Consider the following 72,089-nt stretch of genomic DNA (forward strand, 5'->3'; position numbering starts at 1 on the left):
TGCCTCCCCAGGGCCTGCCCCTCCGCCACTCTACAGAGGGGGGACAGGGTGAGATTAGCGAGAGGGAGGGGATTGGGCAGGGCTGCCCTGGGTCCAGATGTCCCTACTCATGCACAGGCCTGGGGGGAGGAACAAACCCGCACCCGGGGGACCCGGGGCCCTGGGACCGGCAGGGACAGCCACACACACAGACCCATCTGGCTCAGCCCGGGAGCGGCCTCCTCCCTGCACAGATGTGCATGAGTCTGAGGGGGATACAGAGGGGCCAGGAGGGACCCAGGGATGGACGAGCCCATCCTGCAGGAGGGATGTGTGGGTGTGACCCAGGAAGAGACTCTGCGGGAAACGTGGTCTCTGGGTCCTCAGATGTGGAGAGTCTGTGGCAGGGAGATGAGTGGATGAGAAGATGGACCAGGAGGCAGCAGTGAGGCCACAAGGACAGGAATGTGACAGAAGAAGTGTCAGGACACGCCGCACGGGGACGCCGAGCACAGATCATTCAGTTCGAGGACAGTGTTGGGTCCTGGGGAGCAGGAAAACAGGGACCAGCACACCCCATCTCCCTGCACACCTGTCACTGTGGGGTCTCCCCAGACCAGGGCTGTGCTGGAGGAGGGAAAGGCTCTCTAGGTTGGGGAGGGGCTGAGCATGGTCACGTGTCCTCTGGCACTGTGTCCTGGACAACCTCTGGGAGGTGTGCTGAGCGGAGACTCTGGGGCCTGGGCAGGAGGGGGAGCAGCAAGACTGGGGCAGTTGGGAGGGACAGTTAGTCGGGTTTGTTGAGAGGTTTGAGATTGTAATTCTTAAAGTTCAAAGAATTTAGGGTCAATTAAAATCTTCAAGCCTTCCCCAATTTTCAGGACATGATTGGACAGTGTGATCATGTCCCCTCACAGGAGATGGAAATGAAAGTTTGAACACAGCAGCACACGCAGATGAGGGTACTAGACTCCGTGGCACATAGAAGGAGTGATTACCGGCTAAATACATTGAATCATTATTCTATGCTGATAATGCACTTATGCTCAATATTGGAAGATATGACAAAGTTTCTTCCTCTTTATTTTTTCATACAGATGAATGCTGCTGAGGGGTGACCAATCTCACGGCCGTGACAGATTTTGTCCTCCTGGGGTTCCCCACCCAGGGGACCATGGGCTTCTTGCACCCGCTGCTCTTCTCCCTGGTCTACCTGTGCGCCCTGCTGGGGAACTGGCTCATCATCCTCATCACCACCCTGGACCGGCACCTCCACACCCCCATGTACGTCTTCCTAAGGAGACTGTCCTCGGACTTCTGCCTCTTCTCAGCCATGGTCCCCAAGTCCATTGCCAACTCTCTGAGGCACAGCAGCTCCATCTCCTTACAGGGCTGTGTCCTCCTGGTCTTTGTGCTGGTTATTTCAACAACTGTGGAGCTTCACCTGCTCATGGTGATGAGCCTTGACTGCTATGCTGCCATCTGCCACCCCTGCACTATGAGGTCATCATGATGAGGGACAGGTGTGTGCAGCTGACAGCTGTGTCCTGGCTGTGTGGGTGGGTCTCTATGCTGTAATGCACACAGCTGGCACCTTCTACTTGTCCTACTGTGGGTCCAGCGTGGTCCACCAGTTCTTCTGTGACGTCCCCCAGTTATTGCCTATTTCCTACTCAGGAAATTTAATGAACAAACTTGTCCCCATTCTCACTAGTGTGGCCTGGAGTATCAGCTGTTTCATTTTCATCATCATTTTCTATGTCCACATCTTCTCTGCTGTGAGGAAGATCCCATCCACAGAAGGGAAGGCCAAAGTCTACTCCACCTGCTAGTTGTGGTGCTGTTTCTCTCCACTGGAAGTTTTGCTTATCTGAAGCCGACCTCAGGGACCCCGTCCACGTCTGACGTGGTCATTTCTGTGTTCTACATGATGGTGCCCCCCACCTTTAATCCCATCATATACAGTCTGAGGAACCAAGCCATTAAGTCGGCTGTGGGGAGACTGATGAAGAGCCAGTACACCAGCATGTGAGATATCATTGTTTTCCTAAATTAATTACACCATCTACATTCATGAACCCAGCAGTTATTTAGATTTTCCCTCTAACTATTACCATCACCATTTTAAAGTAAAATAAGACTTTTCATTTCAGATTACCTTTGACAAATTTTAACATTTTTCTATTCTTCAAAAATATATTTCCTGGGCCTCCCAGGTGGTGCAACGGTTGAGCACTGGGTTGCAAAGCTGCACATAGTCTCTTCAGTGCTGGTTTGATCCCCAGTTGCTGGCGAGGGTCCCCCATGGCACACAGATATCTCCTGCTGTGCCAGCTGCTCCCCTGGCAGAGTATTTCATCAGTCGGCCTGCTCTGCTCCCTTCCCTGGCTCTGGTGAATTATCTCACCCTCACACGCTTCTGCCTGTACCCATTGCTTGTATAAATAAATAAATAAATCTTTAAAAAAATATTTTTCCTAAAATAATGCAGTTATTTTTCAAAACTCATATCTGTGTGACATTCAGTATATGAATCCTAGTTTTTTTTTTTAAATATTATGGCTGGTATGTGAAAGAATGTTCTAGATAGAGCTCAGTTATCTCCAAAATTTATGTGAAATCAAGCAGTTGTAAAGGGGGTTTGTCCTTGGGAGTACCTGGTCACAGGACCCCAGTTCTGGGCACTCGGTACCCACAGCTCCTGTGTGTGTCTCCACTGAGGACCCCGCCTTGTGGAGGGTATGGGAGGGGAGACAGAAAGTGGGGCCTCCCAGCCCTCAGGATTCGTAATGGGGCAACATCCTCCAAAAGAAATTCATTCTTCGGTTCAAAAGTCAAGTAGGAATTGCACTTGAAATGAATCTCCCACAGATGGGTGAAAGTTTCTTAAACAATGTGAATCTGGGTTGTTTCCGTAGCCTACCTATTGTAAACAGTGCTGCAATAAACTAGCGGTACAGGCGTCCTCTCGAATTAACATGTTTTTGTCACTTGGATAGATCCCTAGGAGTGGGATTGCTGCATCATATGGAAGCTCCATTTTTATCAGTGTGAGGGATCTCCACACAGCTCTCCATAGTGGTTGGACCAGTTCATACTAACACCAGCAGTGCAGGGGAGTTCATTTTTATCCACATCGGATGCCCCCTCATCGATAACTGGATCAAGAAGATGTGGTCTATACACACAATGGAATATTACTCCGCAACCAAAAATATAAACTTGTGCCATTCACAGCAACACGGATGGAGCTGAAAGGGATCATGCTCAGTGAAATAAGCCAGACAGAAAAAGAAAAATACCAGATGGTCTCACTCATAGCAGGAACGTAGAGGATCCAAATAAGAGAACAGGAAAAAAAAAGTATTTATAATAAAGCAAAAATCAACACCAACAGGCGACTATAAACCTGGCACACTACAATGGGGATAAGGGAGCAGGAACAGAACAGGTGGGAATGGCACAGAGGACAGCAGTGATTCTCGCAGATGAGTGGGTGCTGGGATCTCACAGGGACTACACCTGAGATGAGAAAGCATACATTGTGCAAAAAATGAAGAATGGTGTAAAAATATTAAAAATAAAAAAGAATCGGAGTCTATGATTTAAGCCTCTGTTTCATGGTCATTTTTGCGGCGTTCTGATTTGATTACAGTCCTTCAAAAGCATGTTTTTTTTTTTTTTAATGTGAACTATTTTTGAAGAACTATGTTTCGTTTGTTAAGTTTTATAATTTTTAAGACACTTGATGCTCTTGTGTTTATTTTTAGGAGTTCACATTTTAGGGGTACACAAGGTTGTTTGTTGATGTCCTGCACCAGGTCTTCTCCTCCACTTTCTGGTACATCTGGGATTATGTCTCTTTCTACATCATATAAAGTGAAGCACGGCACTATCTGTAATTTTTATTCTCGGCAGTTTCTGTGCTGTCAACACTGGGGCCTCACGGCTGCTCACCCACCCTGAGAACATGAACTGGGGGAGGCTCCTACCTCATGCGTCCTCTCTGCAGTTGGACAGGTGTCTCCAAACATGCCTGACGGATCATAACAGACTCAGTCAGACAATAATTCTCTTATAACATGTATGGTAATGGCCAGACCGAATCCATTGAGATTTCAGAATAAAATATGTGGGGGGAAGTCTCCCAAGCTGCTCCTATTTACATGAAAGACCCTGAAGGCAGGTGTCTCCCCCCTGGGCCTCCATCACTCTTGGACCACGGCCTTTACATACTTTCTGTCTTGGCTTTGAGCAAAACCTCCAGACTCTTTTGAGAAGAGGAATTTACCTCCCGAGTGGGGTGATGTGGGGTCATGTTAATAATTGCCATTAATCACGTCTTTGTTGTCTTGTTTTGGGGTTCCATTTCTGCCCCTCTGTGTGAGGTGCCCCCCTCACACTCCATGGAACACCCACGTGAACACCCTCCTACTTCCACAAGTCCAAGGACAGGGAACCCCAAGCGAAATAAACAAGTGGCCCCACAACACTAGAGCACTCCTGGGCCTCAGAAACCACTGTGAGCACAGGCCCTGCATGGGGAGAAGCCATGTGCACCCCACATTCCTGACAAGGGCATTTCATCCATCCACACACGTGTCCCCACCACAACAGGGAGCAGCACCCCAGTCTAGACATATGCCAAGGCCTACATGGACAGTCTCTAAGGAGGACGCCCAGTGCCTGCAGAGTCGCGGGCAGGTGTATTCAGCCTCCAGACCCTGCTCCGAGCTCGCTGGTGTGTCCTGACCCGCACGCGGATGTGTTTGTTTCCGTCCCGGGATGGGCTCATCCTGTGGGGCCAGCAAAGTCCAGGGCGAGATCGTGTCATTATTCAGTGTTAAAGTCTAATAAGCTGGGCGGACTCTGTCCTGCTGCTTCCTGGGACCTCTGAGAGCTGCCAGTGACCACGCTTCAGCTCCTCACACTCAGCCCACACTTTCCGTCGTGTCCCCTTCCCTCAGCAGGTGCTAGACACAGGGATCCACACAGTGGACAGACTTGAGTCTGTGTCCGAAGAGGTTAAATGTGGGGAATGTGCTCCTGGGCTGAGAAGCTTTGCTCAGTCGTGGTGAGCAGGAAGGACTGACCATTCCCTTCATTGGCTGAGACGTTTCAACCAGAAGAGTGGAAGTGAGTACACAGGATCCCCACAACCAAAGTCTTTGAATTTCTTGGCATCTGTGAGATGATTAACGCGTTTTATAGATGCAAAAATTAAAAGAGGAATGGCTTGTGTAGGGCTAAACAAGTCCAAGAAACAGAAATCAGCTCCACAAGGCCACCCAGAACTATTGGGTGCACCGGGCATCTTTTCATCTCTTCATCATATCGGGTACAACCTAGAGCAAAACAATAATGGCCCAATGAAAGGAGAAGAGACAGCAACCAATTGTTCATAGCATTTGCAAAGGTAAAGACAGACTGGGCCTCCATGTCAGTTCTGCCCACATGGGTTAGAGAAATGCACATAAGTGGGGTTTTCTTCCTTTTATTCTGCTCCTGACCCACTTGATCTCTGAAAGTAACCTAGCACTCTCTTCAGCAAATGTGTGCTGGCTTGTGGCCTCCTCCCTGCACAGACGTGCATGAGTCTGAGGGGGACAGAGGGGCCGGGAGGGACCCGGGGTGGACGAGCCCATCCTGCAGGAGGGATGTGTGGGTGTGACCCAGGAGGAGACTCTGCGGGAAACGTGGTCTCTGGGTCCTCAAATGTGGGGAGTCAGGGGCAGGGAGATGAGGAGATGGACCAGGAGGAAGCAGTGAGGCCACAGGGGCAGGAATCTGACAGAGGAGGCGTCAGGACACACCACATGGGGACACACAACCCAGATCATTCAGTTCCAGGACAGTGTCTGGTCCTGGGGAGCAGGAAATCAGGGACCCTCACACCCTATCTCCCTGCACACCCGTCCCTGTGGGGCCTCCCCAGACCAGGGCTGTGCTGAAGGAGCAGGGACAGGCTCTCCAGGGTGGGGAGGCGCTGGGTTTGGTCACGTGTCCACTTGGGCTGTACCTTGCATAACCTCTCGGAAGTGTGCTGGACGGAGACACTGGGGCCTGGGCAGGAGGCGGGAGCAACAGTACTGGGGAGGTGGGGAGGGGCTGTTGGTCTGGCTATGAGATCAACCAGAGCAGAATCCTATGATCACCAAAATGTCCCTCTTTCCTGATCCCAGATCCAGTGTGATAAAAGCATGTTTCTGGAGCTGAACACAAAAGGCTCAACAGAGTGAGAGACATGGACCTGTTGCACTCCACAGCCTCAGAGTGACCACTGGGACATACCTGTGACTGTCCTTGTAGGTATCATGTTTTACTCAGCTAAATGTTTTTACATAGATGATGGCTCCAGGGCTGACCAATCTCACGGCCGTGACAGAATTCATCCTCCTGGGCTTTCCCACCCAGGGGACAATGGGCTTCTTGCACCTGCTGCTCTGATCCCTGGTCTACCTGTGCGCCCTGCTGGGGAACGGGCTCATCATCCTCATCACCACCCTGGACCGGCACCTCCATACCCCTATGTACTTCTTACTGAGGAGTGTGTCCTTCTCGGACCTCTGCTTCCTCTCAGCCACGGTCCCCAAGTCCCTTGCCAACTCTCTGAGGCACAGCGGCTCCATCTCCTACTCGGGCTGTGTCCTCCAGGTCTTTGTGCTGATTCTTTCAGGGGCTGCAGAGTTTCACATCCTTGTGGTGATGACCAATGACCGCTATGCTGCCATCTGCCACCCCCTGCACTATGAGGTCATCGTGTGCAGGGACAGGTGTGTGCAGCTGACAGCTGTGTCCTGGCTGGGTGGGGGTATCCATGCTGTGATGCACACAGTTGGAACCTTCTCCTTGTCCAACTGTGGGTCCAACGTGGTCCACCAGTTCTTCTGTGACATCCCCCAGTTATTGGCTACTTCCTGCTCAGGAAATTTAATCAACGAACTTGTCCCTATTCTCACTAGTGTAGTGACGGATTCCTTTTGTTTTGTTTTTATCGTTATTTCCTATGTCCATATCTTCTCTGCTGTCAGGAAGATCCCATCCACAGAAGGGAAGTCCAAAGTCTACTCCACCTGCCTTTCCCACATGCTGGTTGTGGTGCTGTTTGTCTCCACTGGATCCTTTGCTTATCTGAAGCCGACCTCAGAGACTCCGGTCATTTCTATGTTCTACACTGTGGTGCCCCCCACCCTTAATCCCGTCATATACAGTCTGAGGAACCAAGCCATGAAGTCGGCTGTAGGGAGACTGATGAAGGGGAGACTCACCAAAATGTAATGGAGAAGATTAGTTCATGACTCTATTATGACATATTTATTTTAAATTTTCACATTATTGTCCCCTTCCTATTCTTTATATAATTTTATTGTATAATTTAAAAATAAATGCTCATTTTTAAGATATATTTTCGATGACTTCATATATTCTTCTGCTCATTCACTCGATTAGCATTGATTGTTGCTCTTTTTAACACTTAGCTGCAATTTGTTATTCTCTGTACAAGGAAGGTCACCTAACTTCAGCATTTGTCGGCTGTTCTCCACTTCTGTGCTCTTGGCTAAGGAGTGATGGTTGGTTTTCATCTCAGTCACCAGCAGAATTTCTCTCATTGGGGCAGCATCTCCAGTATCTAAGTCACTTCCCCTTTCATGTTACTGACTCTTGCAGTCACATGTGGGAATAGGGGCTATTGGTGGGACAGATGCCCCTGTTCTTTGTGAGTGAGGCCGTCCTCGCATAAGGAAGACCTGAGGGCCCAAGTTGGAAACTGAGTGGTCATGACCTTCTGTGAACAAAGACCCACACATGACAGAGTAGAGTCCCTCCTGGAGGCTCTGGTGTGGGTGCCACCGGCATTTACCATAAACACACTCAGCGCACAGTGGACACCAGATATAAGACAGTGCCTGTGAAAGCTGTTAATTTCATGTGCAGTATAATAACTAAAAGTTTACTAAATTAGTGAGTAGGGTTTTTCAAGAAACAATAAAGGAACTTTGGAAGCTATAATGGTAAAAAAAAAAAAATACTAGCTAGTGGACTACGCAATATTCTAATATTTCCAGAGATAGTTGAGGAAGGGCACTCACAACATCACACCACACTTTTCTTGTGTGTTTATCCCCATATATTTAATTTCCTAGAATTTCTGGGAATTTGAGGACAATGTCCTTTTGGCCACATTATGATGGGGTTCTCAGAGTGTTTGCATTTCCATGTGGAGTAGTTCAAACGAGAAACCTCATCGGATTTACATATCATAAATATGAAAATTTCACAACAAAATATTTCATGATAATATGCAGTTCCAACTGGATATCAGACATTTAACTCATTCTCAGACATTCACGCTCTGAGGGTGCTAATCAGGCTGACCTTGCCTTCAGCCCAGGTGAGGCCCATGTGGGCACAATGTCAGTTTGGAGGCAGCCAGGAATGGTTAAAAAATGGTAACATCATCTTTGAACGTCTGGGTTGACCACTTGCAGCTGTTCTTTTAAATCATTGGCATTTTTATTTTTTCTGATGATAGATAACATACTTATTATGTATTCAAGCTACTGTCATAGTTTACAGGTCAATAAAAGTCATGGGATATCAAGAGAAGGTTATGGGATATAATGAGAATTCAATACACGTATTGAATGAAGAAGCTGAATCGGACTATTATAAACATATACTGAGACTATTCATTGCCTACAATTTGTCAGTTTTGTGTAACATAATTAAAATATTTAAAATAATAAAACATTTAACTCTCAGTTGTATGGATTTGAACATTTCAGCACAATTAAAGCTGTTGTGGACAATGTAATATACACTAAGAAAACAAAAGATTCCACCGAAAAACAAATTAAAATAAAAAGCCACTTCAATGTAGTTGAAAGTGTAAAAAATCAACACACTGGGCCTCCCCAGTGGTGCAGCAGTTGACCATTGGGCTGCAAATCTGCCTGCAGCCTCCACAGTGCCAGTTCAATCCCTGGCCACCGACGAGGGACCCTCATGGTGCACAGACCTCTCCTGCCAGTCGCTGCTCGCCTCAGCAGTTTATTTCATTAGTCTGCCTGTTCTGTTCCCCGCGCTGGCTCTGGTGAGTTCTCTCACCCTTGTGCACATCTCACTGTACCCAGTGCTTGCATAAATAAATAAATAAATAAATAAATAAATAAATAAATGAATGAATGAATAAACAAACAAACACAATGTTGTCAACTTGTGTTAACTTAATAAATAAACCAACCTTTAAAAAAAAAAACAACACACAAGAATCAATTGCCTTCTATATGCACAAAATTAACTAGAAAAGAACTTAAGAAAACAATCCCACATATAATCATGAGATGAAGTACCATGGAGTAAATATAACAAAGGAGGTAAAGATGCCAAGAAAAGAGTAAGATATTGTTAATAGAAATGGAAAAAAAAAAAAACAGAGAAATGGAAAGATATTCCCTGCCCTTGGTTTGGGAGAATCAACATACCAAATGTGCATCTGACCCAATGCAATTTACAGATTCAGTGTAATCCCAATAAAAACTTCAATGGCATTTTCCAAAGATATATAAAAAAAAATGCTCAAAGTTCGCCCACACCAGGCCCCTTCTGGCCTGCAGTCCAAGCCTAGAGGAGGAGCGGGAACCCAATGCTGGGTTAGACTGGTTGCACAGGGAGTGTGTGCCCGCATCACCACTTTATAACAGGGACATTTCTTCAGTAAAAACTGCTTGAAATTGGCAGAAGACTCCCGGAGGAAACAGAGGTGAGCTGGAAAGTTCACCCATGCCAGGCCCCTTCTGGCCTGCAGTCCCAGCCATGAGGGGGAGCGGGAACCCACCGCAGGGGCAGACCAGGCATGCAGAGGAGTGTGAAACCTCATTGCCTTTTTAGAACAGGGACCTTTCTTCAGTAAAGCCTGATTGAAACCGGCAGATGGTTCCTGGAAGAGCCAGAGGTGAGCTGGGAAGTTCGCCCAAGATGCCGGCCAATCCCAGCAACACAGTGTCCCAATGCATACGGCAAATTAGAAAACAGGCAGTAGGGAAAAGAAAAACCACACACAACCCAGCAACTCCTCAGAAAAAAAGCACACCACAAAATGAAAATTACCCCCCAGATTGCAACGACAGTAATTTGGAAGATCTTCTGAGCCTTCCAGAAAAAAAATTTAAAATTGCCATGATTAAAAAAATGACAGAAGTCGTAATGGAAAACAATGATAAGGCAAAAATAATCAACAAACATAAGAATGAAATTGAGTCCCTAACTAGGGAAGTAAAAGAAATGCAGGAGATCAAAGAATGAATGGAGGCACTAAAGAACTCTGCGAAAAGCAATGAAAGCAGAATAGATGTAATGGAAGAACAAATAAGTACTCTTGAAGACACAGAAATATAAAGAACCAAAACAGAAAAGGAAAGAGAAGTACAAAGGAAAAAGACCAAAGAAAGACTTTGGGAACTATCTGACTCCATGAGGAAAGGAAATATAAGAGTTATAGGAATCCCAGAAGGAGAGGAGAGGGATGTAGGAATAAAGAAAATAATCGAGGAGATAATTGAAGAGAACTTCCCAAACGTGAAGAAAGAGCTGGAAATTGATATACAAGAAGCAAGAAGAACACCAGACTTCCAGGATGAAAAGAAAAATACAGAAAGGCACATAATAGTAAAGCTCCCAAGAATCCAGGAGAAAGAAAAAAATAATGAAGCTGACAAGAGGGAAGAAACAGATAACATACAAAGGAAAACCAATCAGGCTGACAGCAGATGTCTCCAAAGAAATACTACGGCAAGGAGAGAGTGGAGGGACATAGGCAACAGACTCCAAGAAAACAGATTGCAAACAAGAATACTCTATCACACAAAGCTCTCCTTCCTCTATGAAGAAAGAATGAGGACAGTCGCAGACAAAGAGAAACTCTGGAATTTCATTATGACTACAACCCACTCCAAAAAATACTACAAGGAATCCTAAAGCCAGAACTTCAGAGGGATGAATGACAATGAAAGAGGGCCAAAAAAAAGTTATTAAAAGAATAAATAAATAAAATCAAAGGAAAGACAAACACAATGGCAAATACAGATGCTAACACATCAATATTAACTCTAAATGTAAATGTTATAAACTCTTCAATAAAAAGACACAGAGTCACAGGCTGGGTTAAGAAACAAAATCCAACCTTTTGCTCTCTCCAGCAAACACATTTACCTACAAAAGATAAAAATAGACTCAAAGTTAAAGGATGGAGAACAATCCTACAAGCAAATGGACCAAAAAAGAAAGCAGGAATAGCTATACTTATATCTGATAAAATAGATTTCAAACTCAAAAAGTTAAAAAGAGACCCCAATGGTTACTATATTATGATCAATGGGACATACTTCAAGAAGAAATAACACTCATTAACATATATTCACCAATCGAAGGAGCACCAAAGTATATCAGACAACTATTGTCATATCTGAAAACAGACATCAGAAAAAACACATACATAGTGGGAGACTTCAACACACCACTATTAACAATAGATAGATCAACGAGACAAAAAATAAGTAAAGACACTAAAGCTCTAAATAAGGATCTAGAGTGCTTGGGCTTAACAGACATCTATAGAACACTAACCCCCCCCCAAAAAAAAAAAACCAAAAAAACGGAGTACACATTTTTCTCAAGCGCACACGGATCATTCTCCAGGATAGATCACATACTGGGACACAAGACACACTTCAACAGATACACCAAGATTAAAATCATACCAACCATCTTTTCTGACCATGAAGGCATCAAACAAAAATAAACCATAAAAAGAAGGCAAGGAACTCTCCTACATCATGCGGATTAAAAATCACACTACTGGAAGAACATTGGACTAATGAGGAGATCAAAGAAGAAATTAAAAAATTATTTGAATTGAATGACAAGGAGGACGCCAATTCCCTAAATGTATGGTATGCAGCAAAAGCAGTAATAAGAGGAAAATACATAGCAATGGAATCTCACATCAAGAAACAAGGAAGAACTCAAAGAAACAACCAAATCTCAAAGCTCAAAGATCTAGAAAAAGAACAACAACAAAAACCCAAAACCAGAAAAAGAAAAGAAATAATAAAAACCAAAGCAGAAATAAATGAAAATGAAACTAAAAAAAAAAAAAAAAATCCAAAAGATCAATGAAACTAAGAGCTGGTTTTTCGAAAAAAATCAATAAAATACACAAAACCCTACCAGGCTCAAACAGGAAAAAAAGGGAGAAAGCACAAATAAACAGGATCATCAATGAAAGAGGAGAAATCACAACGGACACAGCAGAAATCAAAAGAATAAACAGTAACTACTACGAACAGTTATATGGAAACAAGTTCAACAATCTAGAGGAGATGGACAAATTCCTACAACTCTACAATCACCCAAAGCTAGATAAAGAAGAAATAGAGGGCCTCCCCGGTGGCGCAGCTGTTGAGCGCTGGGTTGCGAAGCTGCCCGCAGCCTCTGCAGCGCCGGTTCAATCCCCGGCTGCTCCCCGGCCACGGGAGGAGGGTCCCACATGGCGCGCAGACCTCTCCTGCCGCCCGCTGCTCCCCTCAGCAGTGTACTTCAGTCCTTCTGCCTGCTCTGCTCCCCACTCTGGCTCTGGTGAATTCTCTCACCCTCCCACGCTTCTGACTGTACCCAGTGCTTGTATAAATAAATAAAAATAAATCTTTAAAAAAAAAAAAAGAAGAAATAGAACACCTAAACAGACTGATTACAAACAGAAAAATTGAAATGTTTATCAAAAACCTCCCCCAAAACAAAAGCCCAGGACCTGATGGATTCACAAATGAATTCTACCAAACATTCAGAGACGAATTAGTGCCTATCCTTCACAAACTCTTCCAAAAAATTGAGAAGGAAGGGACAATACCAAACATGTTCTATGAAGCCTACATTACACTAATACCAAAACCGAACAAGGACAAAACAAAAAAGGAAAACTCAGGCCAATCTCCCCAATGAACACTGATGCAAAAATCCTCACTAAAATTTTAGCTATCAGAATCCGAAAATGTATCCATAAGATAATTCACCACGACCAGGTAGGATTCATTCCAGGGACACAAGGATGGTTCAACATCCGAAAATCAATCAACATTATCCAACACATCAACAAAAAGAAATATAAAAACCATATGATAATATCAATAGATGCTGAGAAAGCTTTCGCTAAAGTGCAACACCCATTCATGATAAAAGCCCTTGAAATTCTTGGGATACAAGGAACATATCTCAACATCATAAAGGTCATATATGACAAGCCAACAGCCAGTATCATTCTCAATGGTGAAAAGCTGAAAGCAATTCCATTAAGATCTGGAACAAGACAAGGATGTCCACTTTCACCACTGCTTATCAATATAATACTGGAAGTCCTAGCCAGAGCAATCAGACAAGAGAAAGACATACAAGGAATCCAAATAGGAAAAGAAGAAGTCAAACTATCACTATTTGCAGATGATATGATAATATGCATAGAGAACCCCAAAAACTCCACAGAAAAACTAATTCAACTCATCAATCAGTTCAGTAAAGTGGCAGGATACAAAATCAACACACAAAAGTCAGTAGCCTTCCTATACACAAACAATAAATCTAAAGAAGAAGAAATAAAAAAAAATCCCTTTTATTATTGAAACAAAAAAAAATCAAATATTTGGGAATAAATTTAACAAAAGATGTAAAGGACCTATACAAAGAAAACTATAAAACACTGTTAAAAGAAATAGATGAAGACACAAAGAAATGGAAAGACATCCCCTGCTCATGGATTGGAAGAAAAAACATTATTAAAATGGCCATCATACCAAAAGCAATATACAGATTCAATGCTATTCCAATCAAAATCTCAATGCCATTCTTCAAAGAAATAGAACAATTATTGATGAAATTCATATGGAATCACCAAAAATCCCGAATAGCCAAAGCTCTCCTGAAAAAAAAAAAAAAAAAAAGGGAATGGAGGCATCACACTCCCAGACTTCAAAATATACTACAAAACCATAATCATCAAAACTGCATAGTATTGGAACAAAACAGACATACAGACCAATGGAATTGAATATAAAATCCAGAAATAAACCCACAGATTTATGGTCAACTAATCTTTGACAAAGGAGAAAAGATTATGCATTGGAGCAAAGAAAGTTTGTTCAATAAATGGTGTTGGGAAAACTGGGTCGCTACATGCAAAAGAATGAAGCTTGACCACTACCTCACACCATACACAAAAATCAACTCAAAATGGATTAAAGAACTAGACATAAGACCTGAAACCATAAAAATACATAGAAGGAAATATAGGAGAATCACTACGTGATATTCACATCAAAGACATCTTTACAGACACATCACCCAAAGCAGTGATAGTGAAGGAAAAAATAAACAGCTGGGACTACATCAAATTAAAGAGCTTCTGTACAGCAAAAGAGACAAGAACAAAAACAAAGAGAAACCCCACCAACTGGGAGAACATTTTTGCACCCAACACTAATGATAAAGGACTGATCACAAAAATCTGCAAAGAGCTGATGAGACTCAACAACAACAAAGAAAATAATCCCATCAAAAATGGGCAGAAGAGCTAAAAAGAAACTTCTCTGAAGAGGAAATGCAAATGGCCAACAGGCATATGAAAAAATGTTCAACATCACTTGTAATCAGGGAAATGCAAATCAAAACTACCATGAGATACCATCTTACACCAGTGAGAATGACACATATTAAAAAAACTAGCAACAACAAATGTTGGCGAGGGTGTGGAGAAAAATGAACTCTCCTGCACTGCTGGTGGGAGTGCAAACTGGTCCAACCACTATGGAGAGCTGTGTGGCGATTTATGGACCTACTAAACATAGAGCTTCCATATGATCCAGCAATTCCACTACTAGTTATTTACCCACAGGACACAGAAACATCAATTCCAAAGAACACCTGCACCCCTATGTTTATAGCAGCACTATTTACAATAGCTAAGCTTTGGAAACAACACTAATGCCCAAAAATAGATGACTGGATCAAGAAGATGTGGTACATATACACCATGGAATATTACTCAGCATTCAAAAAAGATAAAAACATGCAATTTGCAGCTACATGGATGGCGCTATAAGGGATCGTCCTCAGAGAAATAAGCCAGAAAGAAAAAGAAAAATACCGGATGGTCTCACTCATAGCAGGAATCTAGAAAACCTAAATAAGGGACCAGGAAAATGAATAACTATAAGAAAGTGAAAATCAAAATCAACAAAAAACTATGAATCAGAGACACTCTATGGGGGGTGGAGGAGCGGGAGGGGTGGGATTGGGGTCAGAATGGGGGGTTGTAATTGTATGGGGAATATAAAAATAAAATTTATTATTAAAACATATAAAATAAAATAAAATATATTAAATCCAAAAAAAGAGCAGTATAAATATAAAACATTCTTTTTTTTAAGATTTATTTTTATTTATTTATACAAGCACTGGGTACAGTTAGAAATGCGGGAGGGTGAGAGAACTCACCAAGCCAGAGCGGGGAGCTGATCAGGCAGAAGGACCGAAGTACACTGCTGAGGGGAGCAGCGGGCGGCAGATGTCTGCATACCATGTGGGACCCTCCTCAGGTGTCCAGGGAGCTGCCTGGGATTGAACCGGCGCTGCAGAGTCTGCGGGCAGCCTCACAACCCAGCACTCAACTGCTGCGCCACCTGGGAGGCCCAATACAAAACATTCTTATTAAAAAAGAATCAATAGGAAAACATGCAACCTAGGGCGTCCCTGGTGGCCTAGGATAAGCCTCAGTGCTCTCAACATTGCAGCCTGAGTTGGTTCCCTGGCCAGGGAGCTAGCCATATGTAGCACAGACCTCTTCTGTCTCGCAAGCTGTTCCCCTCAGCAGTGTATTTCAGTCAATCCCCTGTTCTGCTCCCCACTCTGTCTCTGGTGAATCTTCTCATCCCCCATACCTCTTGCCTGTACCCCAATATTTCATGGATAAATAAATTAAATATTTTTAAAAAATACAACCTAATTACCAAATATACAAATGATCTGAAGAGACACTTCACCATAGTATCCACATGATAAACAGGTGCATAGAAATATTTTAAATATAATATGACATCAGAAAATTTAAAATTAAAAGAGAATTGTAATATCACATTAATATTAAAATAACTAAAATCCCAAGCACAACAACCCCAAGTTCTTGTGAGGCTGTGTAGCGACATTAACTCCTCATTATTGACGGGATTGCAAAATGGCACAGCCACTTGGGAAGATGATTTGCAATTGTATCTAAACAAACTGATTTGTTCTTATAAAACTAAACATACTCTTACCATATGATCCATAAATTTTCCTCACTGGTATTTATTCAATAAATTTTTAAAAGTAGTCCTACAGAAAAAACCTGCATAGAAATGTTTGTACAGGCTCTATTCATAATTTCTAAAACTTGGAAGCAACCAAGATAGTCTTTAACAGATGAACTGATAAGCTGTAGTATATTCAGACAATGAGCTATATAGCTCAGTGGTCAAAAAAAAATAAGTTATCACATACATATATACATATACTTGTGCCTTGAAAACATATATGTGTGTGTAAGTTATTTTGGTGTAAGCTATTCCTTTATCAAATGATATAAAATAAACAACAGAAAGAGTAAAACCTAATGTAAAATATGGACCTTAAAGATAATGTATCAATAATAGCTCATCAATTGTAACAGTTGAACCACAGCAATGCAAGATATTAATAAGAAGGAACACTTTTTTTGGGAGGTTGAGGAGATGTATGGGAACTATGAGATTTCCACTCAATTTTTCTCCAAATATTAACTCATAAAATAAAGTCTATTAATTTAAAAACTACAAAATAAATAATTGAAATTTACTGAGATGTGGCGTGACAGTGAGTGAACAAAGCATATTTTTACCACATTTAGTAAGTTTTCTTCAGTAGCTTAATTAAAGACAAAAAAACAGAAACGAGAAAATAATAAGTAATTCACCAGTATTTATCAAGCCCTATCTTTTCTGTAATAGAATTTGTGTGACATTTAGATAAATACTCAATCAGAAAAGAATGAAAGTTCACTGAATGGTTGTGCCTATTAATAAAGTAAACAAGATTAAATTGCATGGTTAAATACGCTGAAAAAACAGGAAGCTTTTAGTGCAGTTCTTAGCACATAGTATATGCTCAACAAAGCTAACACGTGCTAGGTAGTTTGTGGTCTGTGACAGAAGTGAAACACTTAATGCACATGATAAGAATTCAGAGAATAGGGCCTCCCTGGCGGTGCAAGGGGTTTAACACCACACTATGAAGCTGTCCACTGTCTGTGCAGCACGAGTTCGATCCCCAGACAGCCAGGGAGCAACTCACATGGTGCAGCAGACCTCTCCTGTCTCGCCCGAACTCACATGGTGCAGCAGACCTCTCCTGTCTCACCCGCTGCTCCCCTCAGCAGTGTATTTCAGTCGATCTGCCTCTTCTGTCCCCCCCACCCGTGTCTCTGGCCTGTACCCCAGCTCTTGTATACATAAACAAATACATCTTTAAAAGAAAAGAATTCAGACAACAGAGAACTCACTGCAAACTGGAATACTTGTGATGGAACTGAAATTTGCACTAATGTTAACACAAACAAAAATAGTATCTGATAGGCAAATAAAAGAAATACAAACAAACCCACGAGGAACAATAGAAAGGTGTTGAACAAGTGAAACATGTCATGAACAGACATGCTGAAGTCTAAGCCCCTTGGTCACTGATTGCAAATATGTCATGGTGTTTCATTGCCAAGAAAGGCAGTCGTTCCAGGCAGCCATCACAAGAGGATTCTGTGTCATGACGCAAGCAAGCCCACCCAGGGGAGCTGAAAATAGAGTGGCCTGAAGAAAGACAGTGGTGGTGGGTTCACTCCAGATAGCAAACGTGGAGGTGCACAATGGTCACACACAGTGTGACTTTGGTCTAGCAAAACAAAACAAAACAAAACAAAAAATCTTCTTCTGTCTCTCCATTCCCTGACACTTCAGCAACAGAAATAATAGCTATCAAAGGGTGCTTCTTAGTAAATTTTATGATGTAGCCTGAAGGATGTTTCCTAAGTGAAGAACAAAATGAGCAACAGCATATAAACATTCAGACATTACAGCAATTTTGTTCATTTGAAGTTTAAAATCACTACATAGTACTGCTGTTTTAGCATAACCTAATGGTGATAGTCATTATTTTTCTTAAGAGTTTTTAAAGATATAATACAAATACCATAAAAGTTACCTGTTAAAACATACAAATAAATGATAACTTCACTGTTGTGCAAACATCACCAAAATAAAATTTGGAAAGTTTTCATCATCCCCAAATTAACTCTAGACCATTAGCAGATACACAGATACTTCCCTTTTGCACCAACCCTTGGGCTTGGCAAAATCCAATCTACTCTGTCTCTCTGTAGATATCCCTCATCGGGTTTTTGGAATTAATGGAATCTTATAAGAAGTTATGTTCTGTGTCTTAATTCTTTGACTTAGCATAAGACTTTCAAAATCCATCCAGGTCTCAGAATTTCATTCCTTTTTTTTTTAAGATTTATTTATTTATTTATACAAGTACTGGGTACAGTGAGAAGCGCGGGAGGGTGAGAGAATTCACCAGAGCCATAACGGGGAGCAGAACAGGCAGGACTGAAGTACACTGCTGAGGGGAGCAGCGGGCGGCAGGAGAGGTCTGCGCGCCATGTGGGACCCTCACCGGTGGCCGGGGAGCAGCCGGGGATCGAACCGGCGCTGCAGAGGCTGCGGGCAGCTTCACAACCCAGCGCTCAACCGCTGTGCCACTGGGGAGGCCCCCTTTCATGCTTTTTCTTGATGCAGCAGATGGCAGACCCTTTCTAGAGCTGATATTCTGGGGGCTTTGCGGTCCCCCCCCCAACAATAGGACTTTAAATTCCCAATTTCAACGTCACACCCTCCAGAAGACGATGGAGGTGAGTGACAGACACAGAACAACCCCCACACGCACACGTCTCTCCACACTCTGAGGACAGCCGCCCGCACGACCCCTGGGGACACCCTGTGTCCAGTGGGGCTGGAGGAGCAGCGCCCCGGGAGAGTCGAGGGAGGATTGAGAACCTGGAGGAGGCGCCGCCAGCTCGGACCCCGGCACGCAGGGAGGACGTGCCTTGGCCGGGCTGACTCTCCGGAGGCGCTGAGACCGTCACGGGCGGGGAGGACACATGGGTCACTCGGGAGCGCGGGCGGGGGGGACAGTCCCGCAGGGGACCCGGGACGGTCCCTCCCCCCGCAGAGCGTGCCACGAAGGCGCGAGCCCCCATGGGTATTGGTGCCAGGGCCGCCTCTGCCCGGGCTGGTGCAGGTCCCCCAGCCCACCGCCGCCAGTGGCTTCTCGTCACCCCATTTCCTCCGCGGGCCTTGCCGGTAGCTGTGGAGAGAATCCCCAGTGAGCGCCTTGAGGACATCTGCGCCCCATGGAGGACTCCACCCACCATGGGCCATTCCCTGCACCACAGGTTCTGGGCCATGTCGCCTCTGAAGCCCGAATCCACTCCTCCCCAGGAACACCCTCCCAACTCCCCCCCCCCAGTTAGGGACTCAGGCCCCTGGAGGCGGCGGCTCCGGCTTCCCCGAGGGCTTCCCTGGAGGGCCGGGAGCAGTCAGAGCCAGCACAGGGTTCGCTGCAGAGGGAAAACGTTCCCGGGCTACTCAGCAGTGACCGCAGCGAGCGCTGGTGCCTTTTCACAGACTTCACGTGTCCTTCACACTGTTTCCTCACCTCACCCTGAAAGGCCAAGGAGCAGGGTGCGCAGAGGCACAGCGAGACGGTGCCCCAAGCGGCGTCCACGTCCTCCACCCCAGCTCTCCACAGGAGGACAGCCCCGATCACTCTCTCCTCAGGACGGAGAGAGAGTCCACACTTCACCTCACCTTGGCCGACATGTGGGTCATCGCAGCCCAGCCCAGAAAAGTCTCAGGACACGAGCTGGAAACAACGCGGCCACTCCCTGCCCGAGACTGCTTGATGCTCATCCCTGCTTGTGAGAAGGTGAGCAGCTCATCCTGGCCTGCTCTTGGGATGTATTTTCTCTCAGAATGTTCCACATAATCTGGCACACATCCAAGTTTTTACAGATTTGTTTCATGAATTTATACATATTATTAGTATTCTTCAAAATATCACAAGTCAGATTAATTTATAACTAAGGATTTGATAAGGTAACTCTAGCTCAATTATTTGGCTTTCCAAAATACTCGTTTAACGAATACTTAAGATTTATTTATTTATGCACACAAGAGCTGGGGTACAGGCCGTGGATGTCGGGGTTGAGAGGATTCACCAGAGACAGAGCAGGGAACAGAACAGGCCGTCTGACAAAATACACTGCTGAGGGGCACAGCAGGCCAGTCAGGAGAGGTCTGAGGCAGATGTCAGTCAGCTTCCTAGCCGGCTGGGGATCCAACTTGTGCACAGTGGCTGGCAGTAGTTTGAGAGCACTGTGTTTAACCCCTGGGCCACCAGGGAGGCCCCTTACCTTTAGTTTGAGGTCAGAAGTGTGACTCCTTCATTTCCCCCCGCTTTTAATCAGGACAGCTTTGGTTATTTGGGGTCTTTTGTGTTTCCATATGAACCTCAGAAATCTTTGTTCTGTTCCTTTGAAGAATGCCATCGGGATATTTATTGGGGTTGCAGTGAATCTAGAAGGGGCTCTGGGTTGGATGGCCATTTGGACAATGTTGATTCTTCCAACCCATGAGCTGGGTCTCTCTTTCCATTTCTCTATGCTTTCTATTATTTTTTCCACAATGTTTGATAGTTTTCCTTGTAAAAGTCTTTTACCTCCTCTGTTAAGTTTATTCCCAGTTAATTTTTTGAGTGTGCAATTGTAGGTGGCATGGCTTTGTTAATTTCCTCTTGTAGTTCATTATTTGTACTTAGGAAGGCATATGCTTTTCAATGCAGAGTTTGGTGGCATTACATACACTCACTCCGTCGTGTAACTCTCATTTCTGAAACCAGGGTGTCCCCGAAGGCTCACATACATCCCCAAAATAGACCTGCATTCTTTCTGCTCATTGCTTAACTGTTAACAAAGTCAAACGATTCTCTGTCTTCTAGCCTGGCTACATTACCAAGACGAACATGTTCTTCCCAAGCAGTTCTGCTTCTCCAGAGAAAGAGAACCTCGCAGCTCAAGACCAGCCATCCACCTCGGTCTTATGGGTACACTCCCTTTCATCCAGGGGATGAACTTAGGGGTGGGGACGACCAAGGGAGATGGCACAAACCTGCACATAGCACACACCTCTTGTCCCCATACCCGAAGGATAAGCGCCCCACACAAGAATGGACCCATAGCCTCCCTGCTCCGTAAGTCTCAGACCGTGCAGCTGTCCACAGCCACTGCAGCAAGAACTCCATCCCCAGCCAGGGAGCTGACCCACAGGGCGCAGCACCTCTCCTGTCTCCCCGCGGCTCCCCTCAGCAGTGGATTTCAGTGGATCTGCCTGTTCTGCTCCCCACTCATCTCTGGGGAGTCCTCCCCTGCCCCGGTCCATTCCCTACCCCTGGAGCTCAGGGTTCCTGTAGTGTCCTCACCGCTGGAACGTGGACAGTGTCTCTGGGCTGTGCTGATCCTGCACGTCCTGACCCCGGGATGTGGCTGAGCTGGGCAAGGTCCCCACGGAGCATGGTGGAGGCCATTCCTGAGCCTCCGCCGACAGCATCACCACCCACCTGGGCCACCCACCCATCCACAGAAGCCTCACCCGCCACACCCCTGGACGCCCCAACACACCTGCAGGGGGATGTGACACAAGTCACCTGAACCCCTCACCTTCAGAGCAGAGAGTGACCCTTGCTGCAACAGCCCACATGGGTAACGTCACAGCAACAAACACTTCCAGGAAACGTGGCACTAGCAGAGGAGCGTTGTCTTATAAAACCCTGAAGGCCTCTTTGGACCAGGTCTGAGGTGAAGGCTGAGGGGCCCGATGTCATCTTTAATGGGCGCTCGAGGACACCTAGGAGCCTGCAGCATCATGGAAAGCGGCCTGCAGCCTAGGGATGAAAACCTCAGCGACCTCCCATGGCGTGTTGAGGAATATGGCCCGTGGCCCCGACATGCCAGGTGGAGTTTAAAGGGACCAATGTACCTCCCCCTGAATCAGGGAGGATGCTCTCAGGGGACAGACAACCCGTCAGTCACTGACTTGGAAACACAGGATGGGGGCTCTGGCTGTAGAGATGTTCCTGACGGAGGAAGCTGCGTAGAGGGTGCGGGCAGGGAGGAGCAGGCGCCCAAGTCCCAAATCCATGATCAGAGAAACAATCCCCGACGGGCGGGCCTCGAGCCCAGCCCTGCGGAGAGGATGCCACGGAGCCGACACAGGGCACGACTGCAAATCCACAGAACGAGGCTAGGTGTGGACATGCAGGTGAGTAACAGGGGCAAACTCAGCGGGCTTTGGCACCTCAGGAGAGCCCTTAGGCCAAGCCCCTCAGCAAGAGACACGCGGCTGAGACCCTCACGACCAGCCCCCACTCCCTGCCAGCCACAGCCATGGGAGCCCCTGCTGCTCGACCCCAGCGGCCACCCCTCGGGACCGTTCTGCTCAGGGAGCTTTCTTGTCCTTACTCCTATGAGTAAATGTCTGGCTCTTCTGGAACTCTGGGCTCCACTTGGAACTACTTTCACACAAAAGAGAAGAAAAGAAAAAGAGCACACCGAGGCCTCAGACTCCGGGCCTGCTGCTCAAACTCTCTGCTCGGCATCACCACAGCGCCAAAGAAATACACCAGGAGGTGCCCGGGGCCGCTGGGGGAAAGGGGTAGAGAGAGTGACATCAAGGACTTCCTCGGCCACGACCTTCCACGCCAACTACTCACCCCAAGGTATGAACTGACTCAGACAAAGACCACATTCAGAGCACGGCCAGCAATGTCGGAAGGGATTATGTTCAGAACAAAGAGAGAAGGAAAAAGACATGGATTACATCATCACCTCCAGGAGGAATACAGGGAGATGAAGAAAGGGTCAGGGGAAAAAGACAAATCTAGCAGGCAGATGACAGAGCTGAGACGCCAGCAGGGGACAGGGCAGAAGAGGGGCCAGGAGGGAAGGAGGAGCACCAGGGCCTGGGGTGACGGGTCACAGGGGTGGTGCGGACAGGACATTTGCAAGAATTATAAAGAAGAGGAGCGATTCAATATTGCACAAAGATGAACAACAATTTAATAAAAAAAAATAAAAGGCAAGAATCCTTTCCTTTAAAAATAATATAGGAGCCTCTGGTGGCGCAGGGGTGAAAGTCTCAGCACTATGAAGCTGCTCTCAGTACTGCAGAACAAATTCGATCCCTGGCCAGGGAGGTGACCCACATGGCACAGTAGACCTCTCCTGTCTCCCCACTGAACCCTCAGCAGTGGATTTCGGTAGATCCACCTGTTGTGCTCCCCACTCTCTCTGTGGAGAATCCTCTCACCCCCTCATAACTCTGGCTTGCACCCCAGTTCTTGTATGCAGAAGTAATCTTCCAAAAAAATTCCCTCATTTTGTAGAACTGGGGAGTAGGCCAGAGGTTCGGGGTGAGAGGATTCACTAGATACTGAGTGTGGCGACAAACAGGCAGAACCACTGAAATACCTGGCTAACGGGAGCAGCGGGTGACACAGGAGAGACCTGCTGCGGCCTCTAGCATATGTGGGACGGCTCCCTAGCAAAGGCTGAAACCCTGGCCAGAGCAGGCAATAGCGCTGAAACTTAACCCCAAGGCCACCAGGGAGGCCCTGAGAAACTTTAATCATGAAAGGTAGGTAAAGGACAGCTGAAGACCTCAACCTATAGCCGAGAGCACACATTTCAACATTTCCTTCTAGAGGAGGACATTTTGGTGGTGAGCATTTCCAGCATCGGGGGGCACCACAGAGACTTAGAGTACTGGATAGAACGTGACGACTAAGTTAGAAAACCCAGAGAGATCACTTACCCACACAACATGCAGTGTGCCATGTATACAGACATCTGCTGTGGACAGGCATAGCATCACTCAGGAACTTAAGAGGATACTAGAAGCAACAGCACAGGAACAGCGACATCATCACTGCATGAAGTTGGGAGAAGAGTGAACCAGGTAACTCCACGCAATTAGGAGTGAAACTATATGTGAGTTCCCATTGCTCTCAACTGAATGATGTGGTTTGAGCTCCTAAGTTTGAATTTTTTTTTAAAGATTTTTATTTATTCAAGCATACAACAATCAGGGTACAGGCCAGATGTGTGGGAGGGTGAGAGGATGCACCAGAGACAGAGCTGGGAACAGAACAGGCAGACTGACCGAAATACACTGCTGAAATACACGCAGCGGCCCAGACAGGAGAGGTCTGCCGCACCATGGGGTTGTTCCTGGCCGGCCAGGGAATCAAACTCCCACAGCAAAGGCCGCGAACAGCTTCATAGTGCTGCGCTCAAACATCTGCACCCACCGGGGGAGGCCTGCCTGCCCACTCTTGACATTCTTAGCATTTCCCTCCAGTGTGGAGTTTGTCATGCCTAGTGAGGGCTGACTTCCTGAAAAGTTTTCCCACATTCTTCACAATCATAGGGATTTTGTCCAGTGACATCTCTGATTCCAGTGAGAGCATGCTTACTGGAAAAAAAATTTTCCCACACTCTTGACACTCATAATGCTTCTCTCTAGTGTGACTTCTCTGATGTTTACTGAGGGATGTTTTCTGGCAGAAAGTCTTTCCACACTCTTGACACTCAGGGTTTCTCTCCAGTGTGACTTCTCTGATGTCTAATGAGGTTTGACTTACAGGAAAAAGCTTTCCCACACCCTTCACAATCATAGGGTTTCTCTCCAGTGTGACTTCTCTGATGTCTAATGAGGTTTGACTTACGGGAAAAAGCTTTCCCACACCATTCACAATCATAGGGTTTCTCTCCAGTGTGACTTCTCTGATGTCTAATGAGCTTTGACTTTTGGGAAAAAGCTTTCCCACACACTTCACAATCATAGGGTTTCTTACCAGTGTGACCTCTCTGGTGGTGACTGAGGGATGATCTCCAGGAGAAAGTCTTCCTACACTCTTGACATTCATAAGGCTTCTCTCCAGTGTGACTTATCTGATGGTTACTGAGGGATGATTTCCAGTGGAAAGTCTTACCACACTCTTGACATTCATAAGGCTTCTCTCCAGTGTGAATTCTCTGATGCTCCCTGAGGTAAGACTTACGGGAAAAAGCTTTCCCACACTCTTCATATTCATAAGGCATCTCTCCAGTGTGAATTCTCTGATGCTCACTGAGGTAAGACTTACGGGAAAAAGCTTTCCCACACCCTTCACATTCATAGGGTTTCTCTCCAGTGTGAATTCTCTGATGTCTAATAAGGTGTGCCTTACTAGAAAAAGCTTTCCCACACCCTTCACATTCATAGCATTTCTCTCCAGTGTGAGTCCTCTCATGTAGAACAAGAACTGACTTACAGGAGAACACTTTCCTGCATGCCTCACATTCATAGGGTTTCTCCCTTATATGAGTTTTCTGATGGACACTAAAAGCAGATTTCCACCTGAACGTTTTCTTACATACCTGACATGGGTAGCGCTTCACTCCCGTTTGAGATTGTGGATGTAAAGTGAGGGCAGTCTTCCATGAGTAAGTTTTCACATAATCGTTAGAGCCAAACAACTTCAATGCAGTGAGATTTCTCTGGTATCCCCTCTGTAAGGAAATCTCAGTGGTGCCCCCACACTCATCAGGTTGATCATCTGCTTGTGTTTTCTGATGTTCAGTCAGAACAGAGGTTTTAGAGGCCACTTCACCATATCTCTTATATCCCAAATTATTCTTTCCTAACTGGGTACTCTCACGCGGATAGGTGTGAAATATGTTGCTGAGACTGGCCCCACTTTCACAACATTCCTGCTGCTCGTGTTCAAGATACCTAGGAAGATTCAAATGCACTGGAGTCATCTCCGCAGCTCTCCCCTTTTCATTACAACTGCAGGGAGTCTGTCCTCCTTGGGTTCTGTCTCGGGCAACGAAAGGCACCTCATCACGGGTGTCCCTGCACTCATTGCATTTATGGGCAGCCCCTTCTGGAAGGGCTCCTTTAGGTGTAAATATTGTTTCTTCACTCACAACTTTTCCTTGTTCACGAAATTCAAAAGGCTGTTGAAAGTTCTGAATCACCTGGTGACTAAGGTGCTCAGGATACTTGATGGGTTCCCTCATTCTACTAAAGACCTCCTTGTACTCTCCAGCATACCCTTCATGAGGCTCACCAGGGATCATCATGGTCCTATGTATAGTAAAGTTCTCAGGCATCATCGCTGAATTGTTTTCATTTTTGATACTATGGTTCAAACAATGAATTGAGTGCAAATTGCTTTTTTCCATTAAGTCAGTTCTCTCGTTGAATGCTATTTTGCTGCTGGTGGTAAGAACTTGCCACACATGTCTGCCCTGATTTGCAGGGCTGTCCTGAGTCAGGTGATCCACAGTATGGACATCTAAAGTGAGATAAAAATGGCCATGTCTCTAAGCATTTTGAGTGAATACTACTAAGTGGCACAAAAGCTCCTGTATTACAACACAATTTACAGGTATTGATTTTCTGATTCATGCTTTTTGCCCATAGCAAATTATGGGGAGACTAGATTTTTTGGTATTTTTTATTTTAGCATAGAAGATCTGGGGTGTAGGCCAGAAGTGCAGGAGTGGGGGTGCTGTAGGGGAGCGTGGAGACAGTGTTTTGAACAGAACAGGTGGACTGACTCAAATACACTGCTGAGGGGAGCAGCGGGTGAGACAGGGGAGGTCTACTGTGACAAAGTGGGTGAGCTACTTCACTGTGGATCAAACTGAGGCCATAATAGTGAGAGCTAATAGACTTAATCCCTAGGCCTCCAGGGAGGCCCCAATTAACAGATTTTCTAATGCCAAACCAGGATAACAAAGCAGTAAAACTAATTTAATAATTGCTTTGTAAATCATAAATATTTGGTGAAAATAGTCCTTTAACTAGATTTGTCAATTTCAACCAGAAGCATTTCATCCAAAATAGATCCTACACACCTTCTTTCTTAGACTGACCCTGTGCAGCTCTTGCAGGTACTTTCTGAATAACCAAGCCCTGCAGAGGCCATGGCTTTCCTGGAAACCTGTGGACTGAGTGACCCAGTCATTGCCCAGGCACTTTAAGCAAGAGGCCTGCTGAGACACAAGGACTCTGCTTCTCCATTTCCTTAGTTTTTCTTTCGATCCCGGCCCTGGCCACGGTCACCTGCAGAGGTTCTCAGAGGCATGCACATCCCTCCACGGCAGAGACCTGTCAGTTCTTATTTAAATACATAAGGCTCAGAATCCTAATACATGCAGCAAACTCCGCCTCATCATTGTGTCCCACGTTCCTGCTGATAGGAAAAAAGTTCTGCATCCAGCCTGTGGCTATCAGTGTTAAAGTCTTTCCCCACATCATTCTGAGAGCAACACCCTGGTGTTCTCAACGCACTCGCTGGAACCTGTGTTTCTGCTTTGTTCATAGCAGCTCCTGTTTTTATGTCGTGTGTGACCTCCCCATAAACATACAGAAAGAATAAAAAAAATTCCTCAACAGGAACCTAAAGAAAACAGTTTATGAGAATACACTAAGAGAGAGAATAGAGATATGTGATTACTGCAGAATCATCCCCATGTATCAGGGACTTCATACTGGTTTAAGAACATAGAGGGCCATTTTTAAAAGAGCAGGACGTAATTCACAAGAGAGTAGTATTTGGAAACTGAATAAAGAATCAGTTTGATATATGCAGACACACTCTCCAAGATTGGACACTGAAAAAGCACCTCAGTGTGGCCAATATCACTGGCCACACTCCCAGCCTCCTCTCAGCCCCCCGGCCTGGCAAGCACTGACTGACCTGACAGGTCCTGGTTTAGGGGATCGTCCACAGTCCACAGCTGTAATCCCTGCTCCGACCTGATGCTCTCCTCAGGATCGGTAACACAGTGCCCTGTGATGAGAAACAGTGTAGGTCTTCGATCAAGTTCAACTTCAGTCTTTGAAAACTAACAAATGCAGTGTGAGGAGCTGTGCAAAAGAGGCCAATCTGAATCTTTCCAAATGAAAACTGAAACACCCACAATGTACACTGCCTGCCATGTTCAACCTCACCAACACTCAGTTTCATAAGCAAGTGCACACTTGTCAGTGCAGAAGACAGCATTGCACTAGAGTGTTACACTGGAGCTTCCTCACCTAAGGACACCAGGTGATTGCAGGTCTCCAGCATCACATCCCAGTACAGGTTCCTCTGATCTTCACTCAGGTACTGCCACTCCTGCCACGTGAAGTTCACAGCCACATCTTCAAATGACACTGTCCCTTCTGAGGGAACATTACTCATCTCAGGGCCGGCAGCCTGGGTCAGACAGAGCAAGTGCAAACACGTCTTATTTTGTGGGTCTTCAGTCCTGTATAGAATTTGCAGTTGAAAGAGCCTCGCCTCTACATTCACCCCTTTGGTCCTACAAGTAGAACTATAGCTTACCTTATATATTTGGAAGTGTCTATGATTCTAAGAATAAAAGGATGAATAAAATAGGCTCCTTGAGGAGCTGATAGCCTGACTGGCAGGTGTAACACACTCACACCCGGAATCATGTGCTAAAGGAGCTTCATAACAAATTAAAAACATGTGCAACTTTGTGCCAATATTTTACTCCCGTGACCTCAAAGCCTGCTATCTCCAACTCACAGTAAACAAAAACTGAACCCAAAACCAGGATGTTCAAGCAATGAGGTGGGAAAAAGCAAAGGTAAGAGATGTTCAACTACAAGCAAGTATAAACCAGAGATGCACTATTGGGGGGTGGAGAGATTAGGGTTAAAATAAGGGAGGTGGGATGTATGGGGACTATAACCAAGATGAAAAATGCACAACTTGTGCAGAAATAAAAAAAGATGTAAAATATATATAAAATAAAATTTTAAGAAAAGATGTTCAGCTGAGAGAGTCAGAAGAAGACAGATCAGGTCATCACTTCTAAAATGGAAGGACAAAGGGGAGGAGAACTTGGTAATAACTTGGTGGCTGAGGTACAAGGAATGTTTTCCTAATATGCTGTCTGCATGACGGGCTGGTAGACACTGGAATTCCACACGCAACTGGACATGTGTCTGATAGATCAGGAAGTCTAAGGTGAAAACAGAAATTTGGGAATCAGGTCCTCCTGGTGGCACAAGAGTTTAAGTCTCAGCACTATGAAGCTATCGGCAGCTGCTGCAGCAAGAATTCAATCCCCAACCAGGGAGCTATCCACAAGGCACAGCAGACCTCTCCTGTCTCCCCGCTGCTCCCCTCAGCAGTGTATTTCAGTCAGTCTGCCTGTTCTGTTCCCCACCCTGTCTCTGGTGAATCCTCTCACCCCCTGCACCTGTGGACTACACCCGAGCGTTTATATGCATACATAAAATAAATATTAAAGAAAAGAAAGAATTTGGGAATCTCCAGGATATTATTGATAGTTTTCATCACCGTAGGGGAGAACACGGTGACCAGAACAAAAGGTATTGAAAGAAGAGGAAAAACAACTAAGAGACAAATATTTCTTTTGGAGAAAGAAAAAAATAGATAATAGCAATGAAAGAGTTTTGAAAAATAAGATACACGGTATAAGAAAACAAATATCTTAAGAAATCCGTAAATTTATTCCATAATTTCCTTTGCTATGTAGTAAATCCTGTGCACCTCCACATACATATAGAATAGGAACCCATTAAAATAAATTTCCATTTGTGTTAGCTAAAAATGGATTCAGAGGATTTTTCCTCAACACAAAACAAGTCCTTGACAGCCACAAGCGACATCAACATTCCCAGTGAGAGTAGGACTAACAAAGACGCTCAGTGTCCCCTATTCACAATGGGTTTGGGTGACGCTACGTAACAACAACAACAAAAAGACAACATACATAAAAATGGTCATAACTAGTTATAATTCATTCTTGGAAAACTAATGAAAGCCACAGTAAAGCGACTCTGGAAAGGAAAACCCAGTGAGCAGACTATAACCCACACCCGTGTTCACACACACAGGAGCTCCTGTACGCTGCCAGTGAAATGACAAAACAGTAAGCGATACATATAGCGGAACCAAGGGCAGAGACTGAGCTGGAATAAAGAAACCCGGAGGCTTAAACAATGAATTAAACCAATGCAAAGACAAAACAGCATCCAGAACACGATGAGCCTGCTGCACTGACAGCAACTCTTGCAAGGTAACCCGGCACATCCCAGTTCTAGGAAAACAAAAATGCATTTATTTACAGGCTCATTGATTAAAACACTAATACGAGAAATAAAACAACAGCAAAGAGAAGGTGGATGGCTCATGTCTGCGCACAGAAACTCACGGGGACCTCCCAGCAGGAGTAGGCTCAGGATGCCATAAAAGGACCGTATGATGAAATGGGACAATACAATCCCCTCGCACTTTCGACCCTGTTCAAAATGGAAACGTGCAGCCATGAGTAAAGGACTGGAATACACAGCTCTGCAAATCACATACCCAAGCGGGTCCTAACACATGAACGTTCTCAATACGATCAGTCACGAAGGAAAAATGAATCAGAAGTACAAGAGATGAGATTTCACGTCCGCTGGGATCACAATGGTTTAAAAAGAAAGAAAAGAACAAGTACTGGCAAAAATTGGTACCTGGCTCCCTTGCACACTGTTGGGGCAAACATAAATGATGCAGCCAGGAGGGAAGACAGGAAGGTGATTCTTGGGAAAAGGGAACTCAGAATGACAGGAGGACCCACCCCCACCCCGGGGTGTTCACCAATAGCAGGGACAGCAGTGACGGGCAGAGACATTTGCTCACCTACGGTCACTGCAACACCAGTCACTACAGCCCAAAGCAAAATCAACCCAAGCCCCAGGTGATGGATTAATGGATAAATAAGACTGGTAAATACACATAAGAGATTATTAATGAGCCTCACAATGGAAATAAACAATGACACACACTACAATATGAATGCACTCCTGTATGATACCTATGAAATGACAAAACAGTTAACAATGCAATAAAATAAGAGATTCACCAAGAAAACAAGGTGTAATAAGACTCCATTCATACAGGTCTGAGTTGTCAAACTCTTGAAAACAGAAAGTAAATGGTGGACACAGGGACTCAGGGACAGAGAAGTTGGGAGAGAGAGTTTAATGAGTACAGTATTTTATTACTAGGAAATGAAAAAATCTGGAAGGTTGTGATGGCTGTATAATAAGGCCAGATACTAAAAGCCAAAGAACACCACATGCAATAACAGCGAAAGGAGACTTTTTATTTTACATTTAAATAAAGGGTCAGGGGCTTTCCTGGTGGCTCAAAGGTAAAGACACTACCTATGGAGCTGTCCCGCAGCCACAGCAGCACGAGTTCAATCCCCAGCCAGACAGCTACCCACATGGCGTGGCAGACCTCTCCTGACTCGCCCACTGCTCCCCTCAGCAGTGTATTTCAACAGATTTGCCTGTTCTGCTCCCCACTCTGTCTCTGGAGTATCCTCCCCCCTCCCACACCTCTGGCCCATACCTCAGTTTTTGTATGCATAAATAAGTTCATCTTTTAAAATATGAATGAATGAATGAATGAGTGAATGAATGGAGGGCCACATTTTCTAGGAAAAGGAGAAAAAGAAGCAACAGTCATGCTGGGCAGAAGAGCAGCCACTGCTGTTCCCCACAGTGCAAAGGTTTATAAAATGAAACACTTGCATGGTCACAGGTGACAGAAGAGCTGGTAAAATTAGGTTGCAAAATATATTCATTCTATCAATATTCTATAAACATCTATCAAAATAAAAAAAATCTACCATTAACCGTAACTTCAGCAAGAATCATACGTATGACAAATGCAAACACACCTACTATACTCCAGACTCAATGACAGAAACCTGAAGCTCTTTATTAAAAAGTACATTGAGCATCACTGACATAAACTCCCAACAACCAAAGGTCAAAGGATGAACATCTGCGCTACCTGGTTTTACTCAGCGAGTGTCTGTGTCATGACCCTTGTTCAAACGTGTCCCACTGACCCCTGAGTACTTTCTCCCCCTGAACTCTGAGGTGTCACCACACCCTCCCATTCAGAGGCAGAAAGGGGAGCAACCTCATCACTGAGAAAATGCATCCATCAGGTTTGGCCAAGAATGAGAACTGTAATGTGAAAGAAAGTGAACACACACACACACACACACGCACCCATGCACGGCGGTGCTGTTGTTAGCCACCATTAAGATATCAGGTAATACTGAAGGGTAACTTACATTGGGTGAGACTAAACTCTGGAACAGAGAAATCCCTTTCTGGTGGTGGGAGACCTGGGCTGAGAAGGATCTAATTCCACACGAGAGGGCACAACACAGGACGAGGTTTGCATGTTGCATGCGCAGCAGGTGCCATCGGGACGGCTACAGGTGCAGTCAGGTGGGAGCCGAGCCTGTGGTACTAGGCCTGGGCAGGAGGCCCACGCGCAAGTGTAACTGGCAGAAATGGCAAAACACAGTTGACTGACTCACTCAGGAGAAGTGCAGACTGAAGACGGGAGACCGGATCGGAACACAGGGACTAGCTACATTCAGAAGCACAAGATACTCAAGCATTCAGGGACACAGGAAATAAATCATCAGAGAGACCATGACAGAAGCAAACACAAAGAAATTTGCATCTTCCAAAACACTGAAGGGGAGGAAAACTCACCAACACATACAATGAGGTCAACATTGCTCTGATACCCTCCAAAAAAAGCCAGCATAAAAGGGAAAAATAGACCACCACCACCAAAGTACAGAGAAGCGAAAATCCTCAACAAATTCCAACCGACTTAATACAGCAACATGGAGTCTCCCTGGTGAAGCAAGGGTTTAAGGCAAAGCACTATGAAGCTATCCACAGCCCCTGCAGCATGAGTTCGATCCCCAGTCAGGGAACTCACCCACACCGCACACCTGACCTCTCCTGTCTCCTTGCTGTTCCCCTTAGTAGTGTATTTCACCAGATCTGCCTGTTTGGTTCCCCACTCTGTCTCTGGTCAATCCTCTCACCCACCACATGTGTGGCCTGTACCCCAGCTCTTATATAGATAAATTAATCAATCTATAAAATTCCAAATGGATTAAATATTTGGTGATGTACTTGACAGAAAATATAGGGACACACTAAGGACTGCTGCCACAAAATGCACTAGGGAACACAACCCCAACACCCAGGGAAACAAAAACAAAAATCAACAAGTGGGACACCATTAAAACTAAAAGCTTTCATACCTTAAAAGAAACGAGCCCAAAAACTGAAAGGCAGTCTACAGAACAGAAAAAGAATCTGCATGCCACACATGTGACAAGGGGTTCATTCCAAAATTTATAACATCCCCAAACAATGCGAGACACCAACTGATGACTCAATTAAAAATGGACAAAAGGGAGCCTCCCAGGTGACACAAGGGGTTGGGACGCAGTCTATGAAGCTCTCCACAGCCTCTGCAGCGCGAGTTCGATACCTGGCCGGCAGGGAGCAACCCGCATGGCACAGCAGACCTCTCCTGACTCCCCACTGCTCCCCTCAGCAGTGTGTTTCAGTAAGTCTGCCTGTTCTGCCTCCCACTCTGTCTCTGGCGAATCCTCTCACCCTCTGCACCTCTCGCCTGTACCCCAGTTCTTGTATGCATAAATGAATAAATCTTAATTAAAAAATGGACAAAGGAACTATATACACTCTCCTCTAGAGAGGGAATTCTGACATCCTACAGACAATAGGAATGTTCACCTTAAATTATTACAAGATAAATGTAAAATAAAAGCACACTTAGATGCCATGTCACCCCTTGAGAAGGCCCAAATGAAAACGAATAGATTTATACAAAACGGGAGGTGAGGGGTGAGAATTTTATGGGGACTACAACGAAGATGTAAATGATTACACTATGCAAAAATGAAAATGATGTAAAAATATGTAAAATAGTATTTAAAAAAGTGAAACACTAAAAAAAAAAAATATGGAATGAACAACGCTGGAGAGGGCACAGAGAAAAGAGAGCTCTCACCACGGCTGGTGGCCATGACAGTCGGAAAGACCCTGTGGATGAGGGTGCAGAGGTTTCTTAAGGAAATAAAAATGGAAATTCCATATCATCTGCAATACTTCTATACATTATACTCACGGGAACACTCAAACACAAAAAGATTTATCCCATCCATGAGCAAAGCAGCTGTGTTTCCAACTGCCCAGTCATGGCCCAATCTACATCCCTTTGGCAGAGGCAGGGCAGGAAGTGTGTAGCACACGCAGGGGAGCACTGCAGGGCTGTGAGGAAGGAGCAAAGGGCCACACTGAGATTAAAATGTGTGGGCAAGGAGGTGATATTGATTTTTTTCTTTTTTAAAAAATATTGATTTATTTATTTATGGATAGAGGAGCTGGGGTACAGGCCAGAAGTGCAGGGGAGGAAGGTGAGAGGATTCACCAGAGACAGAGCAGGGTACAGAACAGGCAGAGAGACCAAAATACACTGCCGAGGGACGCAGCAGGCCAGTCAGGTCTGCTGTGCCATGTGGGTAGCTACCTGACTGGCCAGGAGATGGAACTTGTGCTGCAGAGACTACAGACAGCCCCATCGGTTGCATCTCAAACCCTTGTGCCACCAGGGAGGCCCCGGGAGGTGCTATTATTGAGTGAAATAGGCCAAAAAGTAAAGACACATCTGAGATGGCTTCACTCATCTGTGGAAAATAAATACCCAAAAAACATTTACAGCCAAAATACTTGAATAAAACTTGAACAGGGTCATTTCAAGGTAAAGATGACCACCAGAGGGAACAGGGAAATGGGTGGAGAAGTTAGGGAGGGAGGCAGATGGGGGAAGGGCCAGAGTGATTTGGTGGAGGCGAAACAAGGGGTAGGGCAAGACACATTAGGATTGTAGGAAAAAAATGGCAACTATTTCAGCAGAAAGCTTTTAGTGCTACACATGTCAATGACAGATCGAGTAGGGAAAATAAGTGAAATAATAAGAAAAAAGTATAAGAAGCTTTAAAACAATTAAAAAAAAATGAAATTTCCCAAAGGTCACACATGGTGTTCTCAAACATGGCAGGAACTTTTGGAGAGTGTAACTGGACTGGAGAGCAACTTAGGGTGTAGTAGTGTCACTAGAAATTCATTCAGACCACATCAAGGAGAAATGCGCAGGAGCAGTGGAAACAACGGCCAGAAAAAAGGTCTCTGAAGAGTCTACTGTGCACCTTCGGTTTGCAGGCCACCCGAGAGAAAGGCAGGGGCAGGTGTGTTATTATCCCCCACTGGACTCAACGGCACAGATGCCAAGACTGATGCCTGCATGAAAGTCTCCGAGAGTTGTGCAGGACACAGTATATGATTTTAGCTACTGCACAGAAACCTTAAAAATTCAGATGGGGCCTCCTGGGGGGCCCAAGGGTTTGAGCGTTGGGTTGTGAAGCTGCCCGCAGCCTCTGCAGCGCCAGTTGGATCACCAGCGAGGGTCCCACATGGCACGCAGACCTCTCCTGCCACCGGCTGCTCCCCTCAGCAGTGTACTTCAGTCCTTCTGCCTGCTCTGCTCCCCGCTCTGGCTCTGGTGAATTCTCTCACCCTCCCGCGCTTCTGACTGTACCCAGTGCATGTATAAATAAATAAACAAATCTTGAAAAAAAATCAGTTGTCCTTTTTAAAAGACATGTGGCTCCTTCACCCCCATTCTGCACTCAGGTCCTCAGGCCCCATCCTCCCCCTCCTCCCTCACCCCGCACCGGACCAGTGCAGAGCTGGGAAGTGTTTCTGTCCAGCGGGGTGAAGAGCCACAGTCCACACCTTCAGCGTCATCAACCATGACCCAGGTACAGACTCTGACTCAGCGCTGCGTGAGCACCAGGGCAGAGCCCCATCTTCACACATGCTGGACATGTGAACTGCCTGGATCTACGCCACACCTTTCTCTGGTGAGGAATGTGTCCCTGGAGAAAACTATGTTTCTAATTTACGTGTCCATTGAGGTACTCGCATAAAGTCAATGCACCCCAAGCTGAAGCAAACACAGCACTCACCAGAGATTGATCCATTGTTGCTGCTCTCACAGACGCATGAGGGCTCTGGAGGCCGCGCTGGGAAGGGCGATGGGGTCCAGCACAGAGGGCGGAGGCAGCTGCCCGGGGTCCTGGAGTCTCCTGTCCAGAGCCCGCCACACGCTGCCTGGAGACACCAGAGAGTCACTGAGGTGCCGGCCGTGTGACGCTTCCAGCAGGGGCAGGAGAGGCCCCGCGAGTCCATCAGTGGCAGAACTTGGGTTTAGGGTTCACCATAACTTAACAGAGGGTGACACTGCCCACTGCCTGGTCAACAGTCACGCCAAGAACCACCGTCTCAAAGCTGAGGAGTCACGTCAGAGTGTGGACACGATTTCCAACGAGACGACGCCCCGAGCGCACTGTTCTGCCAGGACACCCCGGCAGTGGCTCCGCGCCGCCTCTCCGTGGACACCTGGACAGTGACTTGGTCCCCCGGGTGCGCACGTCCAGGCAGGAGGCCTGAATGCAGCAGCCAGCAGGACGCCGCCTGGGGGCGGGAACGCAAAGCGCACCCGGAAATTCAGACAACAAGCCTCTGACGCCCCAGGAACTCCCCCCAACCCCCAGAGCCCTGCAAACCAAGTTTCCTGCCAACCTCCCCGCCCCCACAGGGGCCGCCTCCCCCTGGCAACCGCGCGACGTCACCCGCCCACCTTAGGTCCCTGAATCCCGCCCCGGGCGCAACACCCCCCCCAGAAACGCGGCCGGGGTCTCCCCTCCCTCACCGCCCGACTTTCGGGGGCCCAGAGGAGTCAGCGCGCATGCGCACAGGCGGACCCGCGCTTCCCCAGGGCCCCCGCCTTGGGGACCCCGTGCCCCGCCCCGGGAAGACCCCGGGCAGCGTCCGGGGTCAGGGCCGGGCGGCCGCCCCGGGGACACCCCGGAAAGGCCGGGACGTTCTCCCCAACGGCCCTGCCCCGCCCCCACGCGCGCTCCGGGGGGAAAAGGCTCCAAAGCGCCCGACTCCACGCGGCCGGGGCCCAGCTCGCCCGCGCCCCCCGCTCCCCAACCCCCCCGGCGCCGCCGCTCACCCGAGCCCGGCCTCCCGGGACAAACCCGCGCTCACCTCGGGGCGCCCCAGCGCTCGCGGAGGCGCCAGAACGTTCGAACGGATGGGGGCGAGGCCGCGCCTGCGCAGATCGCGGAAGCCCCGCCCAGAAACCTCCGCGGGAACCACAGGGGCTGGAGACTACATTTCCCACAACCCCTTGCGCAGCCTGTCGGGCCATCGTCGGGGTGGGGCTGCGGCCTGGAAGTGGGAGGAGTGGAGGTTGAGGAGAACCGGCAGGTGGGCGAGGCCCGTGAAAACTCTGGGGCCCATAACGGGTTCAGGGCTCTGAGGGAAGAGAGGTCAACGGGGCCGCCCTGGGGCTGAAGGGGTTAAGCACCGCGCTGACTGACAAGCTATCTGCCCCCTCCACAGCAGGGAGCCTCCCACAGGGCATGGCAGACCTCTCCCTTCTTGCCCACTGCTCCCCTCAGTAGTGTATTTCAGTCAGTCGGCCTGTGCTATGCCCCACTCTGTCTCTGGCGAATCCTCTCTCTCTCTCTCTCTCTCTCTCTCTCTCTCTCTCTGGCGAATCCTCTCTCTCTCTCTCTCTCTCTCTCTCTCTCTCTCTCTCTCTCTCACACACACACACACACACACACACACCCCTTTGGCCTGCACCCCAGCTCTTGTATGAATAAATTTTAAAAATATACAGAAGAAGTTCACATACAGTCTAAATAAGACATTCAGATATCAAGACACATTTCATCAAAACCAACATTCAGGTATTTAAGAAGCATCTTGACCTTCTGATACCTGGATCACAGAGTCGGTGTTCAACATAAAGATGCTTTGCTTAGCTAATGTGAATGGACAAGAATTCTACGTTGTTATGAAAAGCTCACCTGCTCTTTCATCACATGCTTGTGAAGATTTCTTTTGGCAACAACGTCCAATAATATTCATGGCTCCATTACTACCATGAAGAAACATGAGGATATTAATAAACTGTCAGTGTATTCCCTGAAGGAGAAAATGATGAAATGAGTTGAACTTCAGCACGTTTCCGTGTCTAACTTTTATACCCAAAATGAAATCCACGACTCCTCTGGGTGATTTAGATCAATCTTTTCAGTCAGACACAAACAGCATATCCATTTAGATTTTCTTCATCCATGATACATGACACCATCATAAATGTACCCAAGCAATTAAGATGTAAAGAAACTCATCAACTGGAGAGGATCCCTTAGATGTTTGACACACGAAAGTCAAATACTTGACTCCACCAACATACCAGGAGAAAGCCATAGAGTGAAGTGATTTAGGGCTGAATTATATTCATCAGGTCTCTTCACAATATCTCAAGTATGGTTGATTAAAAAAAGGACAAAGAAAATACCTATACAGGGCCCCAAACCATCATCTTGAATTCTTATTTATTTTTTATAGATTGATTGTATTTATTTATGCAAACAAGAACAGAGGGGTAGGCCAGAAGTGTACGGGGTGAGAGGATTCCCCAAAGACAGAGTGCAGAGCAGAACAAGCAGATTGACTGAAACACACTGCTGAGGGGAGCAGCAGATAAGTCAGGAGAGGTCTGCTGTTTTATGTGGTCAGCTCCCTGGCCAGGGACCAAACGATAGCTTCATAGTGCTGTGACTTAACCCTCTGCACCACCAGGAAGTTCCTCAGACTTTTCAGTTTTGCTAATATTTAGTGTTTTAATGTTGGCTTATGCTCCATACCAATTTTCTGACTTAAGGAATGTAAAGTGTTTCTCACTTCCTACTGTTTTGCAATATCTTAATATGAATCTAAACTGCATTATTAATTACTTAATCATATTTCCACTTCTTTCAAGTTTCCAGTATGAAAACCCGGTGGCTTCAAAATTCATATCTGGACAAACCACTCATCACTTTCCATTTACAGTTTCTCTTGGTTTGCACTCTCTGATGTTTAGGATGATCTGACTTCCGGTTAATCACTTTGACACTTCTGGTTAAACTTCTGGACTTTTGGTTAAAGACACCAAAGTTGGGACCTCACTGGTGGCACAAGGGGTTAAGACACAACCTATGTAGCTATATGCAGCCACTGCAGTACGAGTTGGATTCCAGGTCAGGGAGCTACCCACATGGTGCAGCAGACCCCTCCTGTCTCGCCTGTTGCACCCCTCAGCAGTGTATTTCAGTCAATCCACCTGTTCTGTTCCCCACCCTGCCTCTGATGAATCCTCTCACACCCCCCCCCCAACCTCTGGCAGATACCCGAGTTCTTGTATGCGTGATAAAATAAATCTTGAAAAAAAGAGACTAAAGTAAAAACAATTGACTTCACAATTTTAACCTTTCTCTCTGATGTGAATTCTCTAATGTAGAGCAACACTTGACTTGTGGTGAAAGGCTTTGCCACATTCTTCACATTTGTAAAGTTTCCCCCCAGTATGAATTCTGTGATGTTGACTTAAATGTGATGAATGGTAGAAGGCTTTGCCTACATTCTTCACATCTGGAAGGTTTCTCCCCTGCATGAATTCTATATCGTCGAGTAAGACATGACTTATTGTTAAAGGCTTTGCCACATCCTTCACAATTGTAAGGTTTCCCCTCAGTATGAATTCTGTGATGCTAAGATAGTTAAAGGCTGACAGTTGGTTAAAGGCTTTCCCACATTCCTCACATCTGTAAGGTTTCTCCCCCAGTATGAACTCTCCGATGTCAGGAAAGGTGACACAGCACAGGAAGGTGTTACTATAGTCAGGATGCCTGTAGGCTTTTTTCCAGCATGAATCCTTAGAAGGTTAGTCAGCTGTGGATGCCAATACAAGGCTTTACCATGTTCTTCACACTTGTGAGTTTTCTCTCTGTGATGTCTAGTAAGTCTTGGGCACCATTTGGTAGCTTTGCCATATCCTTTACAATTGTAGAGTTTCTCATGAAGTACATGATGCTGGAAAAGTATTGAGGACCCCTCAATAGGATCCTGTGTAGATTTTTCATCTTCCTTTCTAATTCTCTGATGTTTAGAATGACATGATTGAAAGTTTAAATCTATCCCACATTGACAGTGTTTTGAATAATCATTTGCATTATGGACTAGGGGACTTCCCATATGTTCCAACATTCTTCTCAGAGATTGTGTCTTGTTAAAAATGTCACATGGATCTTTGCTAACAGAAACATATTTATCTCTACCTGCAACAGACGTAAAATGGAGTTTTAACCAGCGTGGTTTACACGCAGAATCACTTTGTACAGGAGGAATTGTGTTATGGATAATTGTCCCATATTGGGAATCTTCATTGCAACAACTGTTATGCCCTTCACATGTCTCTTGAAATGTCTGGTCTATCAATAATTGTAAATTCTCAAAGGTGCCAATTTCATCTCCTCCCGGTCCCACAGTTAGCAACAAATCTTCTGTGCCTGACTGTGGCATGGAGACATGGTTGTCTTAAGAAGACAGGGCAGGAAGACAATGAGGAATAACTACCCCACGCACAGCTCTCAAGACAAAATACTCTAAATATTTAAGACATAAAATTAATACCATATAAAGACCCCCAACATGATGTTTGTATAGTTAACATCAGCACTAGACAGCTACACACATGCTTATCAGAATTTGGAAATATGGCACAAAAAAATCATAGATTCATGTTATAGAATACAAATATCATGAGATATAATTTGTGATGTCAGTAGGGTTATAAATGTTAGAGTGGAGTTTTGGTATGCAGCTGAATTTACATGGTTTTCACTTTAGAAAAGACTGCTATAACTATTCAACATGCTATGGAATGCCCATGACAAAAAAGATACCGTAAAATACATGGAAAATATATGAAAACAGAGACTGATGTTATGTGTACATAGGTTGGATGACAATGCTTTACAACGTTTGTAAATAATATTACAAACTAATATACCTCCATTAACATCAAAATGTGTGAAAGTGGAGGGAAATCACCAACAAGAAAGGAGAGAGGAATTAAAGCATATAACTAAAGGTCAAAAAATATACAGTGATGCAGTAGGTTGGAAATAGGGTATAAAATGACTGAAAATACTGCATCTGCCATGGCGCAGCAGTTAAGCACTGGGTTGCAAAGATGCCCGCAGCCTCTGCATTGCTGGTTAGATCTCCGGCCACCAGCGAGGGTCCCACATGTTGCACAGACCTCTCATGCCTCCCACTGCTCCCCTCAGCAGTGTACTTTGTCATTCTGCTTGTTCTGTTCTCTGCTCTGGTTCTGGTGAATTCTCTCACTATCCTGTGCTTCTGACTGCACCCCGTGTTTGAATAAATAATAAGTAAATCTTAAAAAAAATAAAAAAAATAAAATGATTGAGAATAGAGGAACCATTATTTAATAAAGTTAACGCCTCCCTTTCAGTAATACTTTGGTGTAAATAAAAGTCCACGATACAATGGCAAATGTGTCCGAATGAATTAAAAATAACACCAATTCAATCTTATCTATATGACACTCAACATAGCCTTCAGCACACTATGTGGAATGTAAGTATGGAACTAGATTCTATGAAGACTAATCATGAAAATGGAGCCATGTTGATCACACTAATGATATGATCTAAGTCTAAAGCATCACAGAATGAAAAGAATGACCCCAGAAAATAACAGAAAACTACCTGTATTGAGAAGTCATTGTAATATTATCTATACAGTAAGATGAGATCCTGAATGTGTGCCACAAACAAAGACAGAACTCAAAGCAGAAGATGAAAACAATAAAATCAAGGAGAGGTTCAAGGCCCAATTGCAATTGGAAGGAAAATAATGTTATAAATTCAGGAATCAGAGTTGACAAACGGGTGAAAAATAATTCGAAAAGAAAGAAGTGGTATATAGACAAGATGAAATACTACTGAGCTATGAAAAAGGATACATCTGGCCATGTGCAACAACAACAATGGAATGCTGGGGGAGGATTATGCTCAGTGAAAAGAATCAGAAGGAAAAAGACTTACTGGATGAATTCACTCCTATTTGGCCTTTGGAAAAACAAGGCAAAGTAACTGGCAATACAAACCAAAATAAACTCTAGAAATAGGACTGCAGAATGAGGGTACAAATAGGGAAGGACAGTGGGTATGGGTACAAAAGTGGCAGGGGATTCAAAGATTTATGGAGAAGCTCACAATGCACTGGTGGTGGGTATGGTGGTGACAGACATCTGGGGATATGAGAATCTATTCCCTGAATCACGAAGAGTGAGGTAAACCCATGGTTCCTTGATTCCAAAAAACTAAACAATACTGAGAAAACATTGCAACAAAGCAAACTCCCAAAAACTTGTGATTCAGAAAACAATACTAAGAGGTAAATTTAAAGCATTATACAATTACACTAGCAATAAGAGAGATCTCAGTTGAGCAATGTAACTTCACACCTCCAGGAATTAGAAAAAGAACAATTTTAGCTCCATATTGGCAGAAAGGAGGACATTGAAAAAAAAATAAGAAATACATAAATAGAACATTATGGCCAAAAAGCAGGTGCTTCTCTATGAAAGGAAGTCTGGATTTTGAAAGATCAACAAAATGGACAAAACCTAAGTTCAATTCAGTAAGAAGGAAAGACAGAGAACTCAAGTGTCAGAGAGGAGATGCCCCCAGGGAGAGCAAGACTAAGACTCCTCTTCACATCCCAGGGCTCCATTTTTTTTTGCTCTAACAAGATGACCAGCTTGGGTGTAGACACAGCAAGACCTGTTTATTAGGACAGGTGATATGAGATGGCCTGAAGATTCTCATATTCCCAATACAGTAGTGTGTTCAGTAGAGGGGACAGTATAGAAGGTTCTGGAAAAGGATCACTGCAAATACTTTTTCTGACAGCACCTTTACCAGTAATCATTGAAATTTTCATATCCTAAGAACCATTTCTACACCTCTGAGTCCTAGCAATGTGATAGAGAAGCTGGGATTTTGCTTGTAGCAATAACGCTTAAGTCACATATTTTCTTGAATGAGCACTCGTACAGTGAGCAGGTTGCAGATCATCCTAAGATAGGAGAAATTTAAGCCATGATGAAACATCATGAGACTTTCCAACAAACCCACACTGTTTTTCTTTAAAATAGGGACCTAAAAGTATCCGACAATCTTGGGCATCCCTAGAGCACATCCACACGTGGTACAGGAAACACTGAGGGCAGATGGGGAAATCTAGATGGATATTCTCCTCACCCAAGGACACCACATTTCTGTAGGTCTCTAGCACCACGTCCCTGTACAATTTCCACTGTAGCTGGTCCAGGCCCTCCTGCTCCTTGTGTGAGAATTTGATGGCCACATCTCTGAAGGTCAAGGGTTCCTGAAATCAAATTAAACAGTTACTACATGTCCACCAGCAGAACTCTACATAGGACACAAGGTGAAAAGAGATTTGTGAGGGGCCCCATGGTGGCACAAGGGGCTCAGTCTCAGCACTATGAAGCTATGACAACCACTTAAGGACAAGTTTGATCCCTGGCCAGGGAACTGACTCACATGGCGCAGCAGACCTTTCCTGTCTTGTCCGCTGCTCCCCTCAGCAGTTTATTTCGGTAGCTCTGCCTGTTCTTCTCCCCACTCTGTCTCTGGTGAATCCTCTCACCCCCCCGAACCCTCACCTTTGGCCCATACCTCACCAATTTATGTATAAGTAAATAAAATAAATCTGTAAAAAAAAGGGGGAGACCTGGTTCTGAGAAAGAAGAATGCCCTTATGCAGTGACATCCATGTTTACACAGCAACAGTCTAATGCACACACTGAGCCCAGAGGATCACATATGCCCACGAAACCACTGTGGACCATGACGTCAAATATGACCTAGGGCACATATCTGTACAACAAGAAGGCAGGACAATTGGAAAACTCATAGCAGAAATGGAGATGAAAGACTGAAAGAAAATTGTAGGTAATGATCAATTACTAAGCAAAGCGACAACAACAAAAATGATAATTTTTAAAGATTTTTTTTATTTATGCATACAACAACTGGGGTATAGGTCAGAGGTGCGGGAGGTAAGAGGAGTCACCAGAGAGACAAAGTGGAGCGCAAAACAGGCAGACTGAACAAAGTACACTGCTGAGGGGAGTAGCAGACGAGACAGAAGAGGTCTGCTGCGTCATGTGGGCAGCCTCCTGGCCTGCCAGGGATCGAACTCGTGCTGCAGAGGCTGAGGACAGCTTCACAGTGCTGTGCGTAGCCTTTGCCCCACCAGGGAGACCCCGTTCCCACAGCACTCATTAGACTCATGTATGAAACAGATATAATTCTCTGAGCTTTTAATATACTTTATCTTTTAATGTGACCATTTCCTCAAATACCCACGATACTACAGACCAGGGTTTTCCCTAGAGATCTGAGCTAAAATGAATCAGAGAGGACCCTAAATGAATGAGCACAGCAGGTTTTATAGCCAACAAGAATGGTTTGGTTGAAAATGGGAAAGACACAGGACACAGTATATAATGTTACATTTCAATTAATAAAAATGGGACCATATACACACTACATGGATGAATGTAGTCTTGTCAACGAATTCAAGATTATTCAAATACTATGAAGGAAACCAAGCTGTGGGTGATACTGTGTGCATACTTCAAAACCACTATGTAGACATACAATGTGGAATCCATTATAATAAAAGCTACTGTTTTTGAGTGTAATTTCTCAAAAAAATGTTACATTATATAGGTTCAACTATTTTAAAATTTTACTACAATTCAATACATGGTAACATTTTTGGTTCATTTCTCTGGAAGTATAAACAAGCTATGAGAGAGAACGTGTGTGAAATGACTGGCATTTCCATTGACATTCACACCAAAAGGAATGAAATAACTGTGACTGTATCATTCAAGTGAAAACAGGAGGTGAGGGACCTGAACCCTGAAAATTAAAAAACTCTATTAAAGGAAATAAAAGACACAGAGAAATACAAAGATGTCCCATCCTCCTAGGTGGGGATAATTAACATCATAAATGGCCTTATTGTCTAGAGCAATTTACAAACATATGCAATACCTACCAAATACCAAGGACGTTTTTTATAAGGAAATAGAACAACCCCCACATTTATATGAACCCACAGAAGGTCCCAAATAACAAAAAAATCTTGGGAGAAAAGAAGAAAATGTAAGTATCATATTTCCTGACATTATTTTCTGGAACAAAACCAGAACTCAGAGCAATGGAAGGCAACTAAAAACCCAGAGAGCAAATGATATAAATATGAAGAGTTCAATCTTGGACAAAGGAGCTAAAATCATACAATTCAAACAAGACAGCCTCTTTAATAAATAATACTAGGATGGGCCCCCTGGCGGCCTAGGGGTTAAGAGTCAGTGCTATCACGGCTATTCCAGGCCAGAGAGCTGACCCACAATTGGCACAGCCGACCTCACCTGTCCCTCTCACTGATTCCCTGAGCAGTGTATTTCAGTGGATCTGCCTGTTCTGCTCCGTGTTTCTGGCAAATCTTCTCAAACCCTGAACATCTGGTCTACACCCCAGTTCTATGCATAAATAAATACATATTTTAAAAAAATGGTGCAGGGAAACATGAATAACGACTTGCAAAAAATAAGAACCAAGACCCATTCAAAACTCCATACAGGGCCTCCCTGGTGGCACAACATATGAAGGTATCCATAGCCACTGCTGCATGAGTTCGATCCCCACGTAGTGAGCTACCCATATGGTGCAGCAGACCTCTCCTGACTCGCCCGCTGCTCCCATAACCAGTGTATTTCAGTCAGTATGCCTGTTCTGTTCCTCACTCTGTCCCTGGTTGTGATACATATTGAATCCTCTCACCCCCCACACCTCCGGCCTGTACCCCAGTTCTTGTATGCATAAATAAATAAATCTTTAAAAGAAAATCTCCATACAGAAAACTAATTCCAAATGGATTAAAAGTTTGGACACCCTAAGAGCCTAAGCACTGAAAGAAAATAAAAGGGTACACTACGGGACAGCTGCTGCAAAATGTACAAGGGAACACAACCCCAACACCAAGGGAAACAAAACCAAGTTTCACAAGTGGGACAACACCAAATCTAAAAGCTTTTAGAACTCAAAAGAAACCATCACAGAAACAGAAATGCATCCTATAGAATAGAACACATGCAACACATCTGACAAGGGGTTCATTCCAAAATTTGTAATGTTCCCACCCAGTGCGAAAAACCAACCAATGAGTCAATTGAAAAGGGCAAAGGAAATAAACACTTTGCTAAAGAGGAGATTCTAAGGTCCAACAGACATAGGAATGTTCACCTTAATTTGTTGTAAGAGAAATGTCAAAACCACACTGAGATGCCACCTCAACACTTGAGAATGGTCCAAATAAAAAAGAGTGAAATGAACAACGCTGGAGAGGGTGCAGAGAAAAGGGAGCTCTCACCCATGGCTGGTGGCCATGAGAGTTGGACAATCCCTGCAGATAATGGGGCAGAGAATTCTTAAAGAAATAAAAATGGAAATTTCGTAAGTCAGCAATACTTCTAGAAGTTATTTATCCAGGGCCTCCCTGGTGCCGCAGGGGTTAACACACAACCTATGATGCAATCCGCAGCCACTGCAGCACAAGTTCGATTCCTGGCTGGCCAGGGAGCAACCCACATGGTGGGACAGACCTCTCCTGTCTTGCCTACTGCTCCCCTCAACAGTGTACTTCGGTCTGTCTGTCTGTTTTGTTCCTCACTCCGTCTTTGGTGAATCCTCTCGCCCTCCTGCGCATCTGGACTGTACCCCAGTTCTTGAATAAATACATAAATTTAAAAAAATAAATAAATAAAAATTTGAAAAAGAATGAATTAAATCTTTTGGAAAAAAATCAATCGACTTTATTAAAACCTGCATTAGGTTCACATATAGTCTAAATATTTACATATCACTGTATGCTCCATATTGAAAATAAAAATGCAGGCATTTAAGAAGCATTCTTGTTCTTTTGAAGCAAGGATCCCTAAGTTGGTGGTCAACAGAGTCATTACTTAGCTACTGTGCATACACAAATTCTATGCCCAGTACGGGACAGTCACCTGTTCTGTCATCATGTGTCTGTGAAGATTTCTTTTGGCAATGATATCAAATAATATTCATCTCTCTATTACTTCCATAAAGAAACATCACAATTTTAATAAACTGTGCATTTCCTCAAGGAGTCCATCGTGGTATGATTTGACATGTTCCTCTGTCTGACTTCAATGGCAACATTAAGGCCCAGAACTCTTCTTGGTGATTTAGATCAATGTTTTGAGTCAACCAGAAGCAGCATGTCCATTCATATGTTCCTGATACATGGCACATTACTGTCCTAAATTTACCCTGCAAGTTAGATATAAACAAATCCATCGACTAGGACAGTCTCTCAGATGTTTGAGGCAGCAAAAAAAAAAAAAAAAAAATCAAGCACCTGACTTCACATACACAAGGGGACAAAGCCAGATAATGAACTGATTTAGAGCTGAATTATATTCATCACCTCTTCATAATATCTCAAGCATGACTAACAAAAAGTATGTGGAATGTAATTATACTGGTCCCCAACACATCGTCTTGGACATTTAAATGATACTAATACATACTTAGTGCTTTAATGTGGATTTATGCTCCATAAAAATATCTGATTTATATATCAGTGAAGTTTTTGAATTATTATTGTACTGCAATTTTTAAATGTATATTTAGAGTTGATTATTCTATGACAACTTAGTTTTCCATATCTTTACTTCTTCAAAGTATCATGCTAGCATAAAAATGGTGGTTGCAAAATATCTATTCGTACAAACCACTCATCACTTTACATTTGCAGGTTTCTCCCCAGTGTGCATTCTCTGATGTGCAGAGTGATTTGACTTCCGGTTAAACAGTTGGCCACATTCTTCACATTTTGAACATTTCACTCTTATATGAAATCTCCGATGTTGAGCAAGTTTTGCCTTCTGCTTAAAGGCTTTGCTGAATTCTTCACGTTTATAAGCTTTTTCTTTCACATTTGTATGAATTCAGTGATGATGAGTAAGACTTGACTGCTGGTTAAAGGCTTTCCCAAATTCTTCACATCTGTATGTTTTCTCAGCATTATGAACTCTCTGGTGTTCAGAAAGGTGACACAGGTAGAGAAAGGCTTTACCACAGTGTGGACATGTGTAAGCCTTTTCTCCAGTATGAATCCTTACATGTTTAGTGAGCTGTGGATGCCAACAAAAGGCTTTACCACACTCTTCACATTTGTGCCATTTCTCTCCCTGATGTTGAGTGAATTTTGAGTACCATTTGTTAGCGTTGCCATATCCTTTACAGTTACAGGGATTCTCCTGAAATGTGTGATTTTGGAGTAGTTTTGAGGACTTCTCAATATGATCCCAAGTAGATTTTTTTATCTTTCCATTCACATCTCTGATGTTGAGTACTATTTGACTCAAAGTATACACCTGTCCCATATTCACAAAGTACTGAATGATTATTGCATGACGGACTATGGGACTGCCTATATGCTCTAACTGTCCTCTCAGAGAATATGTATTATTAAAAATCTGATAGAGATCTCTGCTTACAGAAACACCCTTATCTATGCAAGGAACAGACATAAAATGTGGCTTGACCCAAGACATTTCACACACATGATCTCTTCTTGTGGGAAGATTGTATTCTGGGTCATTGTTCCAGCTTGGCTATGTTCATTGCAACAAATGTTCTGCCCTTCAATTGATCTTTGGCGTGTCTGTTCTTCCACTAATTGTAAATTCTCAAAGGCACAGATTCCAACTCTTCCCAGTTCCATATCCGGAAGCAAATCTGTGCCTGACTATGGCATGAGGATGACTATGACTATGTCATGAGAAGAGATGACTGGAAGAAAGCAAGTGACTATTTACCACATTTACAGCACTCAAGACAAAATACATTAAATGCATAGTCTATAAAATTAATATCAAGTAAAGGACATAGGCATGATGTTAGAATAGGTAACACTATGACTTTGCTCTTCCTATAAAGCCAAAAGGATTCTAGACAGCAACACAAAAGTTTATGAAAAGGTAATGTCCTTAGGGAAATGTAAATACAAAGAAAATATAGAAAATTGCATGATATAGTCCTGTAGTAAAAATATTGATTCTGCTTGAGCATTTGGAAAGGCCACATCAAAAATACCCATGGAATTATGCTCTGGAATACACGATGTAGTGAGATGTTGTGATGGCAACAATGTTGGTGTAGGGTAGGAATGTTAAAGAGTTGAGTTTCGTGTGTGCAATTCAAATTACGTTCTTTTCAGTCTAAAAGGTTTCATAGCATTTCAATATGGCACGTAATGCACATTATAACAATAAAGATACCAGGAGAACACATGGGAGGGAAATGAACACAGAGCATGATGTCCTGTGCACACAGGCTAGATGACAATACTGTACACAATAAATAGTATTATGAATCAATATACCTCAATAAGCATAAAAAATATGATGACATATTAGACAAAAATCACCAGACAAAAAAGGAGAAAGGAATAAAAGCATGTCACAGAAAGTCAAAGAAACATAGTGATGCAATCGAGAGGAAATGAGGTATGAAAAAGGCTGATCATAAAGGAAACATTTTTAAATAACAATACCTGAGTCTCCCTTTCTGTAATTAGTTTGTTCATAAATGAAAAAAAAAATTCCACACTGAAATGACAATGTGTCTGAATGAATAAGAAAACAACACCAGTACAATCTTATCCATATCACACCCACCAAAGATTTAAGTGCACCATGAGGAATAGAAGATGGAACTATATGCTGGGAAAAGTGATAATCAAATATGGAGCTGTGTTGAACACACTAATATCAGAAGAATATAAAATGAGTCAAAACCATCATAGAATGTAAAGAAGATCACAACAACAGAAATTTACATATTTTGGGTAGTCATTAAAAATATTCCACATGCACTAACGTGAGGTCGCTGAATGTGTGCAGACCACACAGGCAGGACTGAATGCAGAAGAGGAAGACAATACAATTCTAGGAGAGGTTCCAGCCCCAACTGTGATTAGAAGGAAAATAATAATGTAAGTTCAAGAAGGTGAGTTGACCACTAGGGCCAAATTTAAATCTGAAAGCAAGATGCAGTTCACATACACAATAGAGTGGAAACAGCTAAGTTATAAAAAGGATGAACTCAGGCTATTTGCAACAACAGGAAGGAACACAGCAGGCGAACAGCTAATGTAGAAAATCAGGAGAAAGACATTTACTGGATCGCTTCACTCCAATTTCAAATCTGGAGGAAAAAAGAAAGGAACCGACAAACCAGAACAAACTCTAGAAATATGACTGCAGAATTGTGTGTATTACAGATGGATGGAGAGTGGGTGTGGGTACAGAGGTGGGGGGGTGTTCAAAGATCTATGGAGAAAGCCCACGAGTACACTGGTGGTGAGTGTGGTGGTGGCAGACCTCTGAGAAGATGAAACTCTATTCCCTAAATCAAATGTTACCTCAATTCAAAAAATTAAAGAATATATTTAAAATATGGAGATGACAACATCATAAAGGCCATCTATGACAAGCCAACAGCCAGTATCATTCTCAATGGTGAAAAGCTGAAAGCAATTCCATTAAGATCTGGAACAAGACAAGGATGTCCACTCTAACCACTGCTTTTCAATATAATACTGGAAGTCCTAGCCAGAGCAATAAGACAAGAGAAAGACATCCAAGGAATCCAAATAGGAAAAGAAGAAGTCAAACCATCACTATTTGCAGATGATATGATAATATACGTAGAGAACCCCAAAAACTCCACAGAAAAACTAATTCCACTGATCAATCAGTTCAGTAAAGTGGCAGGATACAAAATCAATATGCAAAAGTCAGTAGCCTTCCTATACACAAACAATAAATCTGAAGAAGAAGTAATAAAAAAAAACATCCCTTTTATTATTGAAACAAAAATAATCAAATATTTGGGAATAAATCTAACAAAAGAGGTAAAGGACCTATACAAAGAAAACTATAAAACACTGTTAAAAGAAATAGAAGAAGACACAAAGAAATGGAAAGACATCCCCTGCTCATGGATTGGAAGAATAAACATTAATAAAATGGCCATCCTACCAAAAGCAATCTACAGATTCAATGCTATTCCAATCAAAATTTCAATGTCATTCTTCAAAGAAATAGAACAATTATTGATGAAATAAATATGGAATCACAAAAAACCCCGAATAGCCAAAGCTCTCCTGAAAAAAAAAAAAAGAAGGGAATGGAGGCATCACACACCCAGACTTCAAACTATACTACAAAGCCATAATCATCAAAACTGCATGGTATTGGAACAAGAACAGACATACAGACCAATGGAATTGAATAGAAAATCCAGAAATAAACCCACAGATCTATGGTCAACTAATCTTTGACAAAGGAGCAAAGAATATGCATTGGAGCAAAGAAAGTTTGTTCAATAAATGGTGCTGGGAAAACTGGGTCGCTACATGCAAAAGAATGAATCTTGACCACTACCTCACACCATACACGAAAATCAACTCAAAATGGATTAAAGAACTAGACATAAGACCTGAAACCATAAAATACATAGAAGGAAATATAGGCGAAACACTACGTGATTTGCACATCAAAGACATCATTATAGACACATCACCCAAAGCAGTGATAGTGAAGGCAAAGATAAACAGCTGGGACTACATCAAATTAAACAGCTTCTGCACAGCAAAAGAGACAATAACAAAAACAAAGAGAAACCCCACCAACTGGGAGAACATTTTTGCACCCAACACTAATGATAAAGGACTGATCACAAAAATCTGCAAAGAGCTGATGAGACTCAACAACAACAAAGAAAATAATCCAGTCAAAAAATGGGCAGAAGAGCTAAAAAGAAACTTCTCTGAAGAGGAAATGCAAATGGCCAACAGGCATATGAAAAAATGTTCAACATCACTTGTCATCAGGGAAATGCAAATCAAAACTACCATGAGATACCATCTTACAACAGTGAGAATGGCACATATTAAAAAAAACTAGCAACAACAAATGTTGGCGAGGGTGTGGAGAAAAAGGAACTCTCCTGCACTGTTGGTGGGAGTGCAAACTGGTCCAACCACTGTGGAGAGCTGTGTGGAGATTTCTGGACCTACTAAACATAGAGCTTCCATGCGATCCAGCAATTCCACTTCTAGGTATCTACCCAAAGGACACAGAAACATCAATTCCAAAGAACACCTGCACCCCTATGTTTATAGCAGCACTGTTTACAATAGCTAAGCTTTGGAAACAACCCAAATGCCCAAAAATAGATGACTGGATCAAGAAGATGTGGTACATATACACCATGGAATATTACTCAGCATTCAAAAAAGATAAGCACATGCAATTTGCAGCAATATGGATGGCGCTGGAAGGGATCATGCTCAGTGAAATAAGCCAAAAAGAAAAAGAAAAATACCGGATGGTCTCACTCATAGCAGGAATCTAGAAAACTTAAATAAGGGACCAGGAAAATGAATAACCATAAGAAAGTGAAAATCAGAATCAACAAAAAACTATGAAACAGAGACACTTTTGGGGGGGTGGGAGGCGGGAGGGGAGGGATTGGGATCAGAAATGGGGGGTTGCAACTGTATGGGGAATATAAAAATAAAATTTATTATTAAAAAAAAAAGAGAAAAGAAAATATGGAGATGAAACAAATTTCCCAAAAACTGTGGACTCAGAAAACGATAAGATGTAAATTTCAAGCACTGACACACTAACAAATAACACGGATCTCAGCTGCTTAAATTAACTCCACAATTCAAGAAACTAGAAAACGAACAATCTAAGCTCTAACTTTCCACAAAGAAGGACATTTCAAAATAAAGAAGAAATACATAAACGTAACATGATGGCAAAAATGTTTCGGCTTCTCTATGATCAGAAGTCTGGAATTTGAAAAAAGCAATAAATTTAACAAAATGAATGTTCAATTCACTAGAAAGGAAAGGCAGAAGACCAAGAAAATCAGAAGTGAAACCCATAAAAATATGTCATTAGTTTTTGTGTCTCCTCGGCACTGGCTACAGTCACCTGTAGACATTTTCAAAGGCATGTACTTCCCTTCTTGGCAGGGAGAGACCTTTCTGTCAAATCTTATTTAAATATTATATCACGCGCTGCTCAGAATGACAGCATATGCAGCAAACTCTCCCTCATCTTTTGTCCAACTTTCTCCTGCTCATCGAAGGGAAAAAAGTTCTGCATCCAGCCTGTGGTGGTCACTGTGAAAGGCTTTCTGCACATCCTTCTGACATCAACACTCCTTGGCTGCTACTGGAGTCACTGCAATACTTGGTACCTGTTTCTACGTAATTCATAGCAGCTCAACTTTTTATCTAGTATGTTAGTTGTACAATATCATCCTTTCACTGATGCTTTTGCTTTCTTCCAGATGATTCCCACAAGAAGGTGGAATTGCATAGATCAAACTCCTCCCAAGGTATGAGCCCCCAACCTGAAACTCTTGATTCCATGGCTTTAGAAACCACAACCTTAGGTTTCCCCTCCCATGTCAGAACATCCTGTCCCTCACTGAATGATTTCTGGGTTCTCCTCAGCCTCACAAAGGCTGACTGAAATCCACTGCTGAGGGGAGCAGCAGACGAGACAGGAGAGGTCTGCCGTGCCATGTGTATAGCTCCCTGGCCGGTCGGGGATGGAGCTCATGCTGCAGAGGCCAGAGATAGCTTCACAGTGCTGTGCTTAACCCCTTGCACCACCGGGGAGGCCCACATTTTCCTTTCTCACAGTATATCACTTCAACAAATGAAAGACCACTTCCGTGATTACTGTTCTCATCCCCACTCATAGATAATTTATCACTGTAAAAAACTTCCCATGAACATACTGAGTGAAAAAACAAATGTCTGGGGCCTCCCCGGTGGTGCAGCGGTTGAGCGCTGTGTTGCGAAGTTTCCTGCAGCCTCTGCAGCATTGGTTTGATCCCCTGCTGTTCCCCAGCCACTGGAGGAGGGTCTCATATGGCACACAGACCTCTCCTGCCGCCTGCTGCTCCCCTCAGCGGTGTACTTCGGTCCTTCTGCCTGCCCTGCTCCCCAATCTGGCTCTGAGGAATTCTCTCACCCTCCTGCGCTTCTGACTGTAACCAGTGCTTGTATAAGTAAATTAATAAATTAATTTTAAAAATGCCTGAATAAGTACCTTAAAGAAAACAGTCGGTGAGAATAAACTAATAGAGAGAACACAGAAAATGTGACTACCGCATAATAATTTCCTGCAGTATCAGGGACTGCATACTGGTGAAGTCCAACATTGACAGCCATTAAAAAAAGAGCAGGAGGAAATCTAGGAGAGAGCTTATGTGGAAACTGAATAAAGAATCACTTCGATAAATGCAGATAAACTGTCCAAGGTTTGAACACTGGAAAAGTAGTGCAGTGTGGCCAATATCACTGGCCCCTCTCCCAGCCTCCTGCTAGCCTCCTGCCAGGCAAGCACTGACTGACCTGAGAGGTTCTGGCTTGGGGCTTCCTCCACAGTCCACAGCTGTACTCCCTTCTCCAACCTGATGCTCTCCTCAGGATCGGTAACACAATGTCCTGTGATGAGGAACAGTGTTGGTTAGGTCAAGTCAAACTTCAGTTTTGAAGATTAACGAAAGCAGTGTGAAGAGCTGTGCAATGAAGGTCAACTGGAACTTTTCAGAAATAGGGCGAACACCCACAATCTAGTCTGTTTGCCATGTTCAACCTCACCACCACCCAATTTCACAAGACCACACTTAATCAGTGTAGAAAACAGCACTTGCACTCGTGTTACACTGGAGCGTCCTCACAGAGGGACACCAGGTGACTGTAGGTCTCCAGCATCACATCCCGGTACAGGGTCCTCTGAGCATCATTCAGGTCCTCCCACTCCTGCCAGGGGAAGTTTACAGCCACATCCTCCAATGACACCATCCCCTGTGAGGGAACATTTCTCCTCATTTCAGGGCTGTCAGCCTGGTTCACACAGCAATAGTGTAAACACTCCTTCTTGTGCTCTTGTACAGGAGGCACCATCTTCCTACTCACACTGTGCTGTGAACAGAATTCTCAGGGGAAGCAGTCTTACCTCTAGATTAACCCATTTGCTCCTAAAAGAACCACAATAGTTTACCATACAAATTTGGAAGTGTCTTTCAGTGTATGAATACAAGGATGAATAAAATCTTCTCCTTGAAGAGCTTATCACCTGGTTGGCACTTAGAATAGACACAAACGTGGAATAACGTGCTATGTAGTGGTGTGAAAAGCCTGCTGAATGCAGACACAGTACAAAAGAAGAAAAACAAACACTTTGTAGTGCTGGGTTACACATCAATGAAGACCCAAACACTTAGCTCTTCCTTGTAAATCACACTGTCATGAGGATGAGAAAACAGCAGATGTCATAGAGTGAGAAAATAAAAAACACTCGCCATGATAACTGAACTGCAGAGAGCACGCTGCCAGGCAGAATACCTAGCAGTAAGGCATTACCCCAGGAGTGACAGGAGGGAAAGCCGAGGGAGACGAGGAAGGGAAGTCACACAGCAGCGGCAGGTGGCAATATCAGGGGCAGACCCAGAGGCACCCTGAGACCCCAGTCCCTGCACACCCTCCACTGGCACTGCCATCTCCTGTGTGCGGAGCAAACACCCCCTCACGTGAAAGCCCTGCAGTGGAAAACAAAAGGGTTGGGGTGCAAGGGAGAGGAGAAAGGACAGGGTTAAACAGTTTCCAGGGAACCAAAGCCTCTTGGGCCTGTGGGGTCAGTCCCATGACCCCCACAGTGATGACCCCAGCTTTGGGCACCACCTGCCACATCCTCTCTGCCAGTCCCCCCTCCAGGGACTGTTGGGGGAGAGGACACACCTGCCCTGCCCTCAGGCACCTGAGTTTTCGGGGACTTGCTGTGGGGGTCTCCGCCATCTCGCATGTCTGTCCTGGAACGGACCTGCCCCAACAAGGGGCCAGAGCCACGAGTGGTCTCTGTTCCCCCCACCCCCACCTCTTTCAGTCCTGCCCATGCTGCAGAGTGATTCCCAGACCCACTGCGGGGACATCCCTGGGGCAAACACCTGCCCAAGAGGGTGGCTTCTGCACAGGAGTCTCCAGCTCGCCAGGGAGGTCTTTGGGAATGTGGAAGGGGAGACCCCAGCAGGCGGCACCTCCGTGCACCCCTCCACCTGCAAGGGAGCAAAAGGCAGGAACTGAGACCTAGAGCACAGCATTTGGGGGTGGGATCCATATAGCTGCGGGCACAGCGCCAGGTGAACATGCAGCAGACACAGCACCCGACTTGAACGACAGCACCTGTGTTGAGGCGCCCACCCCCCTTTTCTCAGAGAACCACTGGGGAAAAGCACAGGTCAGCAAGTGCAGGTCTCTGGAGCCACCCGGTGACCAGAAGAAAGCCACCGATGAGCTGATTCCCTGCTGAAACTGAGTAAACACAGAAGGTGGGAACCGCAAGGGGCAGAGCCCAGCAAAAGGGCATCAGCGCCATGGTGACGTTTTGGCTCATGGTGCTGGACTCGGTCTGGTGAAAAGATGTCAGCAGGTTGACTCTGTGTTGAGGACCCTCCAGGCCAACTATATGGAACTTAAGCATCTGTGGACTTCTGCTACCTGCTGGGGGTGTGGTGGTGTCATTCCTAAATCCAATTCCCCCAGATACCAAGGGATGACTGTAAAGTTTCTGGGGGCTCAAAAGTCATACATGGATTTTCCACCGCCCAGAATCAGCACCCCAACCCCATGTTGCTTAAGGGCCAGTCAACTGTAAAAGCAAAACCAATCATGAGAGCTGAAAATACATGTGGTTCTGCTGGCAGGACAATCACAGACACTGCTACTACAACTGTAATTTGATGCCACCATTAAATAAAATGTCAAATTTCAGTTAGAATTAGGGAAAATAAAGATGCATTTTACCTCTTCCCTGATTCCATACTCCCGTCTAATTGAAGGATAAAGGGCTGAGTTCGGTGAACAGGGAGTGTTCAAGGTGGGGAATCTGAGCAGGTTGGAGACCAATTCCAGCTAGATGCCGGTGTCAGGGATCTCAGCAGGAGAGGAACGCCTTGGTGAAGTTTTTTGGAGGGCTGAGGGGAAGTGGAGCCAGGTAGGAGTGAGGAAGACACAGACACCGTCTCTCGTGCAAGTACCTCCTCCTGAGGGTCTCAGCAGGTCTTTTTTTATACCTTAAGGCCAGCGGTGAGATGACATCAGCATAAGCATCAAAGCAGAACATAGACCATCATTACATATTTTCTCATGAACATACAAAGACCCTCTTGATCTCATACTACAAAAGGACACTTCCTTAATCTGATTAAGAAAATCTACAGGGACAATGACTCCCTTAGGTACAACTCTTTTTTTAACGTAATCCGTTGTCTAACACAGTACAATGTTCAGTAACAATCAATCACCCTGTCAAGCCTTCCTAATTTCTGAGTGGACATGAAAGTCCATTGTTATGCTGTATTACTAAAATCAGCCCATTCCCTAGTACTCAATTCCTCTAGCCCATTATCAATTACTTCAAAGTGATCTAAAGGAACTCATCAATACTCTTCAGTTCTACAAAAATCTAACTTCCGGGCCTCCCCGGTGGCACAGCAGTTGAGCGCTGGGTTGTGAAGCTGCCTGCAGCCACTGCAGCACCGGTTCGATCCCCGGCTGCTCCCAGGCCACCGGAGGAGGGTGCCAAATGGCGCGCAGATCTCTCCTGCCGCCCGCTGCTCCCCTCAGCAGTGTACTTCTGTCCTTCTGCCTGCTCTGTTCCCTGCTCTGGCTCTGGTGAATTCTCTCACTCTCCCGCGCTTCTGACTGTACCCAGTGCTTGTCTAAATAAATAAATCTTTAAAAAAAAATCTAACTTTCAACAAGAAATACCGAACGTCCACACAACCTGTGCACTGTTAACTTTTCGCATACACCAGATGTACTGTTGCCCCAAACAGGTACCCCCTGGTTAGGCTATGGTTTCCAAGCACAGCTGGTTCAGGGCAGCTTGTTCTCCATAGTTCTCAGGGCCAAAACCTTTCTTTCCTAACTATAACTTTAACAATTTTTACTTCTTTTATGACAGTTCATGCATAAGAACAATAAGCCAGTTGTCACCTGGGTCCCAATTAGGTTTTCACAGGCCAATGAATAACTAACTTACTTCAGCATTAACCAGAAACAAAGAGGAGAGCTTTAGCAGGCTTTGCCATGGAGACTCCCTAGTTCAGATATTCTTTGGGAGGTGCAAGAACTCCCCTCTTCTGGGAAGTACAACTTTCCCTCTTCAGGGGAGCACAGGGACCCCGCTTCTCAGAGTCTCTCCTAATGACCCGACAATGTCAAGAGACAGCATGGGAGGCGCAGCCTCCCGCAGAGCAGGCTAGGAAGGGTGAGACCAAGTGATAGAATAAAGAGGGCTGCCTTCACTTGCTCACGCAAAGAGGAGGATACCAATGTACAGAAATGTCCGGAAAAAACAGGTCCGGAGGCCCATGTCTGAGGCCTCAGTTCCAATGAATGAAAGCAAGAAGTCACTATAAACAAGTGGGGGACACACTTGGAGGTCACAGGCCAGCTGGTGAGAGGGAAGACCCCGGAGAGGTCTGAGGACAGAGCAGGGAGTCTCAGGACAGCTGAGACCAAAGACTGACACAGCTGAGGCAGGTCCACTCCTGCTGGGCTCTTCCCAGTGATGTTCTTCATAAATGCTCCGGTGAAATGTAACTCAGGGATCAAGAAAGACAAACTCTCGCCATCTGCGGTAACAAGGATGGAGCTGGAAGGCTACACTAGCCCATGGAGTCAGAAGGAAGAAGATAAATACCGGATGGTCTCACTGATATGTGGAATATAGAGAAAGCAAAAAAAAAAAAATCAAGAAAAAGACAAAACTAGCAAACTGACCACAGAGCTGAGGTGCACAGCAAAGGAAGGAGAGTGAGGGGGGCGAGACAGGAGAGGAAAACACAGTGATGGTTCACGGGTGATGTGGCGGTGGGAGAGCTAGGGGGACTACTGAAAGAAAAAAAGAAATGCTCTGGTGCCGAGTGAGGCCTGGAGGCAGGGCACCTGAGAGCTGAGAGGAGACAAGAAGCTGCCTACACAGAAGAGCCTTCATGACTGATGCCTGAGGGGAAAGTGAGTGCAGGGGCCTGGGTTAGGGGACTGATGGAAAGGGTGATGTGGCAGGCGACAAATACCTGAAGAACACAAGTTTGGGAAAAACACAACAGGAAAGCAACAAAAAGGGAGGATGTGATCCCAGGTCCACCCAGGGGGGTGTGGCACTCCATGTATGGTTGGTGTTAAAATTCTCCATGCAAACGCCAACAGCTTGGTAGCTTTGATGAGCTCTAGAAGTGAATCAGCCAGACTTTTGAAAGTTCCTGGAAGAATTCCTCCCTCATTCCTTCTCCTGTGCCATCCCCCTCATGCAAGCTGTTCTCAGAACACAGATAAAGGCCCGTCAGCCAGAGAGGAACCATATTCCAGACATCTCATGTAATGCTCACTTATCTCCAGAACCTTCCATGTCTTAGATGTGCCTTTCATCTGTCTCCCCCTGATCCATTTACCCTTGGCATGGACTCCAGGTCAGCTCCTTCCCTCTAGCGCCCATGCTGCCTCCCATCACCTCCAGCGATGCTCTTTTCTCATCCCTTCCCTCCCACTGCTTCTTCTCTAATGCATGTAGTTCTAGCACTTCAGAGCCAGACTGATTCACAGCTGGTCTTTCCAGATACTCTTTGGTGCCTGAGGAAACCTAAATGTCAAGTCCAGATTCCTTAGCCCAGCACACTGAAGATTGACCGACTTCTCCAGGCTCCCCTGTGAACTCCCATATTCCAGGTGGGCAGTCTCAGAAGACCTAGAAAGAGTGGGTCACAGGTCTTTTTCCCACCAATAATCTCATTAGCTACTGTTCCTGCTGGTCCTTGATGTTGGGGTCACGAGTGATTCACCAGGCCCAAGGCAGTCTCAGATACCCCTTGTCTGATTTCCACCCCTCAGTGTGCTCTGAAAGGCTATTAGAACTTGGGGGAATTCAAGACTGAGCACTGCTAAGCGTCCGCAGGCTTTGTGGACATAGTCCCTATCAGCTGCTGTTACTAAGGACCCCTTGGCGTTCTTGAAAATTGTCCAGTATGGGCCTCCCCAGTGGCGCAGGCGGTGAACACTGGGTTGCGAAGCTGCCTGCGGCCTCTGCAGCACCGGTTCGATCTCCGGCTGCTCCCCAGCCACTGGAGGAGGGTCCCACATGGCGCGCAGACCTCTCCTGCCGCCCGCTGCTCCCCTCAGCAGTGTACTTCGGTCCTTCTGCCTGCTCTGCTCCCCTCTCTGGCTCTGGTGAATTCTCTCACCCTCCTGCGCTTGACTGTACCCAGTGCTTGTATAAACAAAACAAACAAACAAATAAATAAATAAAACATGCCTCTATTAAAAAAAAAAAATTAAGGGCTTCCCCAGTGGTGCAGCGGTTGAGCGCTGGGTTGTGAAGCTGCCCGCGGCCTCTGCCGCGCAGGTTCAATCCCCGGCTGTTCCCCGGCCACCAGAGGAGGGTCCCACATGGCGCGTAGACCTCTCCTGCCGCCCTCTGTTCCCCTCAGCAGTGTCCTTCGGTCCTTCTGCCTGCTCTGCTCCCGGCTCTGGCTCTGGTGAATTCTCTCACCCTCCCGCGCTTCTGACTGTACCCAGTGCTTGTATAAACAAACAAACAAATAAATAAACAAATAAATAAAACATGTCTCTATTTAAAAAAAATAAAAAAAGACAAGAAAATTGTCCTGTATGTCCTTCTTCCAAAGTATTGACGGCCAGTGTGCACAGGTCAGAGACAAGGGGACTTACATACATAGATGTCCTAGGACATAATTCTGGAGTGGAACCCCCATCAAATTTGAGCACAAATATTGATCAAGAAATGAATTAATCGGTAATTGCTTAAGAAGCGCTCCTAACATTTTTTAGTGTTTCATTTTCACTCAAGGCTGAAGGGAGCGTTTGGTTGGTTCAAAAGAAGACAGAACTCGAGTAAAATCAGGAGAGAAATGTGTTTCCAGAATTAGGATGCCATTCAGAGGAAGTCCAAACACCAACTTCAATATGGTGATCTCATTTTGCACAGCCTTGGCTGGGCCACATCCCTGCTGCAGAAGCAGTCACAGGTCAAGTCACCTCACAGGAATTCACCAGGCAGATGTAGACTCAGAGAGTGTTCAAGAAGAAGCCTTAACTTGAATGAGCATGACAAAGGACTCTGAATGTTGTGCATCAGCATTTCTGTAGAATGTAGACGTTTTGGTCACACACGCCGTACCACATCTACCTGGTTGTGACTTAGCCCAAACTCTGCGAAATGACATCTTTGTCATCTGTTGTCTAGAATTCTCGGACAGTCTTCTGGCTGGGGCCACTGCAGCTGCCAAATGTAGAGATGGCCCAGGTATATCTAGGCAGAGGGATCTTCTCTGCTTAGGTGAGATTAAGGTAAACATGGGTTAATAAAGTGGGAGCCTACTACTTGGAATGAGGTGAAGTGATTTTTTCTTCATTTCTACACAAAATTCGACATACTTTTTATATGTGTAATTCATTCTCATGACAACTACTGCACTCATGTCATTTTTCATATGGAACCACCCAGACTTGTCACACCAGGTGCTAAAAAGGCATAGGAGAAAAGCAGCAGGAAGTAAAACTGGAAACTGGTTGTCCCTTCTCTGTGTGCAGCAGGAGAGGGTGGGGGATACATGGGCATGGCAGGACACAGACTTCTCTTTGACCAGGAAACAAAAACCTGAATGACTTGTAGTATAATGCATGCATTCTAATTAAGCAAGTGCCCCCAAACTATGGAAGCAACACTGATCTAATAGAAGAAAATATAATTCCTGGTCTCCAAAACAAGAAATGTGCCTAATTTGAGAGAAACCAACATCACAAACAAATTCCAGATTTGGGAAGGAACGACGAGCTCCTGCATTGGATCTAAAACTTGGGACAGTGGAGTCTTCCATCAAGGGCTGCCTTCCCGATGGACAAAATTCATCATCACATTTTACTGTTGAGCAGTTGGTACTTTGACCTTTTGTAACTGGGTGGTCCCCAGGAAAGGGGGAGGTTCCAGGTTCCCTGTCCCACCCAAGGGAGGGTGGAGCTAAGCAGGGGGAGAAGAAGCTGCAGAAGAGACTGAGGAAGGAAGGAAGCAGGATGGAGCCAGGAGACCTGGAGGAGGCACATGGAGCCTAGAGACACGTGCAGAAACTGCACTTGTCCTTTGGTCGTGGACGGGGTGACACAGATGTGGGTGAGACCCGTGGGGAGGTGACCATGGCGGTTTTTGTCTTGATATTGATTTTGCTCTTTTCCCTCCAGACTTGTCTGGTTTTTTCTGCTCCTTTTCTGTGGGTCCCCACTGGAAGGTGCTTTAGACCGTGGCAGGCTTTGGGGCCTTGCTCTGGGCCAATTCCCTTTGGATGGAATTTTACCCACGAGGGGACAGGTCACTTTGGGTGCTTGATTTAGAAACTAGATTCTTTGCCTTTCCTGTATTGTTTCCTAATTGTATTAAAGTTCCATCCCATTAAAGTCTCATATGTTTTGTGCTTATGAGGCGGATGGCAGAACCCATTTAGAATAGGCAGCTTTGCGGGGTTTGGGCTGCCCCTCTCCCTGTCCTATAACACTTTGACTAAGTGCTCTCCCTTCCTCACTTAGTCATAGAATCTGCAAATTCCAAGCCAAATTCCGGCCACTCCACTGGGATGCCTTCTCTCAAACCTCGGTCCGTTGGGACTTAGGCCACATAACGCCCTAAGCATCTCGTCTAACGCCCTAAGCATCTCGTCTTTCACTGCAACACTACGTGGCCTCAGTATCAATTGGACAACGGTTCCCACTGGCCCAAACATGGCACTTTTGACTTCTCGGTCCTCACAGACCTCAAAAATTCTGTCCCCGCAATGGAACATGGTCAGAGATCCTTAGGGCCAGGCTGGATTTCTCTTGTGCCCCTTCCCTCCCTCCTGCAAACCTGCCGCACTTTCTAAGTCTCGAGACTCCTCTCTCTCTTCGCCCTCTCCAGACCCCTCTTCTGCATTCTCTGATCCTCTAGATTCTCAGTCTTCACCTCCTCCAGCTCCACAATCCAGCCCCTACCCCCCTTTATTTTCACCTCCCAGCCGCCACACCCTCTCCCTGCTGATCCTCTTCTCCCTCCCCACAGGGAAGTGGGTGGGAACTGGAGGAAGAGTTAGAGTCCATGTTCCTTTCTCTGTCTGATCTCTCCCAACTTGAAAAGCGTCTTGGCTCTTTCACAAACGATCCCACTACCTACACCTAAAAATTTCATTATCTTACCCAAGCCTATGACCATACATGTCATAATTACATGTTCTCTTCTCTTCCACCCTGACCTCTGACCTGTCCCCTAGCCGGTCTCCAACCGGCAGCGCCTAAACCTATAAACTTTCATAAGCTCAGAAAGATTACCCCGTCTGCCTCAAAAAACCCTCCTGACTTCCAAAGGCTGAGGATGGTCCTCAAACCCCTATCCGGGACCTGCTGAACATGGCCTTTACAGTATTTAACAACCGGGAGGAACGGGACAGGGCAGAGAGGGAACTCCACAGTCGCCAGAAGGCTGAGCTTCAAGCTCAGGCCCCAGTAAATGCCTTGAGACCGCCAGGCCCTGCTCCTCCAACGACCGCAGCACCTGCTGCCTGACAGAGGATGACAATGGGCCCCATGCGCCCCAACCAACTGCCGCCAAAGCCTGCTTCAAATGTGGCTGAGAAGGCCACTGGTCCAGACAATGCCCCACCCCCCGCCCTTTGCCAGGACCGTGCCTCATCTGAAACGTCCAGGGTCACTGGAAAAGTGACTGTCCCTCCACGCCTGGCTGTGGTGGGCAAGTCCTTCCAGTCCCTGCAACTCTTGCCACCGGCGGTCTTGGGTTTGGCGGCTGAGGACTGAAGAGGCCTGGACTCATCGACTCCGATAACCTTGGAGGAGCCCAGGGTAACGGTCAAGGTAGCAGGTAAGTACATCTCCTTTCTGGTTCACAAGGGGGCTAGCTTCTCTGTCCTCCCCTCTTATTCCGGTCAAGTTTATCCTTCTCAGGCCTGGGTTATGGGTGTGGACGGCCTTCCTTCTCAGCTCAGGACCACTGGTCCGCTCTTTCCTAGTCATGCCTTCTTTTTTTTTTTTTTAAGAGGCATGTATTATTTATTTGTTTGTTTTGTTTATACAAGCACTGGGTACAGTCAGAAGTGTGGGAGGGTGAGAGAATTCACCAGAGCCAGAGCGGAGAGCTGAACAGGCAGAAGGACCGAAGTACACTGCTGAGGGGAGCAGTGGGCGGCAGGAGAGGTCTGTGTGCCATGTGGGACCCTCCTCTGGTGGCCGGGGATCAGCCGGGGATCGAACTGGCGCTGCAGAGGCCGCGGGCAGCTTCGCAACCCAGCGCTCAACCGCTGCGCCACCAGGGAGGCCTTCTAGTCATGCCATCTTGCCCCACATCACTCCTGGGTCACAATCTTCTGACCAAACTCAGGGCTACTCTCTCATGGTTCCACCACCCTAGCGCTGCTCTCATCCTCCCATGGCTCCAAACATCTCCTAATCCTTCTCAGGACTTCCCACTGTCTCCTTCCACTGTCAACCCCATGTTCTGGAATATCTCTATCCTGATTGTTGCCACCCATCGTACCCCATTCCTTATTCACCTTAAGGATCCCTCTTCTTTTCCCTCTCACCCCCAGTTTCCAATTTCCCTCACTCACCGTCAGGGTCTCAAACCCATCAGCCAACGACTCCTGGGAAAGAGACTCCTTACTCCTGTCAACTCGCCCTGTAATACACCCATTCTCTCCATTGAAAAGCCTGATGGTTCTTATCCCCTAGTTCAAGACCTTTGCCTCATTAACGAAGTGGTGGTGCCTATCCATCCCGTAGTGCCGAACCCCTACACCCTTCTGTCTCATATATCGTCTTCTACCACACACTTCTCTGTACTTCACCTCAAAGGTATTTTTTTACCATCCCTCTAAATCCTCCATGTTACTTACTATTTGCTTTTACTTGGTAAAATCCGACACACACCTCCCAGCAACTGGCCTGGGCTGTCCTGCCTCAGGGGTTCCGGGACAGCCCTCATCTGCCTGGTCAGGCATGAGCTAGTGACCTCTCGTCATGTCATACTCCACCCCGCACTCTCCTCCAGGATGTCGCTGGCCTCCTCCTCTGCCGTCCTTCTCTGCCACTGTCTCAGTAACACACTGCACAACTCCTCACCTTCCTGTGCTCAAAAGGATACCGTGTCTCCCCATTCAAAACCCAACTTTCAGTTCCCACAGGCGTCTATCTGGGTCTTCCACTAACTCCTTCCTCCAACCAGCTGACGGTGGACCACAAACGGGCCATTTGGGAACTTCCCTCCCCTGAATCGGAAAAACAAATTCTTTCTTGCCTAGGTTTGGTTGGATTCTTCTGTCATGGGATCCCTAATTTTGCTTTCCCAGCCAGGCCACTGCACGACGAAGCAAAAGCCTCCTAAAAAACCTTTCCAATCCCCCAGAAAGTCCGCAGGATCACACATATCCTTCTTCAGGCACCTGTCCTTACCCTTCCTGATCCAGAAAAGCCTTTGCTCCTGTTCACAGCCGAACATCGGGGTAAGGTGGCGGGTGCCCTTTTCCAGCCTCTCGGGCCAGTCCTGCGTCCTGTCACTTATCTCTCCAAGCAGATGGATCCCACCATTAGGAGCTGGCAACCCTGCCTTAGAGCCCTGGCGGCGGCAGCTCTACTCACCCAGGAATCCCTCAAACTTACTCTGGGAAGACCCACCCAAGTGCATTCCCCACACCGCCTTCAGGCCCTCCTGTCTCCCCACTCGCTCTCCACTCTCACTCCTGCCCGCTCACAGGACTTCCATGTGCTCTTTATTAAAAACCCTCTAGTGAGTCTCACTCAGTCTAATTCTCTCAACCCAGCCACTCTCCTGCCTGTCTCTGGCTCCCTTCTGCCACTCATTCGTGTCCTAAAATCCTGGACGAAATGCAAACCTCCAGACTGACTCCTTTGTCAGATGCCTCCTGTGTTTGTAGACGGCAGCTCTTGTGAAGATGCGCGTGGTCAGTGGAGGGCCGACTAGGCCACATTACCATCAATCAGCTCACCAACTGCGTGGACACCTACCTAGACAGGATTGGCCTCTCCCTACTCAGCCAACTGCTCCAGGAACACGCAGACCGGTACTTCCCCAGTCCTGCCTCGGATCTCGACCTCCTCAACCAACCTTCCCCACCACTGCATCCGGGAGACCAAGTCCTGCTCAAATCGCTTCAGCCAAAGCCACTGCAGCCTTGGTGGACCGGCCCACACACGGTTATTCTCACCACGCCTACAGCGGTAACACTTCTGGGACACCCCTCCTGGCACCATCTATCAGGGGTCAAACGTGCCCCCGAATACAAACAGTATGTATGTCGTAACCTGGGTCCTACTAGGATGTGCATTTCTTGTCAAAATCTCCCCTAGCTCAGTGTCCTGTGTATGGAAATTCAAAGTTAGGGAGACCTTTGTCTCAGGATCCACTGAGACTACCCACTAGGTGGGTACTGCGGAGTGCCCACAGGCCGGATGCACAGCACCCATCACTCTCACCCTAACTCTTTCATCGATTACTAACCCTATGAACGCCTTGTTTTGTTTCTTTACCATCAAACCTTAGATCACTGCAAAAATACCTATAGAGAATATGGGGTGGGTGCCCTTACCAGTCATGCACAGTGCACCTTCCAGACAAAGGCCAAATGTTCTCTCTGGTCCGTCATAATACGGGCTTCAATATGAATCAAGTTAGCTCTGCTATTTCAGATCCTTGGGACCAACGTTGGGCACAGGGAGTCCAAGCCGCAGTGTGCACTGGCTGGCATTCCTATCCAGTGGCAACACTGTTCATCTCAAGGGAATATGTCCCGACACAAAATGCCACAGTCCAAGTCTCCCAGGACATCCTCCATTCAGAACAAATCCTATAAAATAAGCTAACAGCATCAGAAAAGACCGAGACAACCCTCAACCTGGATTCATATAATCCAAAACGCTATAACCTTCCTAAATGACTCTTGTGGTACTAAAACCTCCTCTTGTTTCCTCTGTACTTCCCTTCAGAAGCCTCTACTGGCAGCAGGTCCAATTAATCTCAGTACCACTACGACCAAGATAACGGACGCGGCTTGCCAGACTCCCCAACTCTCAGTCCCCCTATGGGACTCCAATCACAGCTACCCCTGCTAGCAAACTGATGCCCTTGTCAGCTTTCATTCCTGTGCTTCTAGCATTTCGGTTACTTCTGTGCTCCGAACAACAGCAAAAGGAAACTTTTTCAGGTGCTATTGTAGGACAGGGAGAGGGGCAGCCCAAACCCCGCAAACCTGCCTATTCTAAATGGGTTCTGCCATCCGCTGCATCAACACAAAACATAGGAGACTTTAATGAAAAGGAACTTTAATAAAACTAGGAAACAATACAGGTAAGGCAAAGAATCTAGTTTCTAAATGAAGCACCCAAAGTTACCCGTCCCCTCGTGGGTAAAAGTCCATCCATATGGGATTGGCCCAGAACAAGGTCCCAAAGCCTGCCACAAGTCTAAAGCACCTTCCAGTGGGGACCCACAGAAAAGGGTCAGAAACAACCAGACAAGCCCGGAAGGAAAAGAGCAAAATCAACATCAAGATAAAAGCTGCCATTGTCACCTCCCCACGGGTCTCACCCACATCTGTGTCACCCAGTCCACGACCAAAAGACAAGCGCAGATTCTTCACGTGTCTCTAGGGTCCATGTCACTCCTCCTTCTGGCTCCATCCTGCTTCCTTCCTCAGTCTCTTCTGCAGCTTCTCCTCTGCCTGCTCAGCTCCACCCTCCCTTGGGTGGGGCAGGGAACCTCCCCCTCTCCTGGGGACCACCCTGTTACAGTGCAATGGCTCTCTCTCTCGGTGTATTAATTCTGCTACTCCAGGCCCACGTATCCAAGTCTTCGCGGTCCCACAGTTAGCTCTGTACGGACGGTCTGAGCTAGGTTGGTTATTCTCACCACATCGGACTAAGCAGGCGGCCTTTCTCCCAATCATGGTTGGAATCAGCCTGGCATCATCAATAGCAACCGCAAGAATGGCAGGTGGGGCCCTGGGACACAGCCTGATTTCTGCCCAGGAATTTCATGAAAGAATAGATACTTCCTTAGAAAAAACCTATGTGTCTTCAAAGTCCCAAGACCTGTTTCCTGTGGTTTCCTGAAGGGAGGTTCCCCAAACTGTGTTTGCATGGACTAGCTGTGAGCCATCCTCAAATTTCTAAAATGGATTTTCCCTTCATGTATTTAAGTTGTATTCTGTTGTATAGTGATTTGTGGACTAGACAATGTAGCAGAAGTACACTGAAGCAAGTCGATTAAGAGTTGATAAATGAATGTAATGTCACAGAATTAGCTGATTTATTCTCAAAATGTTTATAATTCAGTTAGTTTATGCTTTAGTTAGAGTGACCATGTTTATCCCTTCATCATATTGCTCTGTACTATTTTCAAATAGTTTCTCATTTAAAGCCTTTTTTCCTTGATCTGCTTTGCAGCCTTTCCAAAGAAAGACTGCCACCTTTTTCCAATGTGTTTTTTTTTTTTAAGCATAGAAGAACTGGGGTGTAGCCCAGAGGTGCAGTGTTTGAGAGGATTCACCAGAGAGAGTGGGGAGCAGAACAGGCAGATGTACTGAAATACACTGCTCAAGGGAGCAGCAGGCATGACAGGAGAAGGCTGCTGCACCTTATGCGGCTTAGCTCCCTCGTGGAGAATTGAACTCAGGCCATAGCAGTGACAGAGCTGAGACTTACTCCCTAAGCCACCAGCGAGGCCCCTTTTCCAATAATTTCTCACTGCAGTATTGGCCATATAGAATTTACTATAAAATGAATGTGTCTTTACTGATCAATGAATCATGTCCCAGGCAAGTTTTAGATTTAAATCAATTGGTATGCATATGTAAGGACTATATACTACATGGTTGATATGAACATCTTTTCTGGTTTTTAAGTGACTCTGAAATTGAAAAGAGTATTTTTGGTAAATGTCAAAGTTAAAACTAACATGAAAATATTTAACCTTTCGTTCTTATTATAGCAAAATGGAAAATAACAAATGGCAGGGTTTCACATGGTAGCCCTGAAGGATAATACAAGGATAATGCTTTTCAGATCCCTTTTATCCATCTCTTTTAATAAATAGCTCTTCATTATCTTTTTATGTTACAAGTTTGCATACTGAACCAGATTGCAATGAAATAACAGTCTAATGAAAAACACTATGTTTGAAATAGATGTAGGTCGTTCTGTGCCCATAAATTTTTAAGTAGGTAATGGAAAATTGGTCTCCAAGTAAGAGAGTTTTGTTTTATTTTATTTTATTTTATATTTTTTTATTTTTATTTTTTTAAATAATAAATTTTATTTTTATATTCCCCCATACAATTGCAAACACCCCATTCTGACCCCATTCCCTCCCCTCCCGCCCCCCACCCCCCAAAAAGTGTCTCTGGTTCATAGTTTTTTGTTGATTTTCATTTTCACTTTCTTATAGTTATTCATTTTCCTGGTCCCTTATTTAAGTTTTCTAGATTCCTGCTATGAGTGAGACCATCCGGTATTTTTCTTTTTCTTTTTGGCTTATTTCGCTGAGCATGATCCCTTCCAACGCCATCCATGTTGCTGCAAATTGCATGTGTTTATCTTTTTTGAATGCTGAGTAATATTCCATGGTGTATATGTACCTCATCTTCTTGATCCAGTCATCTATTTTTGGGCATTTGGGTTGTTTCCAAAGCTTAGCTATTGTAAATAGTGCTGCTATAAACATAGGGGTGCAGGTGTTCTTTGGAATTGATGTTTCTGTGTCCTTTGGGTAAATACCTAGGAGTGGAATTGCTGGATCCTATGGAAGCTCTATGTTTAGTAGGTCCAGAAATCTCCACACAGCTCTCCATAGTGGTTGGACCAGTTTGCACTCCCACCAACAGTGCAGAAGAGTTCCTTTTTCTCCACACCCTCGCCAACATTTGTTGTTGCTAGTTTTTTTAATATGTGCCATTCTCACTGGTGTGAGATGGTATCTCATGGTAGTTTTGAAATGCAAATGGCCAACAGACATATGAAAAAATGTTCAACATCACTTGAAATCAGGGAGTTTTGTTTTATTTTTAAGTTAGGCTGCCAGGGACCAGCCTCTGGCAAAATGTTGTGTCAGGGGTTCCTGAAAGGATGAGATGATGTCTGAGAAAACAAAAGGGCTGAGGGGAAGGGGATGAGGTAGAATGAGGAGACACTGACACTTGGTGAGGTGCTAGTATCTTCTGCCCAGAGACTCAGCAGGTCTTTATTTATTCATTTTTAGTAAGCAGAAAAAAAAATACATTGTCATGTGTAAAGCAGAAACAATTAGTGTATTTTATTTCCATGGACTACTGGCTCCTACAGTTCCCAGCTAGACGGTAGCCTTCAAGGTTAATAGATAAAAAAACAAACCTAACACTAAAACTTATTATTTTAGCTAGACAATTATTTAAGACAGTGGATAGCCGCCAGTACATTTCTATCAGCTAAAGCCTAAGCATCAAAAGGCTATTTTATTTACATGGCCTTCAGCTGGAGACCAGCCGCTGCTCAGCTATTAGAACTTTTCCTACCTACAAACTTCTTAATACAGTCAACTTCATTTAAAAACTTTCCTAAGAAACTTCAAGAGAAGGCAAAAGAAGGACCCACTACAATTGTGCTGGATTGCTTGTCAGGCATGCACAACAAACCATCTTTCATTGTCAAGTGGGCCAAACTGCCCAACAACTAATTTCTAAACAGACAATTTTTCATACTATTTACTTACAGTATGCTGATACATATAATTTATTGCCTAATATACTTTCTGATAATTTTTTTTTCTATGACCAAGAACAAAAAGCAAAAGATGCCAGATCTTCAGCCCCATGTTGTGAGGCCCTTTCTCTTAGCTGCTTGTCAGTATCCTGTCTGGCTGGAGCAACAAGGCCTCCTGCAGCATTAGGCTATAGTTTTGTCAGTGAGCAAACCATTTACTCTCACTGGTATTACATTTCTTCTAACTAATTCTGTGAGTATAGTCTCTTCCGGTCCTACCGATATTATTGCAAATAGCAAGATTTAATCGGTTGTTTTTTTTTTTTTTTAAGTAGCTGAGTAGTATTGGTGTGCTGTGTGCCATATCTTCATAAGCAACTCATCTGTTGTTGGACCCTTAGGTTGCTTCCATAACTTTAGTATTGAAAATACTATTACCATGAACATAGGAGTGCACATATCCCTTCATATTAGTGTTTTTGTATACTTCATAGAGATATCTAAGAATGGGATTGCTGGATCATCAGGGAGAACTATTTTTTGTATTTTCAGAAATATATGTACTATTTTTCTAGGAAGGGAAACAGTCTTCATTTCCGCCAACAGTGTAGTAAAGACATGGATATAAGTTCTGAAATCACAAAATACACAGAAAAACAAAAATGACTGAGTTCCTTAATCAGTCTTACAGATGACTATTGTCAACCGGATTACATGGGCAAAGGAAACGAAAGCAAATATAAACAAATGGGAGAATTTTTTTTGAAATTTTTTAATAGTTTTTATTTTTTTTAAGATTTTTTTATTTATTTATTCATACAAGCACTGGGTACAGTCAGAAGCGTGGGAGGGTGAGAGAATTCACCAGAGCCAGAGTGGAGAGCAGAGCAGGCAGAATGAAGTAGTACACTGCTGAGG

The sequence above is a fragment of the Talpa europaea genome (assembly GCF_964194135.1).
Source record: "Talpa europaea genome assembly, chromosome: 8".
NCBI lineage: Eukaryota > Metazoa > Chordata > Mammalia > Eulipotyphla > Talpidae > Talpa > Talpa europaea.